At 31.6% G+C, this 72,089-nt stretch overlaps 6 protein-coding genes across 15 annotated transcripts; 2 read left to right on the forward strand and 4 right to left on the reverse strand.

The window, feature by feature from the left end:
• Positions 1-1,806: 1,806 nt before the first annotated feature.
• LOC137814267 (photosystem II reaction center W protein, chloroplastic) lies at positions 1,807-2,655 on the reverse strand. Its single transcript, XM_068616894.2, has 2 exons — positions 2,506-2,655; positions 1,807-2,247 (listed from the first exon to the last, which is right to left on the reverse strand). The coding sequence occupies exons 1-2, from the start codon at positions 2,600-2,602 to the stop codon at positions 1,937-1,939; spliced, it is 408 nt and encodes a 135-aa protein (XP_068472995.1). The 5' UTR covers positions 2,603-2,655; the 3' UTR covers positions 1,807-1,936.
• A 776-nt stretch (positions 2,656-3,431) lies between these two features.
• Positions 3,432-10,060, reverse strand: LOC137814268 (putative galacturonosyltransferase 6). Of its 6 annotated transcripts, none has more exons than XM_068616900.1 (10): positions 9,888-10,060; positions 9,461-9,615; positions 9,320-9,354; positions 8,897-8,938; positions 8,626-8,773; positions 8,473-8,543; positions 6,998-7,317; positions 6,177-6,534; positions 4,440-4,955; positions 3,432-4,088 (listed from the first exon to the last, which is right to left on the reverse strand). In XM_068616900.1, exons 2-10 carry the CDS (start codon positions 9,567-9,569, stop codon positions 3,813-3,815), a joined length of 1,875 nt encoding a protein of 624 aa, XP_068473001.1. In that variant the 5' UTR covers positions 9,570-9,615; positions 9,888-10,060; the 3' UTR covers positions 3,432-3,812. The 6 variants fall into 6 exon arrangements, with proteins under 6 accessions (XP_068473001.1, XP_068472998.1, XP_068472999.1 ...); XM_068616897.2 differs by having other exon boundaries at positions 8,473-8,549; positions 9,888-10,012; XM_068616898.1 differs by having other exon boundaries at positions 9,701-9,970.
• A 13,424-nt stretch (positions 10,061-23,484) lies between these two features.
• On the forward strand, positions 23,485-27,443 carry LOC137814265 (magnesium transporter MRS2-I). Of its 4 annotated transcripts, none has more exons than XR_011081628.1 (11): positions 23,485-23,931; positions 24,011-24,040; positions 24,454-24,598; positions 24,723-24,844; positions 25,307-25,381; positions 26,022-26,246; positions 26,352-26,396; positions 26,501-26,545; positions 26,683-26,750; positions 26,862-26,984; positions 27,121-27,443. XR_011081628.1 is itself a non-coding variant. In XM_068616890.1 (11 exons), exons 1-11 carry the CDS (start codon positions 23,692-23,694, stop codon positions 27,205-27,207), a joined length of 1,167 nt encoding a protein of 388 aa, XP_068472991.1. In that variant the 5' UTR covers positions 23,485-23,691; the 3' UTR covers positions 27,208-27,443. The 4 variants fall into 4 exon arrangements, 2 of the variants coding, with proteins under 2 accessions (XP_068472991.1, XP_068472992.1); XR_016521470.1 differs by having other exon boundaries at positions 26,027-26,246; positions 26,683-26,712; XM_068616890.1 differs by having other exon boundaries at positions 26,683-26,712.
• A 2,010-nt stretch (positions 27,444-29,453) lies between these two features.
• Positions 29,454-36,186, forward strand: LOC137814269 (E3 ubiquitin protein ligase DRIP2). 2 transcript variants are annotated; one of them, XM_068616901.2, is made up of 7 exons: positions 29,454-30,079; positions 30,709-30,808; positions 32,135-32,465; positions 32,623-33,068; positions 33,192-33,242; positions 35,304-35,376; positions 35,674-36,186. In XM_068616901.2, exons 1-7 carry the CDS (start codon positions 29,965-29,967, stop codon positions 35,845-35,847), a joined length of 1,290 nt encoding a protein of 429 aa, XP_068473002.1. In that variant the 5' UTR covers positions 29,454-29,964; the 3' UTR covers positions 35,848-36,186. The 2 variants fall into 2 exon arrangements, with proteins under 2 accessions (XP_068473002.1, XP_090159477.1); XM_090303351.1 differs by lacking the exon at positions 29,454-30,079 and adding an exon at positions 30,362-30,385.
• Positions 36,187-56,623: 20,437 nt separating this feature from the next.
• On the reverse strand, positions 56,624-57,909 carry LOC137814270 (PRA1 family protein F2). The gene has a single exon (XM_068616902.2). It carries the CDS (start codon positions 57,723-57,725, stop codon positions 57,111-57,113), a length of 615 nt encoding a protein of 204 aa, XP_068473003.1. The 5' UTR covers positions 57,726-57,909; the 3' UTR covers positions 56,624-57,110.
• An 11,840-nt stretch (positions 57,910-69,749) lies between these two features.
• LOC137816046 (ethylene-responsive transcription factor ESR1) lies at positions 69,750-70,616 on the reverse strand. The gene has a single exon (XM_068619148.2). It carries the CDS (start codon positions 70,522-70,524, stop codon positions 70,048-70,050), a length of 477 nt encoding a protein of 158 aa, XP_068475249.1. The 5' UTR covers positions 70,525-70,616; the 3' UTR covers positions 69,750-70,047.
• Positions 70,617-72,089: the final 1,473 nt, after the last annotated feature.

Genomic DNA, 72,089 nt, shown 5'->3' on the forward strand with positions numbered 1-72,089 from the left:
TATTGACCCTAAATGTAAGAATAAAAAAATTAATTATACTTAATTAATTTAATTAACTAAATGTTTAACTATTTTAGAAAAAATAATTTAAATATACTTGTCCATATTAATATTTTAAATTATGAAAAATATATTCAATTAACATATAAACAATTAATTACATAATCTAAATTTATAAAAATTTTAAACATAAAAAATAAGTAAAGAATAACAAAATAAATAAAAAATAGAAGTAGTGCTAGCACGTCTTAAAAAAAACATGTTATCAAGCATGGCTTCAACACAAATCAAGAAAAAACTTACACAATTTAAAAAAATAAAATAAAAAACGTGAACATAATTGGAAAAATAAAATCGTAAGTCGTGCATGTATATGGAACAATTTTCATATATGAATTGAAGTAGTGCTTCTTCATTTTAAAGTGATTTTTTGAAAGTAGTAACCAATTGTGCATAACATCACTTATGTAAAAAAAACCAGCTTTAAAGTCCAAAACATATTGGACATTAAAAATCTTTTAAAAAACATTATTTCCACTATCTTAATATATTTTATCTTACATTTTATAAATATAAAATTTTTCATTTTTTCATTTTTAGATTATGTGATCCAGAAGTATTTTTAAATTTCGAAGCAGACACATTGTTCATCCTAAACTGAAAAAAAATTTAACAATGCGACGTTGTGAAACACACGCTATGCACATCCAACTATGCATAACAATGGTTTCACAATAATCAAACAACTATGCACTCAAAGAACAAATGGGTACTGGTCCTTCTCGACCCCACAAAGACTACATGTGGAGCTTGCAAATGTGATCCCGCGCCTTTCCAGGTTAGCCTTAGTGGCTAACTTGTTTTTCAACACCCCCAAGCCGTAACTAAAGCAATAGGTACGACTTTACTCTTCAAAAACTCTTTAAACACCGTCTCATTCTTCCCTACTCCATCCTCCCTTAGATGGAGGTATGCCACGATTTAATCGTTTACCTAAGCTCCTCTCCTTCATTACACACTCACCTGTCCTCCTTATCCAAGTCGAAATTCACACCTTGGACTTCCTGAAAAAGTCGTTTCGCTATTTGCTTCTCCCATTCAAATAGATTCCTTCTCCAGACGAAATTCCAAAGCCATTTTTCGTTGTTCCATCCCCCAAATGCTGTCATCCCAGAAGCTTTTGGCACACTCAGGGAATACAACATTGGGAAAACCGTCTTCAAGGCCCCTCTCCCCACCCAATTATCTTCCCAGAACAAAACTTCCTTCCCAGTTCCCACCTTCCAGATTAAGGCTTCTTCGAAATTCCGGCCCCAACCCTCCAAGCTCCAGACCTCCCTCAAATCTTTTCACCAAAGAGAGTCATTGTTGTCTTTCCCTCCTCCTCTTAGACTTTTTCACCCCATATTTGGAATCAATAATCTCCTTCCACAAACCACCATTGTCTGACCCCAACTGCCATACCCATTTACCGAGTAAGACCAAATTAAAAGTCCTAAAGTCTAAGCTCTAAATACAAATGACATCCAATGGACATAGAATTTCACTTTCAATACAAATTATAAGTAAGCTGGATTCTAAGCTCTAAGCTTAATCACATTTTTATATTTTGATTTAATCTATACATTTATTAGAAGAATACTTATCTTCATTGTCACCACTAATTAGATGTTTGCATGTATGGCTAAATAGATAGAATTGTATCTTATACTTTTCCACTTCCACTTAATTTCAGGGATAGAATTGAATGTTATACTACCAATAAACAGGCAACCTTAAAAGGTAAAACACGAGTATAGAAGAAGCTATGTGAAAGCTCTGCATGAGAAGAAATCAATAACTTGGGAAGATTGAAGTTGGATACACAAGTAGATTTTAATACAACAGAGGAGGAGATAAGTATTTGGAATTTATACAATGCATAATGAGTTGGGGTTTAGAGGGACAATCCAGACTCTTCATCCTCTTCAAGACTGGAAGTGTAGACAAAGTAGAGAGCCCATATAAGACCAAAGACACCGAACAGAATCCAACCAAGAAGGTTGTTGCTAAGCCCAAAGGGAAGCCCTGTCCCTTCAGTGCTCAGTCTCTCATCCACCAAAGCCATGGCTGGGCTTGACATGGTTGCGGCGCATGCAGCTGCTAGCAAGGATGCTCCCATTCCCACATTTGAACTGTTTTCCTGCACGGAAGGCTTTTCATCCATGGAGCACCTCACTTTCCCTGCCCTACTCATTGCTGGCAATCCTATACAATTATGTAAGGAAAAAAATGTTGTTGGTTCATTAATCAGCATAATCTAAACCCTAACTATCAGTCTAAACGTGAAGTATGAGAACTCTGAAATTGCTACGTCGTGTTCCACAACGTTGTGAGTACAAGAAAATCAGAAATAGGAACAGATTAATTGATTGCAGGTTTATTCTGAAAGGAATCATATATCCTATCATCTTCCTTGAAGGAAAAACTTGAATAAAGTTATGATCAATGAAAAAGCTCACTCACCAAGAACGGTAGAGGATGAGACCCCAAAAGGTCGCTTGAGCACAAGACCTGATCGAGAAATTGATGTTGTTGGGCTGCCGGCGATGATGGTTGCCATTTTTCTTCAGTGATGAATCAGAGTATGGCTACGCTTTTGTCACGGTACGCACTAGAAAATATTTCAAAATTGTTATTATTATTGGAAGTGCAGTATCGGCTCATCACACCACACACCGTGGATTGGATGGATGACAACCCCTCGTTGATATCCATATCTGCAAAAACCCCAATAAGTTTTCTCCACGTGTCACGCAATCCATTCGGAGTCCCTTATTTCTTAACTCAATCATAGCTTCGTTGGATGTTGGCTTTACCCCTGCCTCATTTATGTAAGTATTAAAAAAACTGCGAAAATATTTAGAAGCTATTTTCATCTCATTTTAAAAAAAGATAATTTGTTAAAACAACTTACAATGATATAAAAACATTTTAAATGTTTTATTTTAATTAAAAAAGCTACTTAAATATAAATACTTATTTAAGAAATCTTTAATAAAGTTATTTGTCCAAAAAATCACGACTAGATAATGCTTCCTTTCTTTCCAACACTTAAAAAGAAGCGGAGAAGAGTACAATTTGAACCCCCATATGACATCCATCACGGATAATAATAGTGCTAAGATATTAACACTCTACAGTAAAAATATACACTTTACACTTTAATAAATTAATATTTTATTTTATTTTTTAATTTAAAAATATTATTATAAACAATTCATTTTTTATTTTTTTTAAAAATATTATTATATTATTATAAACATTGTCAAATGTATCTTATTTCTTGTTCATAATATCAACAAAACTTTTCTCTAAATTTATTACTTTCAATACTTGAATCCCATGGCTTCATGTAACATACATAATGAGCACATAGCACACAACTCAAATGGCAACCACAATTGTGTATAAAATAGTAGCTGAAAGTAAAATTTAACTTTAACTTCCAGACCGCTCGTAATTGACTTAAATTGGTGGTAAACAGGGTAGCACGATCTAACAGACCACGGGAAGGAATTATGTACATAACCAGCAACAGCATCTCCAAGCAGCTAAAATGCCTACGCGAATCTTATTTCATCTCAATGTCCCTACAAATTAGCTAAGCTTCTAAAAAAATATATATGACATAAATTTTATGCATCTATGAAGGGCTTTACAAGAAGAATCGCCAAGAACAATAAAGAATCGGTTGAAGCAGGCAATTAATATGCCAGCCAATTACTCAAATAAAACCTGCCAGGAGCAAAATGTTATATTTCAAATTTTAGCTACGCCTGAAGATTGCAACGTTGCAAAATAGGGTGATCAAACTTCAGAAATTTGGTCCAGTAACTTTTATATCTTCCCATTGCAATTTCTAACCACGGTTTCCTAATTCCATCGAAGTGTATAACCGCAGCCCGCTCAATCTGGTTTTTATCAACATTTGAGTCATAACCAAGGCCAAGAATCTGCCACCGTCTGTCCAAAATCATAGACTTGTTATAGAAGGTCAGCCAGCCTAAAGGCAGACTTCCAGTACTCCACAATTGTCTCTTGAAACCCTGAAATAAACAACATAGAGAAACACATCACATATAATCCTAATAGAAAAAAATTTGTCTTCCATGTAACTGCAAATTAAACAAGAACTTCAACACATATGCTCATTAGATTCAACCATTTGAAATTAGAAAAATGAAAATGTTTCTTTGAATAACATCTGAATTCCACGATTAATGCAAATCCAATTTCAAGGGAGCTCGTTTATTTTATCAATGCTAGAAGCCAAACTCAAGATTTGAAGAAACTTAAATGTAGGAAAATTGTGTGAGAAGAGAACAGCATGCATACTCTCTTAACAGAGAAAAAAATAGTAGGTCTACAACAAAAAAACGACATTTCTTTAACCATACCATTTGCAAATAACTGTGATAGAGAGCAGTTAAATTTTGTCTTCTCCACTGTTGTAAATCAAATAAGTTCATCCCAAATGCCCACGTGCAAGCATTGACATCAAACCTATTTGCAATGAATGGATCTGAGAAGTTTAAGAACGTATCCATCCTATGAAATGAAGTTTCCCCTTCCTGACAAGTGCCGACTGCTGCAATTACTTTCTCTTTCATATTGACATTCCACAGTCTACTGAGATCTTGTTGCACCACCACATCATGATCAAAGAGCAGAACCTTATTTAAAGTTGGGAAGATATCTGGAAGATAGAAACGCAGATAGTTCAACTCAGAGGTATATCTTGGATCACTGGAACTACGTTCTTTGAATGTATTGTACTTGAGCAACCATTCAAAGTTCTCTATGCTTTGTACGTGGACTGTGGCTTTGCCAGGAGGGTTTAATAAGAACCACATCCAGATTGCAGGAAGGTTAACTGAATTGGTCACTACGTGGAAAACAAGTTTCCCCTGTTTCTGCAATTTAAAAGTCATTGTCACACTTTCTTGTCACTACACACAGACTTAACCATGAGCTTCATATTCAATAATAAGAATTTTTGCACGAACTCAAAATAAACCGATATAATATTACAATCAAGCCTTGCCTTATTAAGTGAAATCTTCTACATGGATCAATTTATGTCCTTTTCATAATGTTGTAAATAAATAGAGAGAAATACTAACAACATACACTAAAATACACTTGTTTTAACACACTTTCTACTGTTGATTAAAATTTATTGGAAACTACAAAATCAACAGTGAGGTTCCGTAAACAAGATGTTGGACCCACTATTTTTTATTTTTTTATTTCTAATAAATTTCAGTCAATAATAAAGTGCGTTTAAAAATAGTATACTGTCAGTACTTCTCATAAATAAATAAAAAATTCTGCCTTCAACAACTCAACATTAAGTGACAGGGTTTGATGTGGGTACATAAGACTGCATTCTCATGGGAATGGGTTACTTGCTAAGGGATCTCATATATCTTTCTTCTTACTGCATCTCTCGTATTAACTACAAGTAACACACGTAATAAAGTATAAACAACTCAACCTAACTAGAAAATCAAAGTTTAATCGCTAGTTAATGATGGAGAGGGAAGTATTTTATAGGATGATTGACTTATTAGTGTGTCATTCCATAATAAAAATTCATATTCCTCGTGTTTTTACTGCTTTGACTTCTTAATTCTTCAGCATGTTCTGCAGCGCCCTGAGCAGCAGTGCAACTAAGATAACTCTTTCAATGTAGACAGAAATATTTCAAAAATCAAATGCCAATTATAAGTGGGGTGGGTTCAAGGAAAGATAGGAATTTTATCAAATTGGTTCCAGACTCATGCATTCATACTGCCTGTCCTATGGCCACCCACCCCAATGGTTTTGACTACATAATAGTTGAAGAAAAATCTTGAGTATAAAACAATCATTATGTTCTGAACATGAGCTGCAATTTTTTGTAGACAGGCAACTTTAGCTGATAAGGGTAAGCCATGTGGGGTATCAACTATTCAAAAAGTATCCACTAAGGGACAACTAACTTGAAATGAACTATAGCTAAGCTTGTTAATATTCAATTGGCTAGTATCAATGTTTTTTCTCAGCATTGCATCAGGGTTCAACATTATCCAAAAGCAAAAGCAGAAACACCCGAATCAATAAAAGTTAATCCATTTAAAAATTGCATTTACCTTGGCATTAGAGATAGTGGAGTTAACAACTACTGCACATGCAAGAACATTGTCAGAGAAGACAGCATAATGATGAAGTTTTGGATCATTAATCTTATTTTCATTTGGAAGCTTCCTGTCCTCAGGTCTCAGGGCAAAGTAATCTGCAGTTAGCTGCATAGAAAGACAGTGAAGACCTTTTGGGGTAGTTCTTGCAGCAAGATGAACAAGATATGTTGCTTCTTGTTGCTCAGAATGAATTTTCTCTTCAGCATTATGATTCATTGCACGGAGCTTAGTTGTCATAGCAACACAGTCTGGGTAAGCACGGACTGCTTTAGACAGTGAAGCCGCCATGTGTCTCATTTTCTGCAAAGCACTGTGAACTTCACTTGTTTTCAGATTAAAAAACATCTGATTTTCTTTTAACAGTTCATATCACATAAAAATGACAAGCGTGAATGTTCTTCAACACTACTTTTATATTGGTAAACAAGCAGTTGCCAAAGATTTAGTATGGTCTTGTAACAAAAAATATTATGTTTTGGTCCCTGAAAACGTGTTTCTTAATGTAATCCATCCACTTTAAATGTTCTCTGCTGAAACCTCGTATATTTAATTTATTTCAATCAAAAGCAGTTTGAAAGGACCAAATGCGAGCAAATTGAAATATACAGGGAATCAATTGATGATACTAGTTCCGGGAAGAAATAGAAAAAATAATGTATTTTTTCAAGGATCAAAGCATTAGTTTTCTCTTGAAACCTTTACATTATAGTAATTGAAGGAAATAAATAACTGTCAAACTAAATTCAAGTTGTAGGATTACAAGAAAATTTTACCTCCTTGACAGATCTGAATCCATAGTAGCCTCTCCAACTGCATGTTCCATCTCTTTAATTCTCAGCTTCAACTCCTTCACCAAGTGTGAGCTGCTGCCTGGTGAAGCAAGCCCCAAGTATGCTCTGGCTTGAATAATTTGATCCTTAATTTCCAAAACCTTCTGATTCGACACTCTCCGAGACTGAGGACGTGAAATCTGATGATTTTGGGTTGCTCTTGGCATAGATTGCTTATCTGTCACTTCAACATTATCATCTGTCGTTTTTTGAGGATGAGTGTGCATGCTCTGATTATGTGTGACTGTTAAATTAAATATGTTCTGCAAATAAAACCAAATTCAAAAAACAATATATATAACTTTGTGAATATAACTTCTCTACAGTCCAATTTGCATTTATACATTAATCCAACACACATAGGCATATAAAAAAAATGTAAAGTTTGCAATTTCCACCACAAATGGAGATATGATAAAACATGCTAAAAAACTCAAATTCTTGTGTTCGGAATGGAATAGGTAAATAACCTGCTTAACAAACAAGACCTTGGATAATTCATAAGAGTAAGTTGGGCTTCAATTATAAAAACTGACCCCTGTAGAAAACTAGCCGGAAAACCCCGAATCCTTTGAATAAATCATAATTTCCGGTAGATACACAACAAATCCACGTTAGTAGTTAATTTGTAAAAATGGTTCAAACTTTCCCACCTAGCTAGCCATTAAAGAATGGATTCAGTCTCTAGGGAAAGAATTGACATTTGATAATGTAAAAGAAAATGGAAAGCGGTCAGAGGTATGCAAAAAGTAAGGCTATGTTGTTTTTTGAAAAGCGGTCAGAGGTATTAATTATCCAACTACAATCTCAGATTGGAACTAAAAGGCTATGTTGTTTGATAACCTTTAAAATACCTTATAAGGTCAGTAACGGATACAGGATACTCTATATTATAGCTAAATACATAAAATAACAGTTAATCCGATAATCTCATTTAGAATAGTAAAAGAAAGTGCATAATAGGTGCACCATGGACAAGCAAGAATCCAATTTCTTATCATGAACATCATTTACATTAGTGTCAAAGATGTTGCAATCTGAAAATAAAACCCCAAGCACACAAGTGATATGTCAGATAATTTATTTTTATTTTACATCAATTCGGTTCATTTAACTGAATACGAATGCATTTATAGCAATTTTTAAAACACAAGCCAAATCATGCATTCATTATAAATTTACAGTTATGTACATGAAATGGGAAGATGACCGTTAAGAAATGAAGATCTTAACAGATTTGCAGAGTATGAAAATAATCTTGGTATCTTCTGAAATTTGAGAGAAATGCAACTTCTCTCAGGAAGAGAGAACGGAAGAATCTTCAAATAACTTTTTTGGAAAAAATCCAATAGAACAATAGCAGTAGTCTCGCAGCCTTCAAATTCAAATGTCAGTAATTCAAAAGAAATAGCACAAACCTCATCCCCAACTACGGAGAATAATCCTTTCCGCTGAGCTTTCTGGTCTTGTCTTTTGTTCCGGTTGAATTCTGAAACTTGGAAAAGGCAAAATTTTCAGATTGGACGGGCATTATGTAAACCACAAAATTTCGAAAGTGCACCAACACCAACCATTTCTTTCCAAAATGTTATTTCTGTACCCTTCGATTTTAGATTCCTCAGAATCATTAACCTTTTGTTGAATGGAACTATTTATTGGACCATTTTTTTTTTCTATATAAACAACTTCTTTTGGCTCTTCTAATTCTTCAGCACCTTCCTGCATTGCACAAAAAGGGCAAAAAATAACAAAGGAAAACTCAATTCTTTTATTCATGGGGAAAACCAGAAGAATTGAAACATAAAATACGATGGCAAAAATTATAATAAAATATTCCACTACCTGTTCAATAGCATTTAGCTGTAAAGGATCTGTCCTATATGTCTGCAAGAAACAAAAGATAACAATCAATCTCCATTCCACAGCAGAGCATCGTTAGCTGTAGAATTTGAATTGGAGCTGAAGAAACATTAAAAAAATAAAACACTTCCGGTTAACATAATTAACTATTAAAAATCAGTTTAACCATAAGTAAAATTATTGAAAGCACACGAAGTTCCAGTTAACTATCGGCCGGCAAACTTTTCAACTCACCGATAAATAAAAATTCACTGAGAACAAAAACATAAAGATAGAAATATTTCAATACATTCCATCTAAGAGGCATTCTCTTCAAGCAACATACAAATTAAGCTACCGAAGCAATTCAAATTTCAAATAAATTAACAAAATAAAGTGACCAGGCTTGAGAAGCAATATGCTTACAACACTGGATATATCTTCTTGAAACTCCAGTCGTGCTGCAACGGAATTCAACAGAAACGCAAAAGGTCAACTAAAACGGAAAGAGAGCACGCGGAAAATAGAAATTCACATGAGAGGGGATTAAGTTTTTTTTGTTTTTACCGTAGGGAGTGAGATTGAGGCGGTGAGAGACGAGGAAGAGCGGAGCAAGGACGGAAAGAGAGAGAAGAGCGAGGATCAGAGTCCTCTGCCACCAGCGCCATGACTTCATCGATGATAGCGGTCAGCGGTAAACGACGACGGAACCGTTACTCGCTCTGCGATTCCGAAAGAGGCACATTGATTTCACAGATTCATATCACAGAGAATTGAATTCGATGCGTGGAACAGAAGTAATAATACCAAACACGCACACACAGAAACTGAGGCTAGGGTTTCAGTTATTCGCTTTTGCGTTTTCTAGAGAGAGAAAAACTGGAAGCAGCTCCATCATCCATGTTCGCCCCTTCCGTGATGAATTGCCTCGTTTAATTTCTCTCTCTTTTTTAAAATACCTTTTTCTTAATTATTATTATTATAATTATTTTACCTCTTATACTTGGGTTGCCTCGGGAATTGTACCGCCATGTTGACGAGTGAAGAATCACTAATAATGAAAATAATGAAACCGGTACTTGAAATTGAACATGCATAATGCATACATAACAATATAGTAGTAGTAGATGACAGATATGCGATGATGTGATGGCCCGTGTAGGTCATAAATTCATATTTCATATTCATACTCTCATTCTCATACCATACCTACCATTCATGAAAAGGAATTATGCTCTTTAAAATAAAAATACGTTGACTAATTTATTACTAATTTAAGGCGTATTACCTTCATCAAATACCACTATATTTTTATTTCAAATACCTTTATCAGATATAATACTACTATTTTTGTTTGATTGGGTCACACGAATTTTATTCTACTGCTTCATTTGGTAAGCTGAAAAATATATAAAAATTAGAGTGATGAAACTAAGCAAAAAGCTGAATAAGAGAATTGAGAAATGAAAAATGGGAAATGTTTATACAATTAGTTTAAATAATTTCTTCCAAATATATAAATTATATTATTGTCAGAATATGTAATAAACAAAAATATTTTCAGCATATAAATTATAATAAATATCCTATATTATGATATAATTTAAAAATAGAGTACTTTTTCTTTCCTTGTATAATAATTATTTTTTAAGAAAAAAAATGTATATTTATAATTATATCTTACTTTTATTTTCATTATATATTAAAAAACTGGTTGAAGAGAAAATGTGACAAATAAATAGAATAGATAACTTATTTAAAATTATATTAAAAGTAAAAAAAATAAAACTGGATGAAAAAAATCTAAATGAAAATTACATAGTAACAGAATTGTTTATATATGTGGTATAAATAACATAAGAATACAATGATTAATAGGAGTGTTTGAATTAAAATGAAGAAAGTTAGATGTAAATTTGTGTGGCGCTTTAAGTCCATTTGGTACCCGTGATGCGACAATCAAGGCAAAATGTGACAACCTTACCTACCCATGAAAAAGCGACAACACCGTGAGAAAGTGAAACCTTTGCTATGCTTGTTTCTGATAAGAAGTAAAAACAAACCTAACTTCCAATTTATGGCTTTTCTTAGTAAATGTTGAAATTCCAAACAATGGTAATAAATGTTACCACCTTATTTTATCCTAGCCAAGAACCTAACATCTAATTTTTAAATTAATTTTCCAACTTTATTTGTAGTCACTTTTCCCACAAAGAATATGAATAAACTTCAAATGTCCAACCACTTTGTTATAAGATTAAATTTACTATTACTTATATCAATTAATATTTAATTATCTTGCTTAATTATACTACCCTTGTATATTTTACAACTCCGTTTTATATTATTAATTATTAGCAAAATACAGGTGCTATATCCGCATTATTGTCATATTATTTTATTTTTATCGAGTTAAAATTTGACTGGTGTAATAATTTTTATTTTTATTATTATACATTTGTGTATATTAATTTTAAAAATAATATAATTTTTAATTTATATAATTTTTTTTATTTATGTATCTTTTTATTTAAGTTCAAAATATTAGTTAAAATATTTAAATTTAAAATTGAAGGAATATAAAGTCATCGTTGAGATAGAAAATAGAACTAGAAAGTAACTTAAATAAAAAACAGATGAAAGTTGAGAATTGAAGGATGATGAATTTTGACGTTAATTTTAAAAAAATACAAGAAATAAAAAGTGATTTTTATGTAATGATCTTTCTTGTATGCTTTTACTGGATTTAGTTATACTTTGTGTAATAGAAGAAGAGGGTTACGTAGAATTTATAGAAAACTGGATATGACTTTATGTAATTGAGTGTGTCTAGATGAATGTGATTCTTGTATTTACCAAGTTCTTGTTAAAAATTGTTTTGATCATTCTCCTATTCTTGCTAGTAATTCTTTGAGGAAGATTAGCAATTTTTGTTTCTTTTCTATGTGGCTTCAGGACACTTCATGTCTGAAGTTTATTCATGATTCTTAGGCCAATAAGGTTGTTGGTTGTCCTATATTTATTTTGCAACATAAGTTAAAAATGTTGAAAATTGAGCTCCGAGACTGGAATAAAAATTCTTTTGGTAATGTTCACAATGCAGTTCTTCTTAAGCAGAGTCTCCTCCTTGGTATTCAACAAAACTTAGAGACTGCTAGTTTGTCTGATATTGATGGGCTTCTTTGACAAAAAAAGATTACTAAGGATGAGCTTGATCATGCTCTTCACTGTCAATATTTGTTCTGGACAAAAAGGGCTAAGATGTTATGGTTCAAAGATGGAGATTGAAATATTGCTTTTTTTCCATGCTGTGGTCAAAAGGAGAAATAATTCTAGTGGGATTCATGTCTATGGATTGATAATGAGGTTACTGCGGATCCTAAACCCATTGAGGATCATATTTTGGACTTTTATAAAAATCTTTATGCTAAGTCTATTTCTAATGTTTCGGATACAAGTAACATGGAAGATTTTATTGGTTTTTATATTCCTGAGTTAGTTTCCTCTAAGGAGAATATGATGTTGATTAAATGTTCTTCCTGATTTTTTGGAAATTAAGATTGTTGTTTTTAATCTTAATAGTAATAGTGCTCTTGGTATGATGGTTTTGGTGGTGTTTTCTATCATTCTTGATGGGACATTATTGGGGCAAATGTTTGCAATGTTGTTCAACAATTTTTTAAAACAAAACTGGGTTCTCCCTAGAATGAACAGTAATGTGGTATATCTTATTCCTAAGATTCAGGGTGTTGACTCTATTAAAGTCAGGGTTCTTAAATCAAAATACGAGTTTAGAATGGATTATAGATCCTCATCTATTTGGCCTGGAAGTAAGTAGTTTTATTCTACTGTACTTTATTATACTTCTTGGATTGTTGGTACAAATTCTTTTATTAATTTTTGGAATGATAAATAGTGTTCTACTACTTCTTTACTTTAGCAAATATTGTAGGGTTATCTGATGGTGCTAATTTCAAATTTAAGATTATTTCCTAGATACTGACGGATAGGATTGCAGTTATGGTTGTTTCTCCTAATCAATATAGGTTTGTGCAGGGTAGACAAATTCAGGATTGCATTAATATTGTTTTTGAAGCTATTAACATGCTTTCTAAAAAGTTTAGAGGAGGTAATGTGGCTTACAAAGTTGATATTCATAAAGCCTTTGACACTCTGAGTTGGAAGTTATTATTATTAGTTTTGATACGCTATGGTTTTCACCCCTTGTTTGTCGGTTGGATTAGTACAATTCTCTGTTCAGCTATGCTTTTTTTCATAATAAATGACAGTTTGGTGGGTTTTTTTCCTTGTAGTAGAGGTGTCAGATAAGGTGATCATTTGTCTCCGTTACTTTTTGTCTTGCAAAGGAAGTTATTAGTAGAGGTATATTTAAGCTTGTGAATGATAAGAAAATTTTACATATGGCTAGTCCGCAAGGTTATCTCACTCACTCTCATATTTTATATGCTGATAAAATATTTGTTTTTTGTAGGGGGTATTAAGTCTCTTAGAAATTTGAGTATTTTTATTAAAACATATGGTGATTTTTTTGGTTAATATGTTAATAACTCTAAAAGTAGTTTTTTCACCATGGATAATTTTACTAGATTTTTCACACAATTCAATGTATTCTTTCTTGTAGTCATGGTTGTTTTCCTTTCAATTATTTAGGAGTGTCTATCTTTATTAGAACCCCAAAGTGTTAATTTCTTCAACCTGTGGCTGATAAAGTCAAATTGAAACTATCATCTTGGAAAGGTAAATCTCTTAGCATGATTTCAGTTGGTCAATACGATGATTACTATACTTCTAGTTTATAGCTTTAATATGTATAAATGGCCTATTTTACTTCTTAACCAAGTTGAACAGTGGTGTCAAAATTTTATTTGGACTGGTGATATTATGAAAAAAGGCACAGTCACTGTGAATTGGGATAAGATTTATTCTCCTTTTGAGAATGGAGATTTGAAGATTATTAATCTTCATCATGAAAATAATTCATATCTTCTTAAGCTTGCTTGGAACTTTGCTTATAGTAACAGACCTTGATCTTTGCTCTTGAAAGTCAGGGTTCTTAAATCAAAATACGAGTTTAGAATGGTTTATAGATCCTCATCTATTTGGCCTGAAAGTAAGCAGTTTTATTCTACTGTACTTTATTATACTTCTTGGATTGTTGGTACAAATTGTTTTATTAATTTTTGGAATGATAAATAGTGTTCTACTACTTCTTTACTTTAGCAAATATTGTAGGGTTATCTGATGGTGCTAGCATTCCGGATACAGTCTCTCGATTTTGGACAGGTTGTGATTGGAATACTCCCTTATCTTTACAACAGATGCCTCAAATTTTTAATCATATCATGGTTAGGAAGGAACAAGATATTCTTAATTAGATTCTAGATAAGTCTGGTCGTTTCACTCTTAAATCACTAGGACTTTTTTCTTGGAACCAGGAGTTCCTTATGGTTGGGGTAAATGCATTTGGTCTTCATCTATTTCGCCTTCCAAAACTCTCCTACTCTAGAAAGTTTTTCATGGGCGGCTTCCTATAGATCAACATATTCAATAAAGGTTCGCATATATGTTTTATATGTACGCTTTGTGAAAAGCATGAGAAATCTGTTCAACATTTATTTATTGAATGCTCTAATATTTTGCATATTTGGAGTTGGGTTCGACAGATTTTTCTTACTTTTCATTCCTCTAATAAGAATGATCTTCTTTCGAGTGATGGTATTCTTTTGTTAAATTGATTAAACTTGTTGTGATAACTTTTTCTATTTGGATGATATGACGTATGAGGAATTATACTAGATTTGAGGATAAGATTGAAGTTTCTAAGGCTATTTTGGTAATTAAAGATTTAACTTGTCTAGTGGGAAATTCGTATAGTTTCAATGAAGAATGATATGTTGAATTTCAACGTGATTAAGTTTTTTGGTATTAATATTCGTAGGGGTAAATTTCTTCGTCCTTTTTTTGTTAGATGAGAGTTTCCTTCACCGGGTTGGGTTAAAATTAATTATGATGGGGCTGCTAGGGGTATCCTGGTCTTGTTGCATGTGGAGGTATTTTCCGTGGGAGTATGAAGGAGTTTATTGGTGCTTTCTCTGCGTTTCTTGAAGTTTAGACTGCTATGATTGCTAAGTTTTATGGAGTTTACTAATGTCTGGTTTGAATGTGATTATGTCTTGGTTTGTATTGCGTTTACTGCTAGGATTAATGTTCTGTGGATGCTTCGTAATTGATGAAATACTTGTCTTAATTATTGTGGTAAAATCAGGTTTAATGTTACTCATATTTTTCGTGAAGGGAATGTGTGTGCTATAAGTTGACTAATTTATGATTTATTCACATATAATCATTTCATTGGTATAATAGGCTTTCATCTAGTCTGTTTTTAGAATTCTTTATAAATAAGTATAATCTACCTATGTATCGTTTTTGTTAACAATATCCTCTCATATTTTTATATATATTTTTAATAATAATTTTTTTATATAATGATAAATAATTATTGTTACTTAAGATGTCAACCTTAAATATCAAGTTATATAATAATAATAATTAACATAAAAAAATTTATAAAAAAATATTATACAATATTTTAAAAAGTAAAATGATGTTCATAGAAAATGAATCTTACTCTCCCTATGAAAAATAATAGTTATTATTATATTTTTATAGGTTTAGATCAACGCTAAATAATATTTGTTTTTAAATTTGGTTGTGGCCGACGCATTAATTAGAATTAATAGAGACGCATTTGGCTGCCTCCTACTGCCACATCACATCAAAGAAGGAACTCAACTGTCAAAATTTACTGCTCTAAATCATTATTGCTTAATCAATGCCGCCTTTAATGTATCATTTTTCTTCTTCTCCCAATTGTTAATTTATCTAAACTTAAATATATAAAAAAGTCAATATTGGGCAAATTAAAAATAGCTAAAACTTTATTCAGTAAATAAGTTGCAAAATACGTCTATATTTGTTTGAAATTTTTTATTCATGATGTTAAGTTTCAATTACATGTTGGCTAAATTTATAATTTCAAGTTAAGATTATTTGTAAACGCTATATGAGATTTCCATATATTTGTTAGTATCAGAATGATTGTATTTTATTGGATTCAAAGATAGGTTAAACCTTTGAATTTTATAAACAAGTTTAATTTAATACATTATAGTTATATTAATGAGATGAACATTTACCTGGGATTGTATGGTTGATACTGGATTATACATGCAATGATATTAACAAAATTGATTTATAGTTATATTAATGAGATGAACATTTACCTGGGATTGTATGGTTGATACTGGATTATACATGCAATGATATTAACAAAATTGATTCATATATATGTTTGTATTGATGATTAGATAGGATTCATATAATCATTTGATGTTGTATTTTTTGTGAGAATATTGAGTAAAAATTATATAAAAAAATTTATTTATATATGGACATAGATATTTTGAGTTTGTATTGAGAAATAGATATTTTGTAAAATGAGACAAAAATTTGTCTTAGTTCAATTAGTAATAAAACTAATATTCATATTTTTAAAGATGTATCTAAATGGATAAGAATATCATTTAAGTGATAAATAAATATTGATATTTATAAATTGTACTATAGTACTATAACTTAAGTGTTTATTTTGTTCTAATGTAAACTTTGTTCAATACATGACCGATTATTTGAACAAGAAAGAAACTAAATTAATTATTTTTTTAAAAATATTTATATAATTAAATATAATTTAAAAATATATAAATAAAAAAGTTTCAAAACTACAAATCTAAAAAAATAAATAAAAAGAAGTTGGTCGGTCACCATCTTTAATACATGTGATAATATTTTTATTTAATTGTATTTTTTAATGTTATAATGAAAACTATATGTTAATTTCATTGAGAACATAAATCACAACTTTGTTAAACAAATGCAGTAAACTACTTTGACTATATTGAGATATTGAGGTGCAATGAATTTTGACACATCTCAAATGTTAATTTCTGACTCAATTTGTATCTTAAGCAGAAGTCATAATTGTTTAATTATTACACTAAAATAAAGAGTGTATGAATATAGTTACCATTTGAGTGTTATGAAGATGAACAAGTATTTATGAATGGAAAAATAATCTTAGAAATATTTTATACATAAGACTAATTTTGTAATTTTGAAATAATTTGTTTTTGGCAAATAATAGAAATAGTGATAATTATTGTATGAAATTTATTGGAGAACAAAAACAACGACGTTATTGTTTACTCCTAGTTATTGACCGAAACAAGTTCTTAAATGGACCCTATTTATTTACTTCACAAACGTGAAAGTTTTTGGGACCCAAAAACTCGTATCAGTGTATCTATGTGACAAAAATGCGACAGTCTCCAACGGTGTTGTGGTACGTTATAATTTGTTAGATTTTGCACTAATTAATAGTAAGGAGTAATTCCTATGACTTCTCCTTAATCTTTTTGTCTTCCCACCAATGGATCGAGGACAACTCTTAGACAAAATGTCACTATTATATATCACTCTCATGTCATGTCATCTGCACGGTGTCATCTACTGTATCACAAATTAATATTTCTTCAAAGTAATCAAATCAATAATTTAAAGCAATTTTACGATGGAAAGAGAGTATTTACACTGTTAATGCAATATTGGCCAAAACAATTTCGAATTATTTAGCAACTTCACACAAAAAAAAAATGTCATCAACGTTAAAATAAATATTAGTGTTTGACATCATTTGTGACTTTTTTACGCAGTGAGAAATACAGCAGAGTGGGAACACTTTATTTTCAACAACTAATTTTGGAAATCTTAAGAAAAACATTGTTAAGAAGAAGTATATTCTTATTGTATAGCCAGGAAATATGGTCATTCTTATCTTGCTAATTGCATATAGCATCCTATTCTAATTACATCTAACACCTATGTTACATTAGATTTGATATCAAATAGAGAGGGTAAGTTACTTGAAAAAAATATATTTTGATGTCTAAGTTAGTATTTATTAAAATTTGACATAAAATAAGTGAAAATAATAATGTGTTTATGATGATGTTTATTGGAATGTGTCCTTTTGCTTTATACTCTATATTTAAAAAAAAAATTGTTTTATTCTTTTTAAAAATTATTTCTGAATTATTTTGTATAGAATATTTCTCAGAACATACTTTTCTTACTGTTATGAAAGTAAAAAAAAATGTGTTTCAAAAAGATATTTCAAAATGATTTTTTTATCTTTTAAATTTCTTATTCGAGAAATAACTTTTTGTTTATAGAACACATTCTATTCTAGAATTACATAACTTTCAATAATAATTTGGATATTTTAAAAAATAATAATAATTTGGATATTTTAAAAAATGTAAGAGTGTAAGAGAAAAATGTAGGAATGAAAATCAAATACCCTATTTATTATACTTAGACCACGAAGCTAATATTAATATTAAAGTAAAGTTTTATATCTTTGATCAAGCAAATTGCATAGTATATAAAATTAATCGTTAGTTTCCTAATCACACTCAATCATATTCTCCGTGGAATGTCGAATCTTTTCAGCGGAGAATTATTCTGTCACATCACCTATTGGAACAATCGCAATTGGTAGGTATATTACATATGTATTTATTTTTTAACTTTCCTTTATTTCGTACAATGGTAAAAAATGGTAAAAAATTACAGTGGAAGTTTGTGTATACACACAAATATAATGTAACGATATTCATTATTATTTTTAATCATATATAATAAATTTAAACCTCTTAATCTTGACAATGAAGACCAGCATTAACTATAATCTTGCATCATAGTTAATTCAGTTTGTAATTTAATCGACACAAAATACAATCCAACACTCTACCACATCATGATGTTATAGATTCACTCAAGGTGGATGTTGGATTAACTTGACTTCGATCTTTAATTCACACACATTTTTTAATATGGCAAACATGATACAAAGCATAATTTCATCTTAATCCAACTTTATTTAGATATAAAACCACACTATAATATATAACTATATAAGTAAATATATAATAATAATAGTTAAATATATTTGTTGTTCCTTTAAAATAAGCATGTTTTGATTTTTTTTATATCTTTTTATTTTTAGTTTTTTCTAAAATTGATATTCATTGTTTTAATTTTTAAATTACGTAAGCGAACATTCTGAATGATGTATATTGGTATTATGATATAATGTAAGTAGTAACTTAATTTTTTAAAAGATATCTAGAAAACATATGTTTTCTTTGTCCTAAAATAGATATTAATGACAGAAATTATTAATTTAAAATTTTGGAACCGTTGAAAAAAACGAAAAATGTTTTACAGTGATTAAAATTAAATCCATATATTTTAAAAGCTAAAATAAACTTTACACTTTACTAGAATGAAAATAATTTTTTATAGAGACCAAAATAAAAAAAGAAATCACTCATTTTGCAAGACTATATATGCACACATACTTAAATCTAATAATAATAATAATAATTAATTTGATTGATTTTGATAATAACTAGCTTATACTAAAAGTGATTTTTAATCAGGTGAAATATAATTTTTTTACCGTAATAAAATAAAAATCTTTATTAAATAAAGTGTATTTATATTTTAATAATATTTCAAAACTTTAAGAAGGCCCCAAAAAAACTTACAAATTTCAGCTAAAAGTATATATTGTTGAGAAGTCATGAAATTTTGAAAAGAAAAATCCCATACTAGAGTTAGATAAACAGGAGCATGACAAATGAAAGGAGTGTTTCAGAAGAATATGATGAGATCTGAAGTCCTTTTCCACCGTAATCTCAGCGAAGACACTGTTGACACGTGTATTCTATGTCAATTTCACAGCTTTACCCTTTAATAATTCTGGTTACCGTTATTTTAGTATCATTTCAGATTTTTTTTTTATATAGAAGAAATTCAATAAATTTCACAATCTACTCGTTTATCTTTAAACTGCATTTTTTTTCTTCTCAAACATATTTTATGTATTAACTCTAAATGAAAATATTATTTGCATGAATAGATAAATTTTGGATTTCGACACTTTTTTTACCCCCACCATGAGAAGAAAGAAGGTAGAACCAAACCAATAATTGGTTTTATGATTGTTTTAGTAGTAAAATTACTGTTATGTAATGAAACTTGTTTATCTTTAAATTTTAATTTATATTTTTTTATAAGTCTAACATTTATTTATTATTATTATTAGGGTTAAATATGGTCTATATATTTTCAGGTAAAATTGATTTTTATCTTTGTTCAAATTTTGAAATTTTTGTTTTTATAATAAAAAAATTATTAGAATGAATGAGTTATTGTTATTGTCAGTATTTTGTTATTGAAAAACAAATTTTCGTATAAATTAAAATGTTAAAATATTTCATAATTTACTCCTTGAGATAAATGTTATAATAGTATACTACAATCCCTCATCTTAATATTTATCTTATTTATCTTAGTACAAATATTTAGAAATTCTTCAAACTAAACTAGAAAAAAAAAAACTAAATTTACATGATGATATATGTATTAACGATTATTGGTGTTGAAAGATAGAGAAGAAAGAAGTTTATATATCACATGGTGATATATTTTATCTATAATGAGAAAGGTTAAGGACAACCACCACCAAAACATTGTTGTGGTGATGACAAGATTTGTAGCTGTTGAAAAACAAGGAGCATTGATAATACAAGAGGCATAGCTTCTTCCAAAAAGACTTTAGTATACATAACTTTTTATTTTATTATAGTTTAAAAAAAGATAAATCAGAATATCTTATCCAAAAAGAAGTACAGTCAATTTCTATCAATTGTAAACTCCTAATTTAATAGAATGAATATTTTCAATTTGATTATGAAATATTTGAAAAAAATTAATAATTGGAACTGACTAAATAATATATTTTCATTATATTTAAAATAACTTAATCTTGAGTACACATTTAAGACACCTTCAACAAAATATATACGCAACATGATTATAACATTAGTTTAATTATAACAATTTCTTATTAATTATTAAGTAATGATTCCTATCTCAGTAACAATTAACTATAAGAATCACTTTTAATTTTTTCTTTTAGGATAATAAAAACATATTATGGATTATTCTGAATTCATGCAACAAAGTACAGAACAATCCAATTTAGTAAAATTTATTCTTAGCAATTTATTATCTCTTGAGACGATTTTAATAAAATAATAACTTATAAAGTTCACTTTACTCATCTCTTTAAAATTTCAAATAAAAATTTACGGTTTCGTCATACATATTCAAATATTACGAATTTATTAAATGATTAATACAAGATAAAAGACAAAAACAACTTATACTTATTAAGAAAATAAAATTTACTCAATTTCAAAGTAGTGACATATTGTGCCATATTTATACAAATGAGAATCATCGAGAGTAACAATAAATTTATTTTGGAAGTTGGTGATTTGATTTTCTTGAAGAATATAGACACAATAATATTACGTTTACAAAGAAGAGAAAAGTGCAAACATATATATTTCTCTCCATTTTTGAACTCATATTTACAGGTTTGCATATCGTTTTTTATCAACAATAAATAAATAAAATAAAATAAAGTATTTCAGGGATGTCTCAATCCTTATATAAATAATTTCAACACAAGTTTCTTAGCACTCAACTAGTCGGGGATCCAACCAACACTGCAACACATCAGTCACATTAACATATCATATACACAAGCACATGAATATACAATTACATCAACCCTCCAAAGAACACATCCTCAAAACAAGACACAAAATTCCAACAACTAAACTCAGTCTTTGCCAGCAAACAAAAGTAAATCAAACTCCCAAGTGCCAAACCCATCAAACCGACCCTACGATGAGGATATAAAAGTCACAAAATCTGCACAAAACACACAACGTCTTCCAAATTTGGACAAAGCGTTAAACAAGAATCACCAAACATCAGTCTCTTAAATATTTCATGTAACATAAAGGTTCCAAACACCAATCGAGTAGGATAAATCAACCAATATTTCCTTTACCGTAATCAAAGACCAAAATCATCAAACCGACCTTGTCAGGAAGAAACAAAAACCAAGAAAACCTTCACAAAACACACCACAACTTCCAAACCTGGACAAAACATTAAACATAAATCACACCAAACATCAATCTCTCAAATATTTCATACAACAAAGGGGTTCCAAACACCAATCTGAGTAAGAGAAATCAACCAATCTTTCTTTTACCGTAATCCAAGATCAAGTTTTCCTTTGTACCATAGTAAAAGCCTCAACTAGATCAACATGCTCATTCTTAGAAGCCACTCTATTCCTATGATTCCAAATTTCACTTATAATACCTACCAAAATCCCCCCAGCCCCTAGCAATAGCATGCTTCATGTTTGCATACCATCTTCTTAGTTAAGTGTCTATTAGTGAGTCATTTACTTAAGGGTTAAACTCAACCACGTTACTTGGTCAACATATTTCTTTCTTACTAAAAGTATGCATGTTGTTTGATCACCGATTGGTTGCTCAAACAACCTCTTATTAATTATGTAGTTCTCTTCGTGGCTTGAGTAGAATTTGGACAAGAAAAATTACAACCACATTTTGAAATCATTTTTGACTTCTCACTTGAGTGTTTATTTAGTCACTTTAAGTGTTAAACTCTATTCTACTTCATAACTAACATGTATAGCTTAAGATCTATTTAATCACTTAAGTCATTATTTTGCATAACAATGACATTTTGTCGTTAAACAACCATTGTTTTGCAAAATAATTGACATCTATCAATTTAATAAGATAGTTATTCTCAAACAACAATTCTTTAAACTTTTTCTTTATAGTTTTTTGAAATAAAGTATATGTAATAAAAATATAATAACAATATTGAAAAAATATATACTAACCTTTTTTAGAGAAATAAATATTTTAAGTGTAAAAAACTGTCTATGATTTTAATACTAAAATTTACTTTATAATTCACATTATCACGCGTTCAACATCCTCCTACTTGTTAAAAAACCTGTGACAATACTCATCAAAATTATTAAAAGAGTCACTACCAACTTTAATTTTAACTTTGTGAACCTTATGCATACCGAATTCTACTTCGTCTTGATTCAGTCCTTCACTTTTTACTCCAACAAATAAATATAGGACAATGATAGAGTAGAAGTGGATGAAATAAATATTTATCTTTTTTTGAAATAATTTATTATGAATATTCTAAATATTTTAAAATAAATAAGAACCAAAATACAATATTATTTACACCATTATATAAAAGAGATATAATATTAATGTTTTTAGAATAATTTTTAATTAGAAAATTTTATACATACCAAATTAAATTAATTTTAACATTCCATAAAATAAATAACTATATAACTTTTTACTTAAAAGTAATCATATAACTCCTAATCTCAATTGAGTATCACCATTATACAGCAGTTGAAGAAGTTATCTAGAGAGGGCACCCATGCAAATATTAAATTGAAAGAAAGAAAAGCTTGCAACTAAGAATTTCCTGTAACGTTGTATCTTGTTCCATTTCTCCTATGTTTAAACCAACTGTGTTTAAGCCTAACTGTGGTACTTTTTTAACCTCCCCTCTTCTGCCACTCACAAACAACCCCACAACCTGTCACCAAATCAACTCATGCAACATATCTTTCATTGCTCCCTAACTCTTCCAAATGGAATCACTCTCTCATCCTCTTCCCTTTCCACACCCTCTCTTCAACACTTCCACACCAAATGGCTCTTTCTTCCTCTATGCTCCAACTTCAACCCTCTTCACTAAAGAAGAAAACTGCAGTTTCCAGAAATTGGATTCTGCTGGACCACCATGGCAAACCCACTGTGCTGGATGCAGACAAGCATGCTATCATGCGTCTGGTTAAAATTCACGCCAGGGATCTTCGGATTCTCGATCCTCTCTTATCGTATCCCTCCACCATTTTGGGCAGAGACAAAGTCATTGTTCTCAATTTAGAGGCAAACACTTTGTTTCCATCACTTCTTTTGTTCTGCTTTCTAATTTTCTTTCACCAACTCATTCATTTCTTTTCTGCAGCACATTAAAGCTATTATCACTGCAGATGAGGTATGCTTGCTACTGATAAAGTGCTCCAAAAATTAAAAATATGAACAAAGAATCTAGATGTAATATTTTAAAAAATCCACAACTAATATTTACTCACTCTGAGTTACCTATGTCGAAGACGTAGATCAATCCGTATGAAGTTGTTCTTGTATAATCCGTACTTTCAAATTCGAGTTATAGTATTAGGTGGAGAACCAACCGGTCTTATCCACTTCTGGTGAAAGAAATCTGTATTCTATAAATAAGTAGTTAATTATTGGGAGAAAAACAATTTTCAATCATTAAAATTTGTAACTATTCATTGGTTTTTAATTTACAACGATATGTGTCTCATGTTCAATGTCATTGTTCTTTACGAGCTTACAAGTAGAATCAATTTTGTGAGGTTGTGTTGTTTGTTCTTGGCGATGCAGGTGTTGCTAAGAGACCCAACGGATGATGACGTTGTGCCAATAGTTGAAGAGCTTCGACGACGGTTACCCAAAGTAAGTGCTTCTGGGGAAGGCCAAGGAGAAGAAGAGGCGTGTGTTCAAGATGGGGAGGGTGGAGATGAAAATGGTGTGCTTTGTGAGACATTTTAATTTAATTTATTACTATAATTAAACAGTGTTAGTGTTGTTCTGTTTCGGGCTCTTTAGTTTTTCTTCTGTTTCGATAATGGAAAATTGACTGTGGCTCGTAGAATTTCCATTTGAGATACGGGCTTTGGAAGTTTTATTTGAGGCCATTTGTAGTTTCCTTGACGCACGAACGAGAGAGTTAGAGACTGCTGCTTATCCAGCTTTGGACGAACTTACATCTAAGGTAAAAAGCCTTTGCATAAGAATTATATATACTTTTCATAGATTTTTCACCTTGGTACAAGAACATAGCTTAAATATATCTTCACACCATTGTATTGTCAGCAAAACATGTCTACTTAAAGGCTAGGCTAAGCAACAATTTTGTTCATAATGTGTTATCAAATTCTTTTTTATTTTTTAAATCAGTCTCCCCCTTAGCACAGTGGTTTTGCAGTGAGAATGAGATATACAACTATCATCAGAAAGACAGCACAGGATCCTTAAGGACTAAAACCTAATACTGTTGCTAATTTGTGATCTAAAACTTTAGATAGCCTCCATATCCATATCCAAATCTGGTGCATAAAACATGTAGTTTGTTATTTAAAGTTTGATTTTTCATTATCAGTTGTGACAAATTTTTGAAACTTTATCCTCCTCTTCCCCTTCCACACCAATCTGGTTGAATGACACTTGTGTGCAGATTAGCAGTCGTAACTTGGATAGAGTGAGAAAATTGAAATGTGCAATGACGAGGTTGACAAGTCGTGTTCAAAAGGTATGTTGAAGATATATATTAACACAGTTTTATTCCTTTCCCTCTCACAAGTGAATTCCTCTTTTCCTTTTCTCTACGAGTTCTTTATATTAAATTGTGCTCCTAGCATAAGAACGTGGCAATGCTGTGTTCTATGAAGCCTATATACTCCAAAACTAAAAGGCATGTATTCTAAAATTATTCAAATTTTCTTAATTTTTCAATTTTTTCTAAGATATTTCTGCGATATTTTCGTGGATAATTTCAGATTAAAGAAGTAGTTAATCCTTTCCTCATTTAATTTTTAGACCTTTTCTAAGGTATGATACATATATGAAAAACTTGTTTGAGTTTTTTTTAGCTATGCATGTTGTGAAAGGAATTGTAAATTGTGATTATCATAATTGTAAATTAACGAGGAATTCGATGTATTTTTTGTATATACAGAAAACATTTTATAAACTTTTGTCCACTATCCGAATGTATTAAAAAAATTGTCGTATATATATGTATTGTATATATGTATCATATTGTATGAATAAGATATTAAGTATCTGGCCTTCATAGGTAAACTAACTTGCCTGTCATTGATTTCCCCTTTCTTTATCATATTACAACCAATATTTTTCTGTTCGCGTTTACTTTACTGGCTTTATTGTAGATTAGAGATGAACTAGAAAACCTACTTGATGATGACGACGACATGGCTGATCTTTACTTATCAAGAAAGTCGACTGTTTCATCATCTCCAACAAGTAGCTCTGATGCTCCAAAGTGGCTTTATGGTTCTCCAAATAAAGGTTCCAAAATACACAAATCAAGCAGAGCAAGTGGAACCACAGTTCACAGGGAGGATGGTGTAGAGGAGCTTGAAATGTTACTTGAGGTTAAGAACTCTTCATCTTTAATGTTGTCACACCACACAGATACTTCGGGTTCGTTAAATGAACGGCATTAATTAAACTGAATAATGTTGTGTTTTGCTTTGCAGGCCAATTTCATGCAAATTGACGGCACATTAAATAAGTTGGCCACAGTATGAACTGCATATTTTCTTCTAATCTTTCCTACTTCATTTCTGATCTGCACTAATTAGCTGCTAAACTTTTCTATTTTGATATATCCATCCCTTCATTTCAGTTGCGAGAATATATCGATGACACAGAAGATTACATCAACATACAGGTAAATTTTAGGCACAACTGCTTCGTGTATTTTAAGCTCTTACTACAGGGGGAAATTTTTAATTTTTGAACTGAATTCGAACACACCCTTTATAGCATAACAACTCTTTGTAACATGTCACACATGCATGCATGCAGCTTGACAATCACCGAAACCAGCTGATTCAGGTATAAGCTTTTCAAGGCCATTGTTTTCTCCTTATGAGGTTAAGTATTTATGTGCCTATATTCTCACAAACATTTTTAGAAACATTTTACCATAGCCATGATCGAAGCCTTTAACTACTACTGTTATTTTCTATCCTTGTTTGGGACAGCTGGAGCTCTTCATTAGTGCCGGGACTGTGTGTATGTCCTTATATTCATTGGTGGCTGCAATATTTGGTATGAACATTCCATACACATGGAAAGTACCAGGCCACGAACATGTGTTTAAATGGGTATGTATGTGCACATCACTTGCAACTATAAGAGAAAGGTTTTCAAATCCCCTGAGCAACTTTTGCCACACAAAGTACGTTTGTTGTAACAGGTTTTCCTGATTCTTGTTTTCCAATTCAATTTTTATAATTTTAGGTGGTGATCTTTGCGGGAATGGTTTGTGCATCCTTGTTTTTATCCATAGTATCTTATGCCCGACGCAAAGGCCTTGTTGGGTCTTGAAAAATGTAAAGCCTAAAGATGCATGTCGGGAGGGAGACATCAGATTAAGTCAAAAGTGGCCAATTTCCACACATTGCCTCAAAACAATACTGTATTTCTTCTTTCATTTTATTTTATACAGTTCAGATAAAATGGCTGTTTGTTGGCAAAAACGAATGCACTGAATATTATGCTTATATCTTTCTGTTCATATCATATATCTGTTTATAAAATGAACAAATTGATTTTTTTACTAACCACTAAGATTATTTGCTTTATTTTTTAAATGGAGTCCCTTTTTTCAATAGTCAAAGTTCCTCACATGTACAAATGAAAAAAAAAACCATTATCCTCTTTATAGACTAGGTTATTTTTGTTTTTAATGTAAAGTATTTGGTCAAATCGGTTCTGCTCCAATTCCATCTTCTTACGGCACCCATCGATCATGCGCATGCAGCTTTCAATTACTACAATCATACAATTATTATGAATTTATCATCGTTCCACGACAATTTCTGAATTTCTGTGAATTTCGGGCTTTCTCCACCACTTTGGATCTAATGATTATACATTTCGCCCATAATAAATGGTGGTATTAAAAAGTGGGAGAAAATAATGAAGACAGGTATAATTATTATTGGTAGCATTTCTCCCAGGTAATCATGTAATATTAGCAAACAATGAAGCATGGACAGGGTGTGGACGTGATGTCTTAACTTTAGAAAATTAAGGTTAACACAAAAAAAAAAGAGTTGTTTTTGTTGGTGGTAACTGTCATTAATATATACAAATCCGTGTTTCAAATTCCAAAAACTTTCTCTTAAACCTCTGATGTGGATTAACCTCGAGATGCATGGTTTTTTCACAGTGCACGAGTCTCAATTACTGAATTGCGCATGGGCCAGGGTTTCATAAGTCTGAACTGGACGCATTCAGATTTGAAATGGATTAATGACCAAAAAGGGTATAATAGTGAGAACCCTTGGCAAATAAGATAAACACAAAGATCACATGTTCCATTTTTCGACAAAGACAATTGCAGGATTTTTTTTATTTTATTTTATTTTTTAACTTTTGGGGTTTGGTTTGGTGTGTGTCAACCTAATTTTTTTTTCTGGATTAGGAAGATGAGGATAAAGGTACCCCTAACTAACTAACCTTCAATGCGAAACAAATGACATTCGGCCACGTATATAACATTTCTACCTGAAATTGCTACACCTCACTAAAACCATTTCACTCTCTAATATTAGGCACTGTGTGTCAAATAACATTTAAAATTTATACAAGTTAATAAAATAAATTCACTTTTACCCTATCCTTTTTTATCCATATAACAACTCCTTTAGTGCGTGAACAAAAAGCTTTTTTCTTTAAAATCTTAAATGAAAATATCATCAAATAGATTCTTTTTCAGTCCTTTTTATTATTTGTTCATTTTAACTTTATTGAATTTCACTTGATTTGGAATTTTAGGCTCACCAAATTAGTAAAGGAAGTCCTCCTAAAAAGTTCTCTTATCGTACTTTCTTTTTTTAAAAGAAGTCTAAGTCATTAGGTAAATTGCATATATAATATTTTATATAATAATTGAAGTTTACCAATATTTTTTATTTATGAAAATTGATTGCAAGTAAAGAGTTTCACAACAATTGTTGCAATTTACTCAACCAACAGAACTAGACCCTTTAATAACAATGAAGAGCATATTAGAAAATGTATTCAATTTTTTATTAATTTTATATTAAATGATATTAATCCATTTTAACAACAGAAGTGTTTATTGATTAAAATTTATTGAAATCAATGAAATTATAAAAAGATCATTAAATAGAACAATCTCGTACAATCTTATGATCTTTAACAAATTGGAATTGATAAGATATATAGAGGGCATACTATTAAATATTTCCATAAAATCTAACCAAACATTATTGTAAGAGACTCATTCTATGTTACATACGTGAACCATCACAAAATTACACAAAAAGAGGAACAAAGGTTCAATGTATTGAACACTTTCAAAATGCTCAATTCATAGTATTTTAGATTTGAAAGAGATAAGGGATTGAGAAATGGGAAGTTAATGTAATGTTGCAAAGGTTTCACGCTCACTTATTACTCGGTCACTCCTATTCACTATGGTGAACCCTCCCGCATGACACGCCACCCGAGGGGTGCGCATCCTAACATTGGCGCACGATATCACATATCCCAACTTCTCTAGCTGTCCTTTATTTTTTCGTCTAGCTGTCGTTGGTTGAAGTGTGGAACATATGTGCTTATAATATTTTGTTTGAATTGTCCATATTTTTTCAAGAAAATAAAATTCACAAAAAAAAAACATAGAAAGAGAGAACAAACACTCGGAACACAGAACACAAACACAGAAACACTCGGGTTTCGGTTCATGCGGAACAAGAGGTCCTCTCGATTCAGATCATCCACAAAGCAACACAAACTCCCTATGCCAAATCTACCATAACCCACGTCAAATCCTCTCGAATCTCACCGACCCATCAACTTTTCCCACCGTTTTCCTCCTTCCCCACCGATCGCTGTTGCTGCAATACCCACCGTTACCAACACCTCCATCCATTCCCACGAGCTTCTTCGTTCTCCCTTCCACCCTTTTTCAGACTGTGTCTTCTTCTTCTTAATGCAGAGGGTGATTGCCATAGAATGGACGTAAATTTGGGAGGTGCAGGCGTGGCGATAGCATGCAGGGAGTGAGCGAGTGAGAGTAGTTCGTGCGAGCGTGCAAGAAAATTAAGGAGCATGTCGAATCAGGTGGCGAAGGTGCGGAGGAACACGATTGTAGCATGCATGACTTGCCCACTTTGCAACAAGTTGTTCAGGGAAGCCACAACCATATCCGAATGTCTTCACACGTGTGAGCACTCCTCTCTTTCAATCCGTGTCAATTTTTTCTCCGATTTCTCTCATTCGTTTCCTCCTTCACTCTACGCCCCGATGCGGGAGCATCTGGACTTTGCGTAACCGGAGAGAGATATGGGTATTTCGTAATTTGACGTGTCCAACAAAAGTTTTGTTTTTTATGTTATTTTTTCTAATTTTCTTTTCTTTTGGGTTCTCTCTCTAACTATACCCGTTGGGGACGTGAATGCTGGTCAGAAGCAGTGTGCTTTTCATTGGCTAAGTATTCCTATGCTGTTCCATTAATGTCCTTGGTGGAAAGGTGTTTGAACCTTTTTCTACAGCCACCACTGTTTTTTTTAGTAAAACTCTTCCTTGTACACACAAGATTGAATCCTTATCTCACTGCATGCAAAATTATACTAACTTTCGTGGAAGCATGAATATTTTTACGGGGGGTTGGTTCTTGCATTTTTTGAATAATTTTCTCTTGGTGTTTGTTATGTGTCGTTTGAAGCTAATTGCTGGTTTAATTTGATATCTTTGCATGCACTTTTTTTGCTTCACCAGTACAAGTTCTAAGCAAATTCCGTTGTGCAACTAAACAAATAGTAGATTTTTTTACTTTTTGTGGACTATATTCAGTTTGCAGGAAGTGCATTTATGATAAAATTATGGATGAGGAATTGGAAAGTTGTCCAATATGCGGCATTGATTTGGGTTGTGTTCCACTCGAGAAACTGAGGTTAGTCCCTGCCTTTAATTGAATTCCAAGTTACCCTTGTATACTCTTGTACTTCTTCCTTTACAAAAGAAAAAAAAAAACGAAATGCCTCTCTGCTATACTTTAACTTGTTGAATATGCATGGAGGGTGTTGCTTTAACGTGGTATGCTGTGTAGCAAGAGTTTATCTTTATGCAACCCACACCCTAATTATTGCTACAATACAAGCCTGCTAAAATGGAGATACACCTTTACAAGATGAAACCTTTCTTTTGAAAATGAATAATGTTGTTGATGGGTGACACATCTGCTATAAGGGCCTGCGACCAAAGAAACAAAATAGCTGTCATAGACCATACCGCCGTTGCAGCAGCCTACAAGAATGAGAAATGTTCATGCTTTTATTGTGCTATCAACATAATGTTACATCAATCTTTTACTTTATGAAAACTGACATAAGAAGGATCCACCACCTGCATGACGAATTTGTTAGGTTAATACATGCATATAGTATACAGGGAAATAATTAAATGCCCTCAGTTTGACATCTTTCTATAATTTAGTTGATGATATACATATAGTAATGCTGGTAATTTATTACTTTATTTTGAATAGTTTTCCTGACAAACATTGCATATGTTTAATAATATATATTATCATAAATGTAAAGTGTTTAAGGAAACAGTAAATTGTAATCTGTAACAATTATGTTTTTTTGTCTGCTGATTGCATTTAGTAATTTTTCATTTGAACTTCTAGTCGGAAACAGAGCAAGATGAATTGGAGAAGGATAGTCCTTATGCAGTTAATTGATAAAAGAACTGAGATAATAGATATTAACAAAGAAGGATTTAGCATCTGTTTTGATTGAGAATTTTTAGATGTAAATTTATTAATAATTTCCTTTGTCTTCAAAATAATATCATTTGATTCTATTCCAAGTGATGGTGTTATTGTTTGCAGTTGTATTACCCAAAATTGATGTATTATCCTATTACCAAATGACCTTGATGATAAAAAAAACAGCGAAATAGTGTGGGACTTAAGGAGGATGGTGACGAACTAGGATAAACAAATAGGGTTTATAATAGTTGTATTGATGCGTTTTCTAGGTAAGGGGAAACGGAGGAGAGTGATCTGAACTATCTGAAAAGAAGTAGATCAGGAAGAGTGAATTTTTTGAATGAATTACCTACACCACCATTTCATATATCTGGCTTTGGTAATGAAACACACTTCAAGCAATTTTGAAAAATACAATCAAACAAAACCACATAGCTGATGATATTGATATTCCCTTTTGAATTGTTGCTTGCCAATTTACCAACTTTGGTTACTGATTACCAGGCCAGACCACAGTTTGCAAGATGTAAGGGCCAAAGTTTTCCCCTTAAAGGGAAGAAAGGTGAAGGCACCTGAAGTTGTGACCTCAATACCATTACCAGCTAGGAGAAAGGAGAGATCTCTTTCGTCTTTGGTGGTCAACACTCCAAGGGTATCTACACAGGCAACAATGACAGGAAGAAGAACAAAACCTTCAAGAAAGGCTAGTGGTCTGCGGTCTACTAGTTTTTCCATTGAAAAGCCCATTAAGAAAGAGGAAGAGTTACTGGAAGATCATCCTGGGAGTTCAAGCTCACCTGAAACTTCAAATAAGTTTGCTCAGAATTCCGGACAGGTAGTAGCAGAAACAATCTGGTTCTTATCTTTGAACTTGTTATATATTGTTCTGTCCCCGTTTTTTGAGTTCTTGATCCTGGTTCATTTGATTTCCTGGATTATAGGACCATTAGTTTACTAACATTCTTATGCTTAATTTTTTTTTCCTGGTGCAGAGTATGTCCCCTTGTGAGGGTAGTCAATCCGCACCCAACAAAGGATCAGAGAATGGTGCCGAACCATGGGATACAAAATTGGATCTCTGGAAGCCTTTGAATTGTTTAGTAGAGGTGGCAAGTAGGAGTAAATCTTTCAAGTCTCATGTGCAAGGGTCTGATGCTAAATTAGAAATCACTCAAGTAAATGAGAGCGAATCTCAAGTGCAGAAAGCTAAAACTAAGGAAAGTAAACGTAAGGCAAAAGTTGAAGATGAAAAGATTAGCCCTTATCCTGCTTCTTCAGATACAGCAAAACCCAATAAACTGCGCAGAATGCGCAAGAAGAAGGAGCCTGCTTCAGGAGAATCAAGCATATCACCCCAAGCTGTGCTGGATTCTGCCACTAGTAGTAGACTCTCTAGGACTGGTCCAATCTGGTTCTCCTTAGTAGCTTCTGAAAACCAGTGAGATATCAATCTTCGGAACTAAACAACTTATAATATCAAATCCTAATAAGGATATTATATACGTTCTACATATCCTTTTTTTGGTTATTTTTAAGTACTAATTTCAGACTCATGTTTCAGGGGAGGAGATGCACCCTTGCCGCAAATTCCTGCAAGTTATGTGAGAATAAAGTAAGTTCTTACGGACTCCCTGTATCTTTATTGTCATTATTTGATACTTTAGTTTTTGATTTATTGCGTGCTTTTATGAGAGGAATGTCATGCTTGGATCAATGTATAGTTTATGTTACTCACTACTATATATGTGAATCTCTACAGAAATATTCATGAATATTTATCTGAGTAAGCCTTTCTTCGTATAATAAGTTTTGAGCAACATACTAAATTATTCTCAATGACAGCATAATATTGCTTCTGGCTGGATAATAACAATGTACTCGCATTCCATGAAATCTTATCAAGAAGAATGATATTATGAATAAATTACATTACATGGATACTAGTTTTCTTAAATTTGGCCTAATATCTCTCCCTTTTCTACCCTTATACCAACTCTCCTAAATTATTTGAAAAGCATTACACCAACGCCCTTTAGTTGTTTGAAAAACATAACTGTGCATCTTTCTGTGGGAGAAGTTGTTGTAAATGTTACAAAAAGAGGAAGGTTATGTCCAACCAGAACAAACTGCAGGAATTGTCAATTTAATTTACTCTAATAAATGCTAAAAAATCTTGAAGGTACTTGTTGAACCTCTAATTTTGTTGATTTTAGAATAAATTGTTATTTCTCAAAACACAAAGATTTTTGTCATCTGAAATCTTCCACAACCCGAGGATTTCACTCTTTCGCAATTTAGATCACTCAGATACATATATCTTCAAGATCTCACTCATTCGAAATTGTCCTCACCTAGGTCCTTTTTGGTTTTGGTAGTGAGGAGAGAAATACAGAAAATGAAAATGGAGAACACTTAAGTTGAGAAAAGATAAATAGATAAGAAATGAAATTGAACGTTTAGCTGTTTAATTAGAGTATAAATAAGAGAGAAAAAGTCTTTAGAAAGTTGTGTAATTTGATTGGAAATAAGAAGAGAGATCAGTAACAATAGATAAGAAATAGTAATAAGGTAGTTCCTACTATTTTTAATTTTTTTTTCCTTCCCTCCTTCAACCTAATATAGAATATTAATTCTCTTCCTCTGAATCCTTCTTCTTCCACTCTACCAATTGAGGGGTTAGTCTAGAGGCCAAAACTCATTATATTTACTTAGATCATCTTCGGTGGGTATGGCTTGCATGAGTTTCTTATATACAAAATAATATCTTAATTTCGGTTCTACAAACTTGATTTCCTGAAAATTGAAAAGAGTATTCAATTTTAAAGAACCCATATTTGTGAGATCCACGTCAAACTATTTTTTTTATTGACAAAGAACTCATATAAGCAATTTCATTGGAGATGTTCTTCGTGTACACCTTTATTAACCTCTTATTTTCTTCTCCATTTGCTATTGTGGGATTTGCGCAGATCAAGGAAATATGTAAGCTATTTTAGCATGGTTTGGAAAAATAAAAATGAAAAACGGAAGTTCGTCAGGGACCTATCATGAGTTGGATGATGATAATCCAGTCATATTTCCATACTTTTTTTTCTCATCAATAAATCAAGCAATTAGCATATGCTTTCTGTCAAGATTAATTTCCTTTTATCTAATGTGTTGATTTTGAGAAACTTCTTTTTAGCTTATTGTAGCCAGGGAATTAGAAGAACGTGTATTTATATCTATCTAAACTTTAGATTTCATATAAACTCTGCCAAGTACGAACTTTAAAAAAAAAAGATTACTCCTCTCTTCCCACTTTTAGAATAATGTTTCCTTGTAGTCATATCATATCACATTTACAAAAAAAATAGCCAAGGAAGAAATTTGCGATTTTTTTCATTATATATCAACTGTGTTGGTTGTGAACTCGAGAGCATGCAAAGGGTAAATCAAAGTTCAGACTTTTAATAAGAATGGGGTATATAATATAATGATTGTGTAATGCATTTGTACCATCTCTATGGGTTTTCTGTGTCTAGTTTAGATGGTTTCAGCTACCTATTTGATACATGACAAAAATATGCTTGAGAAACTGTGTCCACTCTATTTATGCTGCTCTAAAGCTTCTTGAAATGTGGAAATCCATCTGAACTAGAAAACGTTATAATGTCTTTTCTGTTTGCTACAGGGATGGTAGCCTACCAGTCTCATTCATCCAAAAATACATAATGAAGAAACTGGACTTGACTAGTGAAACAGAGGTAACTCTCTCCCTTTGTAATACATCCAAAAAACATAAACAGGGACCTGAAAGATTTTATTGTCTTTTTCTGATTGTTGTCTGCTATACCAAAACATAAACAGTTTGATTGTCCTGAAAGCTCGTCACACTTGCATAGTTCCATTAATATATGCAATAATTCATTCCCATCTGTCTCAACTTTAACTGTACTTAACCATGGAAGTTGAATTACATACTCTTTAGTACATGATTCTTGTTTTTGGTAAAAGTTGGCTGTTTTGTTATGTCGCTTCACTCGAGTTAATTGATTTTGCAGGTTGAGATTAAATGTATGGGACAACCAGTGCTCCCTACATTGCGTCTATATAATTTGGTTGAGTTGTGGCTGGATACAGCATCCACGTCACAGAGAATTCCAGCAACTATTGGGTCCTCAGCAAAGGATTTTGTCATGGTTTTGGCTTATGCTCGGAAGCCTCCACACCCTTGATCGTGCTTCCCCATTCATTGAAAATGTTCTTCATAGCATACTCACTTCCCATCACCACCGTGGAGGACAGGACAAGATTGGCCAAATAAATTATAAAGCAAAATTTTCTCCATTAAAACATACCCTTTTTCTGTTCTGGAATGTAGGGATTCCGATCTGGTAGTTATTTTAATGTTCATTAGATCTTCATTTTTCAAGACCATTTTTTTTTAAAAACAATCGTTTTACTCCATAATTTAGAGGGTACATGTGACTTGGATATAAGAATCCGTGCCTGGTTAGAAGAGATTATTTGTTGAGAATTTGACATTATTCGAATGAAGAGGATTTTTGTTTTAATTTCTTATCCCTTATTCTGTTTGTTTCTTTGTTTTCCAATGGCCAACAAATGCAAACACTATGTCTGAATGTTTTCCGCTAGAGCTCAAAATCTTGGTTGTGTTTTCTGTTCTTTCTAGAGTCAAGAATTTAAGTGTTCAGAGGTTTTTTTTACAGCAAGACTTTATTAGAAAGAGTTGAATTGCTATTTTCTACTGTTAGTGAGAAGATTTTTGCAAGGTCATTTAATAGTCGAGATAAAAGTTAATTAATCAATTATACACTACTATGATTAGATATTAATATAAAAAAAATTATAAGTGAGTAACTAGTAACTACACATTAATCTAGTTTTTGGAATTATAATGATTGATTAAGAGTATACATAACATATATGAATTGTTTATTATATATTGTTTATTTTAATATTACGAATTTAGGAGTCTTACAATTTAAACTTTGTACTTTTATACTTTTTTCAAAAGTATTAAAAGTTAAACTTAAACATGATGAACTCTATCTAATATTTTTTTATTCAATTATTTATTATAATTTATTATTTATAAATTACTTCTATTTCTACATCTTACATCTTTTAATAGCAAAATAATATTCAATAAAAAATTATAAGATATCATATAACTTATTTAATGAATGATTTTATATATTTTAATTGATAAAAGTGTAGAAGTAAAATAAAAGTATTTAATCAATGTAAACTAAAAGTTACAAATGATTTCTTAGATTTCATGGTCGTGGAGAAAATATTGACATTACATTAATAGTGTAGAAAAAAAATTAGCTAAGAGTTGTAAAATTTAAAATTTTAAGATGAAATTGTATTTTAATGTATAGGTCAATCTGTTTTATCATTTCAATTTTAAGGACTAAATTTATTTTAGTTCTAATTTAACCCTTCAAATTTGATATGTAAGTCGATATTTATACCAAATTATATATTATATTTTAATTATATTTCTGGATTATGTAAAATTTTAAACACATCTTCATATTAAAATTGGATTCTTATTGTACGAAATCAAGTATTTGGTGTTCTGATAGTAAATGACAAGAAGCTCAACAAACTTCTATATAGAACATCTCAAATAGGAGACATCTTTATCAAATAGAACATCTCAAATAGGAGCCTAACTGTACTTAACCATCAAATAGCAGTGATAGAAAAGATTCAACATGATATCATTTTACAAAGTGATTTAAATATAATTTAATTTTGCAAAATTCACTTGTAAGTTGATATTTATGTTTACTTATATATATATATATTATATATATTATATATATATATATATATATTATATTTTAATGATATTTATAGATGATATATAATATTCAATGAAATATTTTGATAAATTATATTTTTAGGAACTATTTTAATATTTTTTATTTATTTCAAAGACTAATTTAACTTAAATTTCAGTGACTAAATTAGCAATTTACTTATGTTTTTTATAACTAAATTTATATAAACATAATAAGTATGTGAAACAAGTTTAATTTTTTTTGCCAAAAAGTCATTATAACTTCTAAAACGATGTTTCCAAAAACAAAATTACCGTAGAGAACTTCCTCCTATAGACTTTTAGGCTCTGTTTAGATTAGGGAGGGGATGTGTGAGGATTTGAGGGAGTTGATGTGTGAGGAAAGTGTGAAGAAAGTGAGGGTGTTTGGATTGGGGTATGTTAGGGTGAATGTGTGAGGAAAGTTTATGGGAGTTTAAAGTTTGTGAGTGATGTGATGGTTATGAGAAATTTTTTTTTTTTTAAAGGTGTGAAATGTTACTTTACAGATTAACCCTTGCTTATTAAAAAAATTAATAATAAAATGAGTTGTTTTTGTTTAAAAATGAAAAACTTTCACACATTTCGTAGATTTAAAAATTATAATTAAAAAAATATATGTTAAATGTAAATATGTATAATATAAAAACTATAATTAGAAAAAAAATATGTATTTAAGAAATTAAATAAAAACAGAACTTCAAGTAATAAAATTGAAAAATAAATCAAATCTTATATAAATAAAAATATATTATTTTTTAATATTAAAAACCCTCTAGAAATGAAAAATAAAAAATACCACAACAACAAAAATATAACGTAATTAACAATATAAAAAAATTTCATAAAAAATTATAATAAAATAAATTATAACTCATAAACATAATAACTATATATAGAAATATGTTAATATAAACATAACAAAAATAAAAAATAAAAACAGAATTTCAAATAATTTCTTTAAATATTAAACATATACTATAAAATTAAAAAATAAATCACATCTTATATAAATAAAAAATTACTATTTTTTAATATTAAAAAACCTCACAATAAAGCAATCTAAAAAATACAATAGTAACAAAAATATAACTTAATTAACCATAGAAAAGGATTCCATAAAAAATTATAATAAAATATAAGGATAAAAACGTATTAGTAGTATAATCCGATATAGTTCAATAATTAATTATTATTATTTTGTTTTATTAAATATTTGTGTTAGTTAAATTTATTTAATAACTAATATTTATAATAAAGTGTAGTTTTTATTAATAAATTATGAAAAAATATGTGAAAATATATTAATTATATTTTCAGTTTCTAATGAATAATTTATGTTAGAATAAAATTATTTTAAGTGATGGATTGTTTTTAGGGATTTTTTTTATTAAATAAATTAAATATTTAGTATAAAAAAATGAAAAATGTTTAGTATATTCTTTTGGTGATGATCATGATCCAACCCAAGTAATATTTTCAATTTTAATTAGATATAGTATATTCTTTTCTTAAAAAAAAACTAAATTCAATCACATTTAATAAAATATCTGATTAGAACTTCAAAAATAGGTATCACCTGATCTACTCTAATAACTAATATATAAATGGAAGATTTTATTTAACTATATTTTTTTTACACTGATTTATAATATTTTATAAAATAATAAACAAACTTAAAACTTCTTTAAAATTTATTATGATTTGTTTCTTGATTTTAAATATTATATATATATATATTTTAAACATTGTACAATAAATTTTTTAAAATACTAATACATTCAAATGAAGCATGGTGATACATTCAAATGAGGGTAAACTTAGAAATAAGGGATACTGACATGACTTTCCCTCTACATCTCTTCATTTTGAGGGGAGATGATATTTACTGTTCATAGGTATATCCTCTCCTTCACTTCCCTGCACATCCCTTGATCCAAACCATGGATATCCACTCACATCCTTCTTCTTGAACAGCAGATTCATGGAAGCAAACCGGGATTAGTCTTTTAGTATGAGAACCACTATATGAGTATTTTTTTAATATTAGTTTTTTAATAAGTCATGCAACTTTTTTATGTTATAATTAAGTACTTTATATTTTCATTTTTATCTTTTAAATAACTTTACTTAAACTTAATTAATTTTGATAGCATGTGAATATGAAATTTTAATATATCATATTAAATTAATAAAAATAATTAAATTTCTTAATCATAATAACTTATTTTGATTTTTTTTTCAAATTCAAAATTATACTTTTTGTAATTTAATAAATAAAATGTAAAAATAACATAAATTTAAGCGTCTCTTATTTCTATTAGAGTGTATTATTGTGTACATTACTATTTTTTTACCAAAAACCCATTTTCGAGGAAATATCAGATAATTTACAACTGCAGTACCCAGAAATAAAATTAACATGTCCAATCCATAAAATAAGGGAATTAACCATTTGTTTGATACAAATAGAGAAAATAATTAGATGAAAAAAATGGTAAATATCTTACGTAAAAAATAAAAATAAATAAGAAGATAAACAAATACTTTATTTTTATTCTAGTTTTACTCAATTATTTATTTTTTATTTCTCTTACCAAAAATATTTGTATTTTTATTATATTTCTTATCTATTTTTATTTTATTTTCACATATTCTTCTATTAAAATGACATTTAAGACTTTATAAGTATGTAGGTTTGAGAACTATTGATTTTGGTTCTGGCATGACCTCCGGTTCAAAGTTTGTTCTCATTTTATAATTAATCTAATTAAAGAACTGTATTTTTACTGTTTGAATTATTGAGTGAACTGGAACATTCATAAATAATAAAGGTGGTCATAAATTGAATTTTGGAAATTCCAATTCAAATACAATTTAAATTTAAATTTAAATTTTAAATCTAAATCAATATTTTTTATAAATACAATTTGAATTTTTATATAAATCCAAATTTATACTTTTACAAAAAATTTGAATTGGATTTTAAAACAAAATTATATTTCTTTAAAATTTTAACATAAATTAATAGGATAATATATGAAAAAAGTACAATATTATATAAATATTAAGAACATATAATGAAATTATAATAATAATACAAAAATTAAAAATAACATAATACATAAATTCTTAACATTAAAAATATATCTACCTACAATACTTTAATTAAATTTGAACTTATTTATCAAGAATTTTTTTATTGAAGCAGTTTACGTTGTGCTGTGCAACTAACATGTTTGTGTAAATGTTTGATTGAGAAAAAAAAATTATGAGTCATAATTTAACTTTTTTAGGAAACATTTGGCAAGCTGGTTGAATTGGAGTATACTTTTCTCAGTTGAGTAGATTTAATAGGAACATCAAAAGAAAACTTTTGATTATTTATTGCAACTATATTTTCGAAATTTTGATTTAAGACCCCTTGTTAGCAATTTAAAATATTAAACATATAAATTATAATAAATGAAAGTATATAAGTATTTATTATATTTTTAAAGTCAATACACGTATTAAAGACCATTTAATAAATATAAAACATTACTGAATTTGAATTACTATATATGTCTCATTAATTATTAATTATGTCAAACCAATTATTAAATAATTCATAGGTGAGAAAATAATTATTTGCAATTTAAAACATTTTAAAAAGACAAACATCAATAAATATAAAACCAAAGTTACGTTTTTTCAAAAGAATAAAATTAATAAATAAATAAACCATATTAAATGTTAAATAAATAAAACATTAATTCGTACATCAGTTACCACTAAAAAATAACGTCAATATTCATTTTCTTACAGAGATTTAATAGAATTTAATTAATATAAAATAATGATATACAAAATTGTTTTTTTATCGAAAATCTATATAAATTATTTTACAATAGTAATACGGGAAAAGAAGTTTGAGCATAATATTTGGACCCTAATATATATATATATATATATATATATAATATTTAATTTAAAAATTAAATATTATTCAGAAAAATGTAAATTTAATCCGGAAAAATTATAAAATATGAATCAAAATAAAATAAAATTTAAATAAATAGATTTTTAATAGATGAAATCAATAATAGAAAGTACAAAATCGAAACAGTTTGGCTTCATTAGATTTTTTATCCATCCTTAATTATGTGTGGAGTTTTGAAAGATCAACGAGATTGTCGAGGGTGATGGCATAGTGGATCAAGTTGCATGAAACATCAATGTTTTCCATGTAGACATGATATTTGGGTATCCAAAACTTTAAGTCAAAAGTGAATGGAGTGAAACTGCCATGAGCAAGGATACATTTCAAGTATAAGATGTAATGGTTAAAGATTCAAATTAATGGAGAGTTAAGAACTAAGTGCACTGAGAATTTCATTATGGTAGTAAAGGGGGAATTATGAGGTTTAAGATAAGTTTTTTTGTATTTGAAAACAAGAAGTTAGAGAACATAGTCTAGTATAAAAGTTATAAAAATGATTTAATGTGCATCCTGCATAACTAAGATAATATTTGAAGAAGTTTTGTGATGGTTCAACATAAAGAGGAAGTGACTCTATAGGTCCTTGTTTGTCTGACCTATAAAAGATTGAAGTGGAGTATCAAAGACCTGTGATAATGTTACAATCATTGGACGTGACTAAGTAGAAATAAAGTTGTGTTGTTATATGTGTGGTTCCTTTTCCACTGAGAGTACATAATGGAATCAGGATTGTGGTAGTGTTCAAAGATGATATTTTAATCTATTCTCATACAAGGGAAGAACATGCAAAACATCTTAGAACTGGCCTGAACATTCTGAGAGAAAAAGATTTATATGCTAAACTTTCAAAATGTGACTCTTGGATGTCATAAATACAATTTTTAGGACATGTTATCTTTGCATATGGAATATCAATAGTGTTGGGTCTATTAGTGTCTAAGTTCAAGAGGGGAGGGGTGAATTGAGCTTAAATTTTTTTCGCAAGAACACACAATTTTTCAGTATTCCAGTGGCAAAAAGAACAGATTGTTTTTACATGAAACAGATTGATTCTTCAGAGCAGTCTTGGGACAATTTGAATTTATTCAATGTAAAATTGTGATCAACAGAGAATTATAACAAAATCAGATCAGCTTAATATTGTGAGGATGTAGAATACAACTATGCTTGGAAATCAACCAAAAATACTCAACACAAGGTTTTTAGAGGAAAGATCCTTTCTCAGGTTTTAATGAATGGACAGTTTGTTCACAAAACACTTAAACCATTATATGCAGCAGCCTTGTTTATAATCAGAAAACTTTAACAAATCAGGAAGAACAGTTTTCACTTAAACCCAGAATTAACAGATTCAATTTCAAAAGAACAGATTTAGTTCTTGACAGAATTAAGCAAAAACCAGAAATGAGTGCAGGGATGAGAATACAAGGTACACACGTTTTTATACCGGTTCACTCATACAGAGCTACATCCAGTCTCACCTTACCCCAAGGTGGAATTCACTAAAAACAGTACCAATCACTTACAAAACCAACAGTTCTTGAACACTACAAGAACAACACACACAATGCTGAAAAAACCCTATTTCAGCACACCTTGCACTCCAAGAAACCCTATCAAGGAGTGACTAACACTTACACCTTTACACAACAGAATAAAGGAAAGATTACACCTGAAAAGAAGAAGCAAGAACTCAAAACCAGTAGTTCAATTTGCTGCATAACTGCACCAGCACCTTCACCAAGATCAAAGGTTTCCTAGAACAAGCACACTTGAAAATCTCTTTGGAAAACCTTTCAAAAACTCTTTCAATCCTTCTTCTCACATGGAAATTGTTTGATCTCTGTCAAAAGCGTAATTCCTCAGCACTAATTCATGTGAGAGAGACTTTTCTTTATATAGAAAACAATTTCTAACTTCTTTTCAAAAAACAGTTGAAAAGCAGTTATGAAAACAACAAATTCATTTTTGAATTTAACAGATTTATTTTGTGAAAACTGCCAACTCAGCTAACAAAAATAACTGTCTGAGTTGTACCTTTGGTGCCCTAACTAACTTGTGAAAAACCTTTCAGCAGACCAAAGAATAAACCTGTTCTTTCACAGTAAAACAGATTAAAGTATAACAAACAGGCCAACTCAGCTTAACTGAAATAACGAACTGAGCTTTCCCTTGGTGCCCTAACAGAAATTTAGAAAAGTCTTTTAACAAAGAAGAAATAAACAGATTCTTTCTCCATAAAACAGATTTATTTGTGTACTGATTTAAAAATTTTAAAATCATTTTAAAAGGCTTTTCAAAAACCATTTAACCACATCATGTGCTTGATCTAGACTTGCTTAGGCATCTAGGATAGGTTATACAGCAAAAGGCAATCATACACACTTACAAGCCTAATTACAAATGAATCTAAAAACCTATTACAATCTTCAAAGCACTCAAGCCATTTTCTTCATCAAACACACATCAAGCCTTGGTAGGGAAGAAGCTTCCTCCAACTTCAATAATCTCCCCCTGTTTGATGGAGACAAATTCCCTTTGCTTTGCACAGCTTTGAAGAAAGATCATGACCAAATCTATACAAAACTATATACAAAGAAAATAGGTGTTAAAGCAGAACAAACAGATTTAGAAATGATATACCTGCAGATTTAACATCTGAATCATATCAGCAACCCCTGGGAATATCATCTGCAGAACCTGTACCAGGCTATTCTTCTCCCCCTTTGGATTCATCAAACAGAATGGGAGCACAAAATACCAAAGAAAAATAATAGTCATACATAACAGTTCAAATAAAACCAACATAGAGGTTCATTACAAACCACAAAACAACTAAAAACCAGTGCAGAAAAAAAAAGTACAAATTAATTCCAAATTGTTCAACAACATATAAAAGATAAAGACTTAGAGATAGGATCACTTGTTGTTGTAATAGAGCTCAGCTAGCTGCACTTGAACTCCTTCAAGTTGATCATCCAAGTGTTGAAACCTGGCGTAAGTCATCTCATAGTGTGTCTTCTGCTCATCTGTGAGTATGTCTAGCCTGCTTAGCACCTGTCTTTCAAACATAGACAGAGGTTCACCTCTGTACTCAGGTGCCTCATATGCAACTATTGCATTCTGACTTGTGGCAGCAACATCTTCATGCTCAGCAGAATGTACTGGTGATTCGTCCATGTGTTGCACACCATCAGCATTTTCTTCTTCTTCATTTCCTTGAGGAGCAGCTTCTTGTTCAGCTTTCTGTCCAACATTTCTTCTAAAAACCCAACCATCTTCATCCTTATAGAATCCCATTTTCATGAGTGTGGAGTTATCTATTTCACTTGCAGCCTTAATAGAGTCATTCCTTTCATTGGTAGTGTCCACTTTAAAGTGATCAATTAGTTTTGACACAAATATTGCATAGGGAAGACGATAATCAGGTAGTCTTGCAGATTTCAGCATATGTTCAACCATAGTACTTACCCAATTTACCTTAAGCTGGTTCATGATGCAATACAGCAGTATCAAATCTTCCTCATGAAGTACAACATGATTACTTCCTCTAGGGGTAAGCTGCCAAGCAATTATATGAGCTAAGAGTCTAGGAATTAGAGTTAGGCTACCTGCGTGATACCTAGCTACTGGTTCAGTAGGATTCCTCACACAGCTTCTATAGAATTTCAATTTGTTGAACCCTTGAATTCCAGCAGTGTTTCCTTTGCTCACTTTCAGTCCTGAATATTTGATTCCACCCACACTGCTCCAGATTTCCCTATTGATCTTCAGCTTCACTCCTTTTACATGGGAAACCAGATTTTTACCATCTTGTTCAAGGTTGCAGTAAAACACCTTCACAAGATCTGGATAAACATTTCCATTCATCTCCAGAAATCCTTTCAGCTTTTGATGTTTGAGCAAGTCTTTGGCTTCTATCAAATTCTCCTCTCTCAGCCATGAGAACTCAAGCAGCTTGGGTACATTGATTTGCTTCCTGCCAGTCTCATGTATGAACCTTGTCATTGCCTCTGAATCTCCAGCAAACCAGTTTTCCAGGATACCTTGGCTGCTTTGAGATTGCTCCTTGGATTTCTTCTTTCTATGTGAGGAGGATGCCATGCTTAATCTGTTTTTCCCTGCATCAATATATTACCATACAATTCTAGAAGAAAGGCATTACAGATTATTATTCAAAAGCAGAAACAAAACCTGTGGTGAAGCAATGTGCACCTGGACAACTTATAGTGCAAGTGAGATGATGTGAGGGACGAGCTAAATTTTGCTAGGTTTATATAGGATTATTGAACCAAAATTGAAAAGCACAAATTTTAATTCAGGGCAATGTAATCAGATTTTGGAAATAATGAATTTTGAAGAAAAATCAAATCCCACAGATATGCTATAGATTTTATTCCAATGGTGCAGCAGGTTCAGGTGTGGATTCATGTAAGAATATCTTGGAACCTGATTTTGGTACATCAAATCTGTTGCATCTATACAAAATCCAATTAGTTAGGATACCCACACATTGATTTGCATGGATCTGCTGGTCAATAACCGTAAAAGCAGTCAACAATAAAGTGAGAGAGAGAAAAATAAATCTTTCTCTTTCCTAGTCACAGTTGTGATTTCTGAAATAGGGAATGAAACATGTTAAAACATAAAACAACAGATTGAAATTTTCACTGCAGAAGACAATTCAAGCTAATAATACCCAATTCATTTAAAAGAAAGTGAAACCTGTCTTTAGCAAGTGGTTTAGTGAATAGATCAGCTAGTTGAAATTCAGTACCAATTAATTGTATATCACATGTTCCATTTGCTATATGTTCTCTTAGGAAGTGATGTCTAATTTCAATGTGCTTAGTCCTTGAGTGCATGACAGGATTCTTAGACAGATTTATGGCACTTGTATTATCACAATTTATGGGTATGTTATTTAACAGAATACCAAAATCACTTAGCTGCTGCCTTAGCCATAAGGTTTGAGCACAACAACTTCCAGCAGCTATGTATTCTGCTTCTGCTGTGGAGAGAGCAACACAAGCTTGCTTCTTGCAATGCCAAGAGATTAGACTTGATCCAAGCATGTGACAAGTCCCACTTGTGCTCTTCCTATCAACTTTGCAGCCTGCAAAATCAGAATCTGAAAAACCAATCAAATTCAAAGATACCTTGTTAGGATACCACAATCCAACATCCTTAGATCCTTGCAAATATTTCAGAATTCTCTTTGCTGCATTGTAGTGTGATTCCTTTGGATCAGATTGATATCTAGCACATAGACATACAACAAACATAATGTCAGGCCTGCTGGCAGTTAGATATAATAAGGAACCAATTAAACCCCTATACTTCGTTTGATCCACTGATTTTCCTGCAGAATCTTGATCCAACTGACAACTTGTTGAAATAGGAGTGCTGATTGCTTTGCATTGATTCATATCAAACTTCTTGAACAGTTCCTTGCAGTATTTTTCTTGACTTATGAAAATTCCATCCTTGAGTTGCTTAACTTGTAGTCCAAGGAAGAAATTCATTTCTCCTAACATTGACATCTCAAACTCACTTTTCATGGTTTTCACAAAGTCTTCACACATCTCTTCATTTGTGGATCCAAAGATAATATCATCTACATAGACTTGTACAAGTATGATATCTTCACTTTTCTTCTTTAGAAAGAGAGTTTTATCTGAATTGCCACGGCTATAACCTTGAGAAAGCAGAAATTCACTTAGCCTTTCATACCATTGCCTAGGTGCTTGCTTCAATCCATATAAGGCCTTCTTAAGCATGTACACATGTTCTGGATTTTTGTGATCTTCAAACCCTGGAGGCTGAGATACAAACACCTCTTCATTTATGTAGCCATTTAGAAAAGCACTCTTGACATCCATTTGAAACAGCTTGAAACCTTGTATGCTGGAGAATGCTAGAAGAAGTCTGACAGCTTCAAGACGTGCTACTGGTGCATAGGTTTCACCAAAATCAATACCTTCTTTTTGGTTATACCCTTTAGCAACCAGTCTTGCTTTATTTCTAGTGATAGCTCCATGTTCATCCATCTTGTTCCTGTACACCCACTTGGTTCCTATGATGTTCATCTCAAGCTTTCTTGGAACCAAAGTCCACACTTCATTGTATTCAAACTGGTTCAGCTCTTCCTGCATTGCTGTTATCCAATTGCTGTCTTGCAGTGCTTCTTCCAGACTTTTAGGCTCAATCTGTGACACAAAAGCTACTGTTCTGCAGAAATTGTTGAGTGAATTCTTTGTTGATACTCCTTTCTCAATTTTACCAATTACATTGTCAAGAGTGAGATCCCTTGGAGTCTTCCATTCTTTAGGCAGTCCTGCATTCACAGTAGATTCTTTGACAGAATTTGGATTAGTAGCATCAAGCTCACTAGATTGATTATGTTGCATAATTGTTCTTAAATCATCCATACCAGGTTCATCCATAACAGATTTGGGCACAGAAAAATCTGTTTCATCAAACACAACATGTATAGATTCTTCAACAGCAAGCAATCTTTTGTTATACACTCTATAAGCATGACCATTTATAGCATAACCAATATGTATTCCTTCATCTGATTTAGGATCAAACTTTCCCATATTATCTTTACCATTATTTAAAACAAAGCATTTGCAGCCAAACACCCTAAGATGACTAATGCTAGGCTTCCTACCTTTATACAATTCATAGGGAGTTTTCTTAAGAATTGGTCTAATCAATGTTCTGTTAAGCACATAAGAAGCAGTATATACAGCATCAGCCCAAAAATATTTAGGTAAACCAGATTCATTTAGCATAGTCCTAGCTAACTCTTCTAGTGATCTATTCTTTCTTTCAACAACACCATTTTGTTGGGGTGTCCTAGGAGAAGAATAACTATGTATGATCCCATGTTTTTCACAATATTTATCAAACTTTGCATTTTGAAATTCTCCCCCACGATCACTACGAATCTGTTTTATCCTATTTTCATTCTCATTATGCAGAACCTTAGCAAGTTTCTTAAAGGCTTTATATGCATCATTTTTTGAAGCAAGAAACAAAGTCCATGCATATCTTGAAAAGTCATCAACAATCACCAAAGCATAGTAATTTCCAGCTAAGCTAGCAGTCCTAGATGGTCCAAACAAGTCCATATGCAAAACATCCAAAGCTTTATTTGAAGAAACCATATCTTTTGATTTAAAAGAAGTTCTAATCTGTTTTCCCTTTACACAGGCATCACACAATCTGTTATTTTGAAATTTTATGTTTGGTAAACCAGAAACAAGTTCCTTAGATTTTAGCTTATTCAAGTGATTTGTGTGAATGTGAGCTAGTCTCCTATGCCACAGCCATGACTCATCATTTTTAGATAGCAAACACTCATTTTCAGAACAACTCTTTATAATGTCTAGGAGATAAATGTTGTTTACCCTTTTTCCAGTGAACAGCACCTTACCAGAATTTTCATTTGAAATTGTACAAGTATTGGCTTCGAAATTGACCTTGTATCCCTTGTCACACAACTGGCTAATGCTTAGAAGACTATGTTTTAGCCCTTCAACATATAGGACATTCTCAATAGTAGTTGAGTCTTTAGTACCAACATCTCCTCTTCCAAGAATTTTTCCTCTATTGTTATCTCCATATGTGACATGCCCTTCAGCTTTGAGTTTCAGATTTATGAACTGAGTCACATCACCAGTCATGTGCTTTGAGCAGCCACTGTCTAGGTACCACTGGTTTCTCCTGCTGTTTTTCTGCAACAAAACAGATTTAGCACATATGGTACCCCTTTAGTCTAGGGTCCAACATGATTAACACCTTTCCTTAGGAAGCCATTTGGCCAATCCTTTAGGAACAAGATATCTCCTAGCCTTACATGTTCTAGATACATGACCAGATTTCATACAATAAAAACATGTTGCAGTATGCATTGTTTTTGAATTACTAAAAGAGGAAAAACCTGTTTTGGAAGGAACAAAGAAACTGGACAGCTTTTTCACATTACCTTTCATTCCAGGATTATATCCTAAACCATTTTTATTGAAAACAACATTATGTGAACCTAATAAGGTTTCAAGATTTTCTCTTCCCTTAGTGAAATTTGAAAGTGTTTTTAACAAATACTCAACCTGTTTTTCCAACTTTTTGCAATTATCACAAGTTTTAATTGATGCATGCAAACATGTCAATTCAAGACTAATTAATTCAGTTTTAGCTTTGTGCAGTTCTTCTTCAAGAACTTTAACCTTTGGTTCAAGTACCCTATTTACTCTATTCAATCTGTTGCACATTATAGCCAACCTGTTTGCTTCATCATGTGTTTCCTTAAAGGCTAATAGCAGTTGATCATAGTTTTCAGAATCAGTGGAGAAATTACTTACTGAATCAGAGTTGGATCCCTCATCATTCACCATGAAGCAAAGATTTGCTTCTTCACTTTCAGTTGAAGAATTACTAGATGAGGATACATCATTTTCTTCCCATGAGATATATGCTCTTCTACCTTTCCCTTTATCACTCCTCTTGCTTGCTGATTTTTCTTTACTTTGATTGTTTGGACAATAAGCTTTTATATGACCTGGTTTACCACATCCAAAGCACGTGTAATTGGAAGAATTTAAATCAATAGGTTGTTTGGAATACCTCTTTCTTTGCTGAGTTCTGTCACGGTTTTTCTTTCTAAGAAATCTGCTGAATTTTCTGGTGAGCAGACTCACAGTCTCATCATGTTCTGGATCACCTTCTTCCTCACTTGTATCATGTTCTATGGTAGTTTTCAGAGCAATTCCTTTGGCCTTCTTCTCCACTGTTTCTTGTTCTTTCAATCTTTTCAGCTCAATTTCATGTTCTATCAGCTTTCCAAAAAATGCAGCAGTGGACATCTTGGATAAATCTCTGGATTCTGAGATTGCTGTTACCTTAGGCTGCCAGCTCCTATCAAGACATTTTAGTACCTTTATGTTAAGCTCTTCCTTGTCAAAGACTTTACCAAGGCCAGTGAGGTGATTTACAATGTGTGTAAATCGTTTCTGCACATCTGCAATACTTTCTTCAGATTGCATTCTGAACAGCTCGTACTCCTGAATTAGTGAGTGCTTCCTTGCCCGTTTCACATCATCAGTTCCTTCATGAGTCACCTCTAGTACATCCCACATCTCCTTTGCTGAGTTACATTGAGAGACTCTAAAGAACTCATCCATATTCAGTGCAGAGGTGATAATATTCTTGGCTAAAGAGTCATATTGGGCCTTCTTCTTCTCAGTTTCACTCCATTCAGACCAAGGCTTCTTTATTGTTTCATCTTTGACAACCTGCATAGGTATAAAAGGTCCACTGACCACTGCATCCCAGATTCCAATGTCAATAGATTCCATAAAGATCTTCATCCTGATTTTCCAGAAAGCATAGTTAACACCACCAAACATAGAAGGTCTATTAATAGACGCACCTTCAGCAAAAGGCATTTTAAACTCAGACATCATACACACACTTGAGCAAAATACAAGCCCTAGCTCTTGATACCAATTGTTGGGTCTATTAGTGTCTAAGTTCAAGAGGGGAGGGGTGAATTGAGCTTAAAAAATTTTCGCAAGAACACACAATTTTTCAGTATTCCAGTGGCAAAAAGAACAGATTGTTTTTACATGAAACATATTGATTCTTCAGAGCAGTCTTGGGACAATTTGAATTTATTCAATGTAAAATTGTGATCAACAGAGAATTATAACAAAATCAGATCAGCTTAATATTGTGAGGATGTAGAATACAACTATGCTTGGAAATCAACCAAAAATACTCAACACAAGGTTTTTAGAGGAAAGATCCTTTCTCAGGTTTTAATGAATGGACAGTTTGTTCACAAAACACTTAAACCATTATATGCAGCAACCTTGTTTATAATCAGAAAACTTTAACAAATCAGGAAGAACAGTTTTCACTTAAACCCAGAATTAACAGATTCAATTTCAAAAGAACAGATTTAGTTCTTGACAGAATTAAGCAAAAACCAGAAATGAGTGCAGGGATGAGAATACAAGGTACACACGTTTTTATACTGGTTCACTCATACAGAGCTACATCCAGTCTCACCTTACCCCAAGGTGGAATTCACTAAAAACAATACCAATCACTTACAAAACCAACAGTTCTTGAACACTACAAGAACAACACACACAATGCTGAAAAAACCCTATTTCAGCACACCTTGCACTCCAAGAAACCCTATCAAGGAGTGACTAACACTTACACCTTTACACAACAGCATAAAGGAAAGATTACACCTGAAAAGAAGATGCAAGAACTCAAAACCAGTAGTTCAATTTGCTGCAGAACTGCACCAGCACCTTCACCAAGATCAAAGGTTTCCTAGAACAAGCACACTTGAAAATCTCTTTGGAAAACCTTTCAAAAACTCTTTCAATCCTTCTTCTCACATGGAAATTGTTTGATCTCTGTCAAAAAAGTAATTCCTCAGCACTAATTCATGTGAGAGAGACTTTTCTTTATATAGAAAACAGTTTCTAACTTCTTTTCAAAAAACAGTTGAAAAGCAGTTATGAAAACAACAGATTCATTTTTGAATTTAACAGATTTATTTTGTGAAAACTGCCAACTCAGCTAACAGAAATAACTGTCTGAGTTGTACCTTTGGTGCCCTAACTAACTTGTGAAAAACCTTTCAGCAGACCAAAGAATAAACCTGTTCTTTCACAGTAAAACAGATTAAAGTATAACAAACAGGTCAGCTCAGCTTAACTGAAATAACGAACTGAGCTTTCCCTTGGTGCCCTAACAGAAATTTAGAAAATCCTTTTAACAGAGAAGAAATAAACAGATTCTTTCTCCATAAAACAGATTTATTTGTGTACTGATTTAAAACTTTTAAAATCATTTTAAAAGGCTTTTCAAAAACCATTTAACCACATCATGTGCTTGATCTAGACTTGGTTAGGCATCTAGGATAGGTTATACAGCAAAAGACAATCATACACACTTACAAGCCTAATTACAAATGAATCCAAAAACCTATTACAATCTTCAAAGCACTCAAGCCATTTTCTTCATCAAACACACATCAAGCCTTGGTAGGGAAGAAGCTTCCTCCAGCTTCAACAAATAGATCGTTCTAAAATGAAGGTTGTACTTCAGTGGGAACATCGTAAAACTGTTATAGAAATTAGAAGCTTTGTGGGGTTAACAGGATATTGTAGAAGATTTTCTAAAATAGTAGCTCCTTTAACCCAATTGACTTGAAAGGATCATCCTTTTGCATGGACTGAACAATGTGAGAGAAACTTTGAAGAGTTGAAAATAAGGTTTACTAACGCTCTTGTATTGACAATCCTCGATACCAATCAGTCTTTTGAAGTTTTCTGTGATGCTTCCTATCAGGGATTGGGTTGCAAAATAAGAAAGTTGTTGCCTACGTTTCTCGTTAGTTAAAGGTGCATGAAAGAAATTATCAAACTCATGATCTAGAATTGGCAATAATTGTCTTTGCTTTAAAAATATGGAGACATTTTCCTTATGAATTTAGTTTTAATGTGTTCAGTGATTGTAAAAGTTTGAAGTATTTGTTTTATCAAAAGGAGCTTAATATGAGGCAGAAGAGGTGGATTGAATTTTTGAAAGACTAACAATTTCCAGCTAATATACCATCCTAGAAAGACAAATGTTATTGCAGCAACATGTCGTTGCTTATGATTAGAGAGTTAGCATTGATTGAAGATTTCAGGAGTATGAATTTGGAGGTTTCCATGTCTTTAAATTGCATTAGTTGTAATACACTTGTTATAACTAATTAATTTCTAGAGAAGGTGAAGGAGAAGTAGTTGGAAGATTCAAAATTGAAGAACTTCATAGGCTTATTAAATATTGACAAATCTAAAGAGTTCTCTTTAGGAGTGGATGGTATTTTGATATTCAAAAATAGAATATGCATACCAAAGGATAATGAACTATAGCAAACAGTGTCATCTGAAGGTCATAAAAGCAAACTCAATTTACATCCATGAATGACTAAGATGTATCAAGATCTCAAAAAGTCTTATTGGTGGCATGGCATGAAGAATGATGTAGCCAAGTCAGAAATCAAAGATTGAACATCAACGAATTGGAGGCATATTAACTCAGTTAGACATTCCAATGTGAGAGTGGGACAATATTTCAATGGATTTTGTTACCCACTTATCATGTACTTTGCAGAAGCATGACTCTGTTTGGGTCATAATGGAGGGGTTGACAAAGACGACACACTTCCTACCTATAAATTTGAGAATCTCTATGCGGAAGTTGGCCCAAATTTACATAGATGAAATAGTCAGATTGCATGGTGTACTCTCCAGCATAATATCATATAGAGATCCCAAATTCACCTCCAGATTTTTAGCAAACACTTCAAGAAGCTTTGAGGACTAAACTCATACTTAGTTCAGCATACCATCCTCAGACTAATGAACAATCAGAGAGAATTATCCTGTCCTTAGAGGATTTTCTTAGGACTTGTGTGTTAGATCATTTGGGAAATTGGGATGAAATTCTACCTTTGGTAGAGTTCACTAACAATAACAGTTACTGAGCTAGCAGAGGAATGACTCCTTTCGAAGCATTGTATGGAAGAAAGTGCAGGACACCTTTGTGTTGGTTTCAAGATGGTGAAAGTGTGTTAATTGGACCAAAATTAATACAAAAAACCAATAAGAAGGTCAAAACGATTCAGGAAAGATTGAAAACATCTCTTAGTAGGAAAAAATCTTATGCAGATCAAAGAAGAAGACCTTTAGAATTCTCTATGTGTGAGCATGTCTTTTTGAGAGTTACACCGTTCACTAGTGTAGGAAAAGCACTCAAATCCAAGAAGTTGACTCCTAAGTTCATAGGACCTTATCAAATTCTCAGGAGAATGGGTCATACGGCTTATGAAGTTGCTTTGCCTCCTCCCTTAGCTAACATTCACAATATTTTCCATGTATCCCAACTAAGAAAGTACATATCTCATCCTAGCCACATTCTAGAGTATGATTCAATCCAGGTGAAAGAAAATTTGTGGTTTGAAGTGAAGCCAATCAGAATTTTAGATTCACAAGTGAAACAACTCCGTGGAAGAAGTATTCCATGGTGAAAGTATTGTGGGATCTCATCTTTGAAGATTCCACTTGGGAAATTGAAGAGGAGATACAAGCATCATACTCTAATCTCTTTATTCATAAGTTCATTTTCAAGGACAAATTTGTTAAACCAACACCCCCCCCCCCTCCATGCACGGTTCCTTTTTCTTTCTTCCCTCTCTCTCTCTTCTCTCTTCATTTCTCATTCCATACATAATCTATTTAGAATCTGATTGCACCACGTTGTAGTTGAGGAGTTAAGGAACATTTCTACCCGATCATATTTTAAAACAGAGTAAGTTCATTTTTACTCTAAAGATCCCTTATTCAATGTTTTTCTCTATGATTTAGTTATCAATCTTAGTGGGGTCAGTTGAGAAAAGTGGTCCTCTCAACTTATTTTACTATATACTGAATTTTTGTTTTGTTTGGATAACTTGCATTAGACCCTTAAATCTTGAAGCTTATCCAAACTGATAGGATAAAATTCTAGAAGTTTCTTGGAAAACAAGCAATTAAGGTAAGGAAAGTTAACTTTATTTTTTTAATAGTACCATAGGCCAAAAGATCTGAATGTGAACGGGACGTGGTTCCAATATTCAATTTATCTTGCAGGGATGTTGTTTGTTTATATATTATTTGAAACTTGTAGAAATATTATATTTTTATGGTTTAGTATTTAAGTGTTTTTTTTTTGTTAAATAAGATTTTGGATGTTGTGGATTGCATTTTGAATGATATTGTATGATAAAAATGGTATGAAATTGAATTCAGACATTTGAGATAATGTATGGACAGATGTTTGTTAGTGTATTAAGTATTGATGTCTATGTGGTAACAAAGATCTCTGAGTTTCACTAATGATCTAAGTCACAAAGACTAAGATATCAGGTGGTGAAAAACTGATTGAGGAGTTCATGCACACGGTGACATACGAGATACACGACTTGAATTGTATGGAACTTACCTTGATCCTTACTCTTGGATTCGCTGGTAATCTTTGAATCAGGTGCTAGTTTTTTTTAGGACTGACTTAATACGGGTCTTCTGGAAACTGTTAGTTGTTATATGTTTGTTGAATATCCTGGATGTGTAGATCCATGTGAGATCTATGTGATCGTTTTATGTTGGGATTTGAAGAAGATTGAATAATTGAGAAATTAATTGTTTTTCTCTTTTTGATTGAATTGTGTATATTATAAAATTTTATTCTTACTAGCTCACCCTTGTTTTTCTTGTTGTGTTGTGAATTGCGATGACTGTATTATGTACACGAGCAGATAAAATTTGTATTGTAATAATTATATATTATTTTCTCGGGTTGTTAGAGCGTATGACTAACAACTGAAGTTATTATCATTTCATTCCAGATTGAAAATGATTGTGAAACTCTCTTATCAATCTTACGTTATAATGGCCATACACTAAAAAAAACTTATGGCTGTGGTTCATTTATTAGGTTATGATTCATTTTTGACAAACATAGGGTGACCTGATTCCCTTTTTCTATCAAAATATCCAATAAGCAAGATATTTGAGATATGGAGAGTTACAGGTTCCAAATACACAAAAGCATTGGCGTTCCGTGGTTCTGCTTTTGCGTTGTTATTTGAAGACTCTACTCACATGGGGGCCGAAAAGACAACGCTTCTCCAGTGTCTAACAGCACATGCCACTCATTATCCACAAATCACATCTCCAAACAAAATAAAACCCACCACCCTTTCCCTCCAAATATGCATCTATCATTAATTGGTACCTTAGAAATGAAATTTTATTAGTTTCATTCCACAATTTCATTATTAAGGACCTGTTTGTGGGTACAATTCGCTTTTGCCAAAGCAAAAAAAATCCACTACACTGCTACCATTTAAAGTATTTGCAGAAGGAAACAACCCAAGTATATCAGGAGCACAGCATCTTCTAGGCATACCATTATTGATTGGTCTAGCAACCCTTACTATTTTACTCAAAAAAGAAAAAAAATGACATACCAAACATGTTCCAAAGTAACCTCCTATCACTATTCAACTAGTATATACCTAGCTAGAATGTGTCATCCAGATGTTGGAAAAGGATAAACTGTAAGAATATAATCCTTGGAAGGTTGAATTGACAAAGTTAAATTCGGATGAAACTGAATGGGACATTGGTTACAAACTGAAATGCATGTAACCTTTAATAATAGAAACTAAAAAGCTATCTACATTTACACTTTATAGAAAGAATTCTTACCCAACAACAACAACATGAATGACCTATTACAATGCAAAGAGCATATCAAAATCAACCACCAAAGTATACACCGAAATTGGAACTAAAAATAACTTTCGCTATACTTTACAAACCAGTCCTAGTAAAACACATTAAGCAAAAGAAGAGAAAAGTTGAATTCACGAAGAGCCAGAAAGAATACATATATAACATAACCTTTCGGACTGGTTCGGTTAAAAATGCATGAACATTGATTTCACTGTACCAAAATGCTCAAAAGTCAAAACCAAAAAACATGGTATAGTATTAATGTAAAAATGTTTCCATAAAATCAATGAATGCAAGAGTGACCTATACTGAGGTGTACCCTCCCGTTCGTTTTGTAGGGGTACCCCCAACCACCGAAAGTAACCCACCATCGTAACCCTCGTGTTCATCCATGTATAAATCTTCACTGCTTCTAAAAGCAGCGTGCAACACCACCAGCGCAACCCCGACGACAATCGAAACCACCACGTTCACCCACACGCTGGTGAACACTAAGGCCACGACGGTCACCGCCGCAAGGGCTGCCGCCACAGCCCTATCGTCCACCGCGGAGCCGAACACCACTACCGGCTCGTCCCGGAAGAAGTAGAGAAAGAACCACGCGACCAGCGCCACCAAAAACACGATCATCGAGAGCGGGTGCCAGAGGAGACTGAGAAAGAGAACAAACAGCACCATCATGAAGTAGTTGACGCGGAAGTGGTTGAGGTTGCGTCTGACGCGCATGGTAGCTTCGGGGATGGAGTAGGGACGCGTGAAAGAGTAGAGCGCGAATACCTCTTCCCATGGTCTGCGCGTGGCAAACGCGGCGCGTGCGGATGTGGCGGCGCGTGTGATGAAGTAAGGGCCAGTGGTGGTGGATGATGAGGGCGAGGGGAAAGAACTGTAATGTGGCGCCGAGGAAGAGGTAGATGACATGGCATCTAAAATGATTAAAATCCGAAAGTTCGAAAGATTAACGTTAATCGGACGATGAAATTATAGATCCAGAGAGAGTATTGTGTTTTTTTGACGATGAAGGAGAAGAAGATTGAGGGGAAAGTTTTACATGTGCGTGTGTTGCGTTGGACATGAACGGTGTCGTTTAGGTGTTGTTATAATAATAAAAAGGAAAGGATGTGTTTGGCTGTCGTTTAGTTCATGATCAGCGATGCCAGCGAGTCCATGAAATCCCGTGGGGGCACTCGAGTGATGTGGGTCCCACGCAGCAGAAACATGACAAGTTGACAACTAACCATCGGGTGTCTATGCATAATTGTGAGTATTATAGGATTTTTGTTTTTGTTTTTATCCTAAAACTATGAATCGGTCAAGTAAGAAAAGGAGCATTGTTTGGCGTTTTGGGGTTTTGACTGCGTGTTGGGTTCAGGTTGTGACAATTAGTTGGAAGCTACAACGCAGAATATGAAGATCTTCTCAATTGTTTTTCAGATGAAAGGAGAGAGATAGGTTTTTGAACACTTTTCAGAAATACTTAATTATATAAGAATTTATCATAATAGAACTAAGCAAAGGAATCCATTGTTCATAGAACCACCAATATGAAAAAGGTAGATCTTCGGGTCGGGGACAATCCCAGAATTCGATATCGGATATCAATTGATCAATTACGAAATGTGATAAGATGAAAAGGATAATGAGATTAGATTGTATGAAAAATTAAGTAATACACTTTTAATTAAGATTATGCATATTATTTATGACTGAATAGTAACAAGATCTATTATAATTACTTTATATTTTAATTAAGATTATGCATATTATTTATGACTGAATAGTAACAAGATCTATTATAATTACTTTATATAGACACAACACACAAAATAAAGATTCTAATAATATTATTAGTCGGATAATCTTTTATAAATACATTTTTTTATAAAAAAAATTAAAATATGGTTTTTCGGTTAGGTTGGACAATGTTGTTTTCAATACCATTTTAGAGACTGACAAGAAGATATTGATTGGTGAATTTCTTAAATAAGAAATTAGGGTAGGTGTTTGGAGTTGTGATAGTTTAAAAAGTCATGTCCCCAATGATTTTAACTTGGTTTTTTAAAGTTTAACTGAGATATTATTAAAAAGGATGTGGTGTTGGCGGTGAATGATTTCGCGACCAACGGTAAATGGTCCAGGGAATCTAATGCGTCATTTTTATGCCTAATCCCAAAAGTTGTCAATCCTCAACAGCTCAACGAGTTTATACCCATTTCGTTATTTGGTTGCTTATATAAAATTATTTCAAAAGCGTTGTTTTTACGTTTGAAGAAGATGATTAGCAAAGTTATTGACCTTAGATAGTCGACTTTTTTTGAATGAAGGGATTTGCTGGATAGTGTGTTAGTAGCCAATGAGATTTTGGAAGAAGTAAAAAGTGAGAAGAAGAGTTGTGTTTTTTTCAAAGTTGATTATGAGAAGGCTTACGACTCAGTCAGTTGGGAGTTTATTTCTTATATGCTAGAAAGGTTAGGTTTCTGTGGTAAATGAATTTTTTGGATAAATGGTTGCTTAAAATATGCTTCTGTGTCAGTGCTCGTGAATGAAAATCCTACTAAGGAATTTTTTCCTAAGAAGGGGCTACGTTAAGGTGATTCGTTAACTTCGATTTTGTTTCTTATAGTGGCAGAAGGATTGGCAAGGGTCTCAAGATTGATAAGGTGATTCGTTAGCTCCAATTTTGTTTATATAGTTTTTCAGTGACCATACCAACTTAAGTGTGTAACTTCATTCAATATTATTCCGTGATATTTATACAAAGATATGAAAATAATATAAATTACTATTAGAAAATTATTAAATAAAAATTAATTTTAAAGATAAAAAAATAAAAAATTATTATATTAATTAAATTAAATATTATTTTAAAGATTAAAAATATTATTAATATTTAAATTAGTTTTTATTATTAATAAATAATTTCTAAATTAATATTTAACTACTAAAATTTTAGTTATTAGTCTTTATATTTATCATTTGTGAAATATTTAATATACTATTAATATTAAATTAAAAAAAAATATTTATTGTATTTTAACTATAAAAGATATAAACAAATGAATCACATTAAATTCAACCCATACTTGTTAAGTTTTATAATTAAAATTTGGCATAATTATTATATCTCTTATTAAATTTTTGTATATATAAATATTATAAATAGTTTATATATAAATAAATATTTAAAATCAAATAAACTAATATTTTAAAAGTTATAAACAATGTTAAAATACATTAAAAGTTATAATAAAACATATAACTATATATTTGATATACATATAAAACATTACACTAATTAATATATATATATATATATATATATTATAATCATGTGACACTTCTAAGTTGGCGTTGAATTATTAAAATATTTTAAAAATAAAATTTTATTATATGTCTGAAAAATAAGAACAAACACAAGATATGATATGACAGTGGAATTGTGTTTTTAAAAATATTTGTTTTTCACAATCACATACGATGAATTCATATCTTAATTAACAAAATGAAAGATTTATAATTTTTGCAACTTTAGTTCTAACAATTCATCATTTGTGCAAATAACACGCAATATATAGAGATAAAGGAGAAGGTTTACATAATACTTTTATATTGGTTCATCTATTGTAATAAACCATGTCTAGTTCTTGATTAATCAGTTCCACTAAGCATAATACCACTCTGAAGTATAGATGATTACTCTTTGATTAAGTCACTCCTAGCCAACACTTCCTATTCTTGACATCAGGTAGTGTTGGTTCAACTAAGTATTCTTGACAGAAGTTACTCCTGATTTAACTAAGTATTCTTAACACAAGTCACTCTTCACTTAACCACTAAATATTTTTTTCACAATTCACTCATGGTTTAAGAATATTACAAAGTCTAAGTGATCAATAGATCACTGTCTTTTGCTCATTAAAGAGTGTAACATCTTTCAACATATACAAAGATTTAAATTTTCTCTACTAGTATATATGTTGTGGGAATGAACACATACAATGTTTTTAGAAAGCTTTAGGGTGCATAATACTTTTACATAGTTTCAACACTTGCAAATTGTGACTCACTTCTTTATTCTTCTCTTATTAGCATGTCTTCTTACATGCTTGAAAAAAGTTGTTGTTATATTCCCTTTTCTGCCTGTTGAGAAACTTTGCATGTGTTCTTCTTTTTTATATCGTCTGATGAACTTTTATGTTGAAAAGCATTAAATGCAAGACATGCAATATTAATATCTCTTCTCTTCTTCTGATATGACCTAACTTTACAAGAAGCTGACCACGAACCTAAAGGACTATTAAAGGCTAGTCAAACATCTCAGTGAAGACACATGGCCCCACTATCCATCAGAAGATCCTCAGGAGAAGAACAACCGGCCATGGGCCAGAGTATCAATTATTTTTCTTCTAGTATTTTTAAGACAAGTTTAATTTGTAATCAATTAGGGTCACATTCGCCCAATTAGAAGAAGAATAAGCTAGCTTAGGTTTCTATAAACCCTAGTTTATAAAAGATCACCCATGTGTTCACCTTTAACCTAAATTCTAGAAGAATCTCCCATGTGCTCACATTTGACCTAGTTTCTAGAAGCTTGTAGTTGTTTACGCTCCTACCCTTCCTCTCTTCCTCTCCAAGGTACTCATACAATAAATAGGGTGTCTTCCCTATTGTAAATCACATTGAATTTTGAAGTAAAGAAACTCTTTTTGAGTGAGTCTAGAGTGTTCCTATATTTTCTTTGAGTCTTATCTTGGCAGAGATAGTTGCAAGTGGCGACTCCATCCTCACTCATCTTGGAGCTTCCTCCTCTAAATGTCGTGATTCCTCTTCATTTCTTTCCACTTCCTGAGCTTCCTCTACTCTTTACTCTTTTCTCGTCCATTCCGCCATTACTATTCATTTATTTTGTTCATTATCTCTTTAATTGTTCTGCCATTTTATCTTCCTTTTCATTCTGATTTATTCATTCCTTTGTCTTGCTTTAATTTTTTCAATCATCATCATCATCTTAGTAATTGTGTTTCTCTTTGGCATTTTTTAAGAGAACTTTCACACTTACTTAACCACTTGGTTAAGTTCATGTCCATTGGCAATCTTCACTGAGTTTCACCTATCATTGGTAATCAAAATCATAATCTAAGCAAAAACATCTAAAATGTGCAATTCTAAAATCAACTCACATCATGTGGTATTCTGAGCATGGTTATTTTGTGCTTAAATTTTTTTGAGTTGATTTCTATTTTACAATTTCAGCACATTTCAATTATGTCTTTATTTTCTAACACTTTAAATTCTTTGTCATTTCAATTCAGCCTTTAAATTCCCTGTCATTTCAATTTAGTCTTTAAATTCCTTATCGTTTACAATTCAACTTTTTATTCATTAAGCAATTTAAATTATGCTTTTGAATTCTTTGTGTCATTTAAATTTTTCATTTCTTTTTTCTTGAGTCATTTTATTCTTAGTGTTTTAGGAGTCTTAATTTCATTCGGCTTATTTTGATTTTAATTGTGAATAACTAAAAACAAATTAGAAGTTGTTTGAGTAGTGGTTGATTTAATTCCAAACATAGAATGCAAGTGTTCATATGAATTGAATCCCAATCAATGATCACTTTCAAATTGAAAAGGGAATTAAAAATAAGCAATAAAGAAAGAATACGAAAATTTTGAATCCATAAAAACAATGAAAAGTTAAGTGCATTCACATTTCAAAATTCAAATTGCTATTCTATTTGTGTGGTAATTTTTTTTACACACCCCCTCACGCTGAGGCTACCAACTCGTGCGTGGAGATATATGTTATGGGTGGTCCGATAACGGTCCGATAGCGGGTGGCCTGATAAACCCAACCAATTCTCGCTAAGATGGGCTCAAAAATGGTTCTGCAATCTCCGTGGATCCAATGCTATGTCAGGGCCGAGTAACCGTGAGGTATATCAATCATATGCCGAATGGGAAAACACCCTGTGGGCTTTAAGCCTAACTTAATCTCATAAAATTGACTTATAAGGTGAGGTTTGCACCCACTTATATACAATGAAATGTCATCATTTCTAGTCGATGTGGGATCTCTCCAACATATCCTTCTTGCTTTGACAATTTCTAAAACATAAAATTTCATAGTTAAAGTCTAAGTAAGTGTCTTTGAGTCTTAAAAATACTTTTGTTGTTTGTCTTGTTTAAAGTTTTGTCTTCTTATTGATTCAACTTTTGTTTAACTTTCTTTCTTTAATTTTTTTCTTCCTTATTTTTAAATTTTCTTAAATTGTATGGAGTCATTTTTGAGTGAGTGATTAGAGTTTTCACAAGCTTTTGAAACCTTCATTTTGAGTGAACTTAATCTTATTTCATCTTTTTCTCAAAATTATGTTTATATATTAAATTTTATTCTATAATTATAAATTTTATAGAATTACATATAACTCGAGTAATTTGAGTGATAAGTTTTAATTTTAGATTCTAATTTCCATTTATTTTAAAAATTACGCTTTTATACAACCACCAAATCCCCTAAATCAACACCTCAACCATAATCAAAATTCTGACTTTCAAATCTGCACTTCCGCATTGCTCAAAACCTCGTGCTGAACCAGTTTCCTCACACCAGTAAACTTCTCCATTAAACTTTAGAAATCTAAATAATCTTTTCAATTCACATTCTCTTCTGTTTTACTCTAATTTTCTTCTTTTTGTATTTTATCTGGAGTTAGTATAACCAGATATCAAATAATTTAAACATGAACTTGTTTTTAAACCTTTAGATTAAATCTTATATTAATTCTTTATTCGTAGTGAAATATCTTTTCCCGTGGTCACATATCTTTAAACCATGCTATTGCTGATCGAAAAAAAAAAAAATCTTTAAACCATGCTAACATTGATTTCATGTATTTGTCAAATCATGTTCAACACGGATCCTAGAAGACAAAGCTGAAATTATTCCTATTTTGATTTCAAATTTCTGCATTATTAACTCCATAATTTGTATTAATTATGGCTATTTGTTGGTTTTAATTATGTTTCTTATCCAATTCGCATTATTAGTAACACTTTTAATTAATAATGCATACAAATTAAAATAATTTGTCTATTCTTTTAATAAAATTTTAGCTCATTAAAGTAATCAAAATGACTTTGATAATAATAAATTGGGAAGAGTATTGATTACTAAATGTCGGTCGTATGCGACTAAAATTAGTTTCATCCATTAATTGATTTGCGATTAGGTTTTTTACCACAAAATGAATTGGTCTTTTTCGGACCAATTTATTTATTTATTTTGCGACTGTAATTTTTGGTCTTTAAATTGAATTTTCTTTTTTCTTTTTTCATGACCCCTATAAAATAATAATGAATAAATTTTTCGAAAATCCTGATAAAGAAAGTGTAGAATTTGGTTACCAGCCTGGAAACCATAAAGCAAAAGTCATTCTTTTTCTTCATTTTACTATAAATTGTTCAAGCATTTTGTAACGTGGCTACGACTTATGTCATTGCATCATGATGATAATAAACAATAAACTTGTTATTTCTATAATTTTTTGAGAAAAATAGTTTTAGTGTCAATATTGTGGGTCTATGCTGGATGAAGTAAAATAAATTAGAAGATAATGGAATAAATTGAAATAGATTAAAAGTATCGTTTTGTTGTTTAGTCTATAGAAAACATTTTTTTTACAATGTTGCTCTGTTGCACTTCAAATTAAGAGAAGAGTTATCGTAGGTTAATAATCCAACAATAAATTGTTTCAAATTATAAATGTTAAAAGTAAAAAATACATTTTACTGAAATGTAGATTCATCTAGCAAGATAATTTTTTTTTTAAGTTGAAAACTGATATGTTTTAAATTATAGAGTCCTTCAAGTAATTTTTTATCTTTAAAAAAATAAAAATAAAAATAAAAACTCAACTTAACAATGAATGGGGTGGATCATCTTTTACCTTTTTTAAAGACAAATAATAAATCAACTTTGTCATCTGTGTAAAGAAAAAGTCAACGACATGGACCCTATTGAAGTAGAAGCAGACACTGTTCACCCAAGGCGCAAGATAGGGTAAAGGCCTGGCAGTAGTCAAAGCACTTTGGTACAAGTTTTACACTTGGCGATAATTCATTGGTCTATCTTACTACCAACGGCTACATTGTGTCTGCGTGGGCCCACCTCTTCAACCGTTCCAACAACCACAAAATTATTGACCATCACTTTTGTGTCACTTTCTCCAGAATACACAAAAATACTAATGTTTACTTAATTTAAGTAATATTTATGTTTTTTTCAAATTACATGCTATCAATTATATATCAGGTCGAATAAGTGCATTTGAAAATTAAATGAAAACAAAGTCACAAAAAGTTATCTTAATGTTTTGTTTCCGTGTTTCTTATAAAAATAGATAAAGATTGATAATATGTTGAGAAGAGAGAAACAATTTTAACTATATGAAATTTTTTAAAATTGTATTGATAACAGTAATGATATAGTTTATTTTAATTTTTAGTTTTCAAAGTAATATTTTTAATAAATAAATAAATAGTTTTTTTCGTAAAAGAAACTTTTAGAATTTATAAAAAATATTCTAACTCGCTTAGTCCGGCTCCATATATGCCAACACGGTGAGGTGAGTTGACTCGCTGGTCTGCATAAATAAAAAGATAATTATTTTTTTTTTCTGTTTAAAAAATCATTCCTTACCTATCCATTATTACAGTGACATTTATTTTATTTTATTTTAAAAAATTGAATTTAATACTTAAAAAAAGAAATATTTTATTTTAATCATCTAAAAAAAGTTAATATTGTGACAATGAATTTAATTTTAAGTAAAATTTTAATTTTAAAATTTGTTAATAAAAAATAATATAAAGAAAAAATTTTAATAAGATAAAAGATTAGTCATCTTCCTTATAATATTTTGTAACAAAACTTTGATAAGATATTCTGATAATTTTTTTTTTTATATATATATATATATATAAATATACAAAATAAAACTTTAATTATTTTTAATGAAGCCTTCTAACAACCCATACTTAAATTTTATTATATATTTTTTTATTAAATGAATTAAAACACAAATTAAATATTAATTTTTCAACAGCAAACTGTCTCCTATATGGAACAACGAAAAGTAAAATAAACTCGCATTCCTTTTATGCGCAGGCCAACCCAAGTCACATTTTGTGAAAATGGGAGAGTCCACATTGTCACCCTACTTAGTTGTAATAAAAAAATAATAATATTCAATGCCAAAGAAGCTATAAGAAAATAATATCAAATCCAAAGTGGTGCAATGCCAGTGGTTACTTAACTGCTTGAGTCTATTGGGTTAGAATTTCATTCTTTTTGTCTTATTAGTTTAGGGAATTTCTTTTCACACCACACGGTTTCCTCCTCTTACCTCATAAATATTAAAATATGTTCTTATAGTTGGAAGGCTTGAGCAATCTGGAATGAGCTTTCAGGTTTGAAGGTCACTTCTAAATTCAACAATTTGAAATGAATTTTTGAAAAAACTTCAAATTATAAAATTAATCAAAAATTGACTTTTAAATAGTACAATATAAAATAGATTTTTAGAATAATTTCTGGATTGTTACCATTAGAAGTGACTTCTAGATCTAAAAAATTATTTCAGATTACACAGTCAAAAATTATTATAAAAATATATTTTGAATTATATAATTTGAATTTTTTTTTTAAATTAACTTTTAAATTATATAATAAAAATAGTTTTAAATCCGAAAGTCACTTTCAGATTCGATAATTTATAAACTATCCTTCTCAAATGAATTCTACTATTCAGGAAATTATCAGATCATGTAATCTGGAAGAGAGAACAACTGAGACAAGGAAAGTTAATACATAAGGTTAATTTTGTCTTTTAAACACCTCCACTAGGTGCAGGAGAAAAGCATGGGGTAAAAAAGAAATTCCCTATAGCGTATCTCCATAGTCTCTGTACACAAAAAGGGCCTAGCCCAAAATTGAAAGCCTAGAATAGAAAGAAACGAGACAATTGCTTCCTGCACCATATCACTACACCCAATCATAGGAGAAAAAACGAAAATACCCTTAAAAAAAATGGGGTACATATAAAATTACATTCCAAACCCCCTTTTCTTGAACACAATAATCTCTTCCAGATAAATTTTTCCGGAATATATTATTTTTCAATTCCAAATTTTTTTATCCGGAATGGGATTTTGATTTTTTTTTCCAGATTTTTATATCCAGACCACAAAAATCTCTTCCATATCTATTTTTCTGGAATGCATTATTTTCAATTCTGGATTTTCATTTCTGAAATAAAGGATATTTTTGGAATTTTTGAAATAATTTTGGGTTGGGTGCAGTGAGCATTTGCCAAGAAAGGATTGGAGATATGTTTTATCTTGAAAAAAATGAAAGCACTTTCTTTGTCAATAATATTTTCAAAAAACGCATTTAAAACAAACAGAATTATTATTAGAAGACTACATAGCAATCTTTCTTTGTAACTATTTTTAGTAAGGTATTCTCTTTTAACTATTTTTCTCGTCTATAATATCCAATGTCACTTGGATCATACATACGATAAATGTTCTTTGCAGAGACTTTGCGAAAATTAACTTAAACATAACAATAAATATTATGTTTGAAACCTAATTGATTCTACAGATTCAAGATTTTAGATTCGACCATTTTCCTAGCTTGAATCCCATTCATTGTACAATAACATGTACGTGAAAGAAAACTAAGGAAACAACCGTAAAAGCTTTTTCTCTTTTTTAAAAAGAGTAAATGTATACTAGAAAGGTCAATGGAAGATTAGATCTGACCTCACGACTCCTTAAAACATATTTGTTTCATCATTGATTTTTTTTATATTGATGGTATGTTCTTCTATCTCGACGTTTGTTTAATTATACTTTGATATTTGTTGACTTGTGTTTATGAACATATATTGACGTTCGTCAATCTTGAAAATGGCAAAGCCTATTTCAATAAATTAAGGTTGAAGTAATAGACTGAGGTCAAGAAAAAAATTGGCAAGAAAGTTGTTAAGAACTTGTGTCGGTTCAAGCTATCTTGGTTGCTCACTTGTTTCCCTTAACAAATCCTAAGAAAAACTGAAAGGATAAAGTCCGAGTGAATTTGACCCATTTGCACTCAGACAAGTTGTCTTCCAGTCGCTCCCCGAAAAAGATTTATTGGACTTCCGACATCGGTGCAAGTTCCACCGGTTACGATTTCTGAGGCCACGACATGCATTTGGCCAAGAGAGTCTTAGTCAGTTTGAACGTTATTCGGGGGGGCATGCTTCTATGGGTCTTTCCAGCTACAATGTTTACAGATTGGATCGCCTGCATGTGTCTCTTCTGGGAAGAGCACATTATCCCTCCTGCAAATCCACCTGAGATAATGTTGATAACACCATTTAAGGGTGCGCCTTGGTCGTGGTCTCGGCTACCTTCTCTATGCTTGAGGCACCTCCTTTAATGATCTTCCCAATTGTTGGGTACCCTTGACGGGGAATGCGGCTCTCTTTCATAATCTCTTATGACGAATCAATGAAGGTGCCTACTTATACTAGCTCTTCTATCTTGTCCAGGACCACACATTCTTTTGTGGAATGACCATAGTTACAGTGATAGCAATAATGCTTTGTATGATTGGCATTAGTTGGTGTATGAGTCTTCCTCAAGAACTCATGCCCAATCCGTATTTAACGGTGTGTATTGTATGAAACATTGAGGTTAAGGTAGCTCTTTCTATCTTCGTGGAGGTGGAAGCGCCTTCCTTCTCCAACAACCTATCGCCGTTGTCGTCTAGTATTCTTACCTTGTTACGAAACTCCTTAGCTCTTAGCTCTTTGGGTTGCATAAACTTAGCAGAGCGGCGACCATGTGGTAAGAACAGTTGGGAAGAATACCGGAACTGCCCAAAAAGTGTCTCGGGGTTCCTCGAAGGATACTACAACTGTCCTGTTGCTCTTGAGATTTTATCTCATTTCAACATTTTACATCCTCAAAGTATTTATCTCCTCCACATTCTTTCTCTTAAGTGCTTTTAGCTCTTTCTAAATTATAGCATCGTTGATCTAACTGGATCATCTTGATGGTTCTCGACTTCTTTCGAAATGTCTCTGTCATTACCTATCAAGTTTAGTGTGGTTATCATTTGGGTTATTCGAAAGGTCTTCTCCAACCCTTCCGACTCCACAGTAGTCACCAAAATGTTTACACTATGCTGCTTTTATTTTTTTGGTTTTCTAAATTTTTTATTAATATGTAGAATATATATTAAAGGTTAAAGATTAATTATCTTTTAATTTTTTATGCTTTTATATTTACAATTTATAGTGATTGCATTATTAGATGTGTGAATTACTATAATAGACCGAAATAAGCATGTGTTCTCTTAATTTTGATTTTAGTGTATCTTACTTATTATTTAAGTATAATACTTATTAATAATGTGATTGTATTGTCGAAAGGCCGATCTTGACATCTCGAATACTGAAATAGTACATTGAACCTCAGACGCGACTAAAGTACATACTTGAGAAAAGACGATCAGTATTTAAAAGAAAAATATATTTCTTTTGCTATGCGAAGTGTTGGAGTCTCGTACAATATGCCATTTCTTTGCAACGGCGACATGTGTTGTCAGTCCCGTACAGTTTCCTTTTATTTTTTATTTTTCCATTTTTCTGAAAATGTTCTGCCTGCCCATGTTTATAAGTTATTACCTTAATTGGATTTTGAGAAAAACCAAAGCAGCTTTCACTTAATTTACCGTTCCTCACACAGAATGAACCAAAGTCATGTGACTGAAAAACAACTGATACGCAGCTTTCTGCAACAAAATTCATTCATGCACAATGACTCTCCACCCATTGTGTAAATCAGAAGTGATTAATTTCAAGGCTTACGGTGCTGAAAGAAGGACCCAAAAAGCTTAGACTTTAAAGTTCGATATACCATATAACCTGGAATAGCATATGCAACTGTACGTATTAACATAAGTTTCCAAGGATGCAACAGACGACAAACAAACAGTAAAATCAACGTTAAACATATCCCCAGCTGGTTTCTACCGCAATAATCAAAATGTTGCTCAAAAACCTATAACCTGAACTGTACAACATCACAACAATGGCCATGTAGCACCCAAAATAATTCATAAAAAAAATCAAAAGAAAATATATAAACGAAAAACACTAGGCCATAGTCGCCAACATCATCCGCCGGCAGCTTTAGAAGAGTGGCGCCGGCAGATTAAGGTCGAACAAAAACGGCTTCTTATCCTCCTCCTTGGTAACCACAAAACCCGCAATGTTCTCCAACTTGTAACCCTTGTACTCCGACCTCACCGGCGCTCCGGAAGCTGCTTCCGTAGTGAAAAACAAAGGCAGACCCCAGAACTCGACCGGTCTGGCGAGTCGATCATGGGCTTGGGCCTGGGACTCAGGGGCAGCGAGCACCGGGGGAGCAACAACGTAGGTGAAGTTGGTTTTGGCCTTGGGACCTCGGAGCGTTCTGGCTGCGGTGTCGTAGGCCCTGGCGGCTTCCTCGGCGGTGTCGAAGGTTCCGAGCCACTTTCGGGTCTTTTTCCAAGGATCGCGGATCTCGGCGGCGAAACGGCCCCAGGGACGCTTGCGAACGCCTCTGAAATGGACCTCTCTGGGCGGCGGCGGAGAGTGTTTGTGGATTGGAAGCGCGTGGGCAGGCATTGGAGAGGAGTGAGTGGGTGAGAATGGGACGAGATGGAAAGAACTTTGTATATAAATAGGAGTGGGGACAGTCTGGGGTTTCGCCGACAGCTTTACGTTCTATTGCTATTATCTTCTGCTTCCTAAATTTGGAACCTCCTTTCATTTTTTTTATCTCCTCCCCCTCACTTTCTAATTTATTATTTTATTTTCCTATTATTAATGGAAAACTCATATAAAATTAAATTTAATGAAGTTTAAATACTTTATATATTTTTATTTTATTGAATATTTCAAATATTTTATATAAGTACTTTGATTTGACATTTGTTTAATCTTTCTATTAGCTTATTTTTTTCTTCAAATTTTTAATTTGACATTTGTTTAATCTATATATTAACATTTTTTTTCTTCAAAATTTTCTAGTTGGTAGTTAACTTATTTTTGAAGAGAGAAAGAGAAAATTCACATGTGAACTAGACAACACTTGAAGGGGAAAAAAACTAGTTGACGAGCAAGATAGAGATAAAAAAAATAAAAATAAAAATTATATAATTTTACTGCCAAGAAAAATCAAACGAAAAAAATAGTTAAACAGAAAAAAATTATTTTGAATTTAGGAAAGACTCAGTTAAACATATTTAATTTTTTAGAATACTTAAATTTAATTAATTGAAAATTTTATATTATTGTAAACAAAAATTGTATTCTGTATAATTTTTAAAGCAATTACAATCAAAAAAGAAATTAACTTATAAAAATATTAACTGCGAGACCACACACTAAATTCGTACCAGATATAAATTAAATTATCTGAGGGACACAATTTAAAACATGACCGAGTCTTTCATGAACAATAATTCTTATACTTGACAAAAAAGAATACCACGAAATTCTATCATATAACCGAAGACTATAAGTAGGATGAAATGGGGAAGTTAACGAGTAACTCTTTTGTGACTTTTGGGACTTTTATTAGATTGAGAAAAGGGAAAGATCGCATCCTTTTCACATTTAAGTAGTAACTTATTTTTTACTTCAACATTAGAAAAAGAAAGTTGATATATAGGTTATAACTTCTTATTAATAGTCTGAAAACCTTATTAATAGTCTAAAAACCTACGTGTAATATCTGAAAAATTGTTTAGAGATTTCATATTAATTAATTAAAAATAAAGACATTTAATAATATATAATGGATTGTAAATTTTACTTTATAAACATTTTTTATAAAATTCAATTATCTTTAAAGTTCACTTTTTAATCAAAATCATTTAAATTCATGTTGGGTCTATCAGGTCACTATCAGACTATTTATAAATATATTTAGTAACGTATTTGGAGGTCTCAACATTAGTGGAGTGTGTTGGAATTTGCCATGAGAGACCTGATAGCTCGACCCCTGGGAGACCCAACATCTCAACCCTTAGAAGATCCGGCAACTTGGTTGTGAGAAGACCCGAATCTCAACTATATTCATCGAATAACAATCCACTAATACCGAAATTCTAGCAAAAACTCACAACTAATGCCCCAAATTATAATCAATTTCTTTTATTGTTACGTGAATTTTCCAGATTTTATTC

This window comes from Phaseolus vulgaris, chromosome 1 (assembly GCF_051622355.1).
Source record: "Phaseolus vulgaris cultivar YP4 chromosome 1, ASM5162235v1, whole genome shotgun sequence".
In the NCBI taxonomy this organism is placed as follows: domain Eukaryota; kingdom Viridiplantae; phylum Streptophyta; class Magnoliopsida; order Fabales; family Fabaceae; genus Phaseolus; species Phaseolus vulgaris.

What these genes read in the sequence shown, in the direction of transcription:
- LOC137814267 (XM_068616894.2), bottom strand. Translation starts at nt 2,602, where the DNA reads ATGGCAACCATCATCGCCGGCAGCCCAACAACATCAATTTCTCGATCA. An exon ending in CTCATCCTCTACCGTTCTTG is followed by an intron (nt 2,248 to 2,505) that starts GTGAGTGAGCTT and finishes ATAATTGTATAG; the next exon opens with GATTGCCAGCAATGAGTAGG.
- LOC137814268 (XM_068616897.2), bottom strand. Translation starts at nt 9,569, where the DNA reads ATGAAGTCATGGCGCTGGTGGCAGAGGACTCTGATCCTCGCTCTTCTC. An exon ending in TAACATTTTGGAAAGAAATG is followed by an intron (nt 8,550 to 8,625) that starts GTTGGTGTTGGT and finishes GCCTTTTCCAAG; the next exon opens with TTTCAGAATTCAACCGGAAC. An exon ending in ATCACAGTTATTTGCAAATG is followed by an intron (nt 4,089 to 4,439) that starts GTATGGTTAAAG and finishes TGTTTATTTCAG; the next exon opens with GGTTTCAAGAGACAATTGTG.
- LOC137814265 (XM_068616890.1), top strand. Translation starts at nt 23,692, where the DNA reads ATGGCTCTTTCTTCCTCTATGCTCCAACTTCAACCCTCTTCACTAAAG. An exon ending in TGGACGAACTTACATCTAAG is followed by an intron (nt 24,845 to 25,306) that starts GTAAAAAGCCTT and finishes ACTTGTGTGCAG; the next exon opens with ATTAGCAGTCGTAACTTGGA. An exon ending in AGCTTGAAATGTTACTTGAG is followed by an intron (nt 26,247 to 26,351) that starts GTTAAGAACTCT and finishes TTTGCTTTGCAG; the next exon opens with GCCAATTTCATGCAAATTGA.
- LOC137814269 (XM_068616901.2), top strand. Translation starts at nt 29,965, where the DNA reads ATGTCGAATCAGGTGGCGAAGGTGCGGAGGAACACGATTGTAGCATGC. An exon ending in GTTCCACTCGAGAAACTGAG is followed by an intron (nt 30,809 to 32,134) that starts GTTAGTCCCTGC and finishes ACTGATTACCAG; the next exon opens with GCCAGACCACAGTTTGCAAG. An exon ending in GCAAGTTATGTGAGAATAAA is followed by an intron (nt 33,243 to 35,303) that starts GTAAGTTCTTAC and finishes TGTTTGCTACAG; the next exon opens with GGATGGTAGCCTACCAGTCT.
- LOC137814270 (XM_068616902.2), bottom strand. Translation starts at nt 57,725, where the DNA reads ATGTCATCTACCTCTTCCTCGGCGCCACATTACAGTTCTTTCCCCTCG.
- LOC137816046 (XM_068619148.2), bottom strand. Translation starts at nt 70,524, where the DNA reads ATGCCTGCCCACGCGCTTCCAATCCACAAACACTCTCCGCCGCCGCCC.